The sequence below is a fragment of the Triturus cristatus genome, chromosome 4_1, assembly GCF_964204655.1.
Source record: "Triturus cristatus chromosome 4_1, aTriCri1.1, whole genome shotgun sequence".
Classification (NCBI taxonomy): Eukaryota; Metazoa; Chordata; class Amphibia; order Caudata; family Salamandridae; genus Triturus; species Triturus cristatus.
Genome location: NC_140585.1, coordinates 469,640,000 through 469,712,088, shown reverse-complemented (window position 1 = coordinate 469,712,088; position 72,089 = coordinate 469,640,000).

Here is a 72,089-nt window from a genome sequence, read left to right as displayed (position 1 = left end):
AGGAAAGGAGATAGATGAGAAGGCTATTACAACCTGCCTAACACTAAGGTGTTTCAGTGGTTGGCTGTTAAGCAACTAAAATGCAACCCGGATAAGACTGAGATCATGATTTTCGGTGCTTCTTCCCCTAACCTTTGGAGATCTTACTGGCTAAAGGATGCCCCACTCCTGGGCCCTCAACAGAGCTGTGTAAGGAATATACGCTTTAAATTTCATAGTGCCCTCTCCTTTCAACCACAGGTCCAGCCTCTGATAGACTCCTGTTTGGAATGCTTCAGGTGCTGAAAAAATATCTGCCCCTTTTGTCAGAGTCTGCTAGGAAAATGGTAATCCAAGCACTAATACCCTCTAGACTGCCCTTTGGTAATGCCCTTCATCCTGGACTCCCAGAGTATCTTTTGTGTAGACTTCAGGTGGTTCAGAACTAAGCTGCTCGTCTGCTATTTAATCTCTCCATTAGATCACACATGACTGCTCATTTAGAGGCTCTTCATTGGCTCTTAATAAAAAAGAGAATACGATTCAAGGCAGTGGTTTTAATTCATTATCCCTGCACAGCTCAGGTTCCAGCTATCTGAGAGATCCCTGTCCACACCTTGCGTTCCTCTTCTGAACACCTGGCCAAAGTCCCATTTATCTGCTGGCTAGTCAACTGGAACATGCTCCTTAGGGAGCTGTGTTTAACACAGGACATCACGTCTTTAAAACAAAATTTAAACTTGACTTTTCCGACAATCTGCATAGGTCTCATCCATGGGTGCCATCTTGTCTTTTAGCACCGGGACACTCTTGGGAGCAGCTGTGCGCTATATAAATCTTTATACCATAACATAGCACCGTTTATTATACAGTGGTTTTAAAAAGCACAAACCTAGCACATGCCCTCCTTTGGACTTCTGCCCTGTTCCTGCACAAAAGCAAACTACGTTTATCTGACATAGGTAGAGAGCTCTAAGCAGGTTTCAAATCTGCTGTATATGGATTAACTCTTATACAGCAAATTAGCTCATAACTGAAAGCAAAAAATCATGATCAATTTTAGCTTATATTAATCCTGATCAGGCCTCTAAATCAGACTTCCTGGCCTTAAATGATTATATATATCAAATCTCTGGCCTGAGTGGTGTCAGTGCCATCTTGGTTATAAATCTGCCTGAGGTGCTCGACACACAGACCATAAGTGACTTACACTTTTGCGAAACTTTATGTGTTTTTTGATATTCACAAACTATGAGTAAAATGCAAGTTTAAGGCTATGGAGTCTCCACAGTCGTAAACATACTATTCACCCATTGTTGTGAATATCAAACAAGTGTAAACGTACTCAGTTCAGTTCAGAAAGCTTTTATTCGGTTTGCATAACACAACCATATAAGCTAAGCAATTATATCTACATTTATAAAATCCTCCTCATGTATAATTATTACAAAACACAATATTGTCAGTATTCCTCCGTCTAAATAATTGCTATAATACATATTCATAATAAAACATCAAGTGCATTGTGCTATAAAGTGCCAGAATCCAAATATACAAATATCCATTAGTATTATTATTACAGTACATAAAATTGTGCAAATTCGCTATAAAGTGACATATGCTAATGTGCAAAATTGCAATATCTGACTAACAATTACAGTACATAAAGCTGTGCAAATTCACAATGAGAAGACATCTACTAATGTGCAAATTTGCAATATCTATCCAACTATTACAGTACGTAAAGCTATGCAAGTTCGCTATAAAGTGCCATATGTTTATGTGCAAATTTGCAATAAAAACAGGATTTTCAAAGTACTATCGACTTTCTGGCAACTCTGCATTTCATTATAAAATTAGCCACATAAAAACAGATATCTGGGCTCTCCAATTTACATAGTAATCTCATAGCATTTACAGTTAAGCGGGTATTATATTTTAAAAAAATTGGTTTAAAATAACATTTCCTAAGTGATACATAAAATTTACAGAAAAGTAGAAAGTGGCAGCAACTCTGATTAGAAATATTATCACATGGGCACTTTATTTTAGATCGTTTACCCATATCCGGAAAGGCTACGAGATGATGAACAATTCCCAGCCTAAGACGAGATGATACAAATCGATGCGAAGATCTTGTAACATCTTCCAAATACTGCTGGAACCCACTTTTAAGTTCAAGTTGCCTATAAAACACAAGTGTTCTTTGGGTCCCTATTAATTTGTTATCTCGTTCCCCCCTCTTAAAGGATAAAAAAGAAACTTTTATCTCTTTTTTTGATAGTGTTATTGGGTATTCGGACTCATCAAGAACATTAAAATCAAATAACAAATTATACCAGTGGTTAATGTAACTTATCCACGGTATACGGGTGCCAAAGTCCAACTTTAAACAGTCCTTAATTATGGACTGTGTGAACTCAGTTTCGCTCTTGGACCAAATAGAACGCCATAAAAGTAAAGGCCGCAAAGCAGCCAAATCAGAGATATAGTTAAGACCAGTTTCCATATGAATTAATTCAGTGGAAGCTGAGACAGGAGCACTTAGCAGCCGTTTAAGAAAACTATTTTCATCTAATTGGAGTTGGTCGGCAGCGTAATGACCCCATATTCCGGCCCCATAGAGGGCTGAGGAAACACATCTTGCATTATATATGTTCACCATGTCCTTTACCCTCCGCTTCCCTAGTTTGGCTGCAAACCTAAATATTCCATTTGTGTTCCTAATCATTTTATATCTGATATTTTCATGTTCATTGGTCCATTTACCACTTCCAGCAAAGGTAATGCCTAAATAACAAAACGAGGTAACAGCATGAATTTTAAAACCATCTAAGAAATAAGACCTTGATGAGTTCGACTTTTTGCCACATGTCATAGTATAAGTTTTTGATTTATTAATTATGAGTTTCCTACCTTTAATAAAATCTGTAAAATTATTAATAAGCCGTTGAAGGCCTATTGGGGTACGGGATAATAAAACCCGCGTCATCAGCATATAGTAATATTGGTACTGCCTTATTTTCTATCATTGGTGCGTCTGCTGGGATCTGACTTAAAACCATGGCTATTTGATTAATGAATAAGGAAAATAAAAGAGGGGCCAAAACACACCCCTGCCTGATTCCTCTTCTTACATCAAAAAAGGGGGTTCGTTCACCAGTTGGCCCATATCGTACACTACAGGATAGCTTCTCATATACTCCTGCCAAAAAGAATACTATCTCTTTCGGGGCCCCAGATTCAAGCAGTACAGTCCACAAAAGAGAGTGGTCCACTAGGTCAAAGGCACTGCTTAAATCAGCAAAACATAAAAACAAGTTACCCCCTTTCACTAACGTGTATTTATTAATTAACAGATCCAAGTTCACACATTGTTCAAGAGTACCTAGGCCTTTCCTAAATCCATATTGAACAGGAGTTAAAATCTTGTGGTCCATGGCCCAGGTTTCCAATCTTTTTAAAAGGACCCTGCTCATAACCTTTAATGAGAAATCCAATAAAGATATTGGACGATAATTACAGGCTTCGGAGCGGGAACCCTCTTTAAATAGTGGAATAATTAATGATTGTCCCCAGGATTTGGGGAAATTCCCTACAGCCGCAATATTAAAAACCCTCGTAAGAATTGGGGCCTATAGATCCATTTCGTTCTTATATAGATCAATCGGAACACCGTCCGGACCTGGTGCTTTTCCCCCTTTACTATTTATTAACCCTTCCTGTACTTCTACCACATCAATTAACATAGGCACTAAAGGCCATGTAAAATCATTGTTTGATGTTCTGGTTAAGGGCACCTTGTCTGGATTAAAAATGTTCAATCCATTCTGTACAATTCACTTGGGACGTTAATTCCGGTGTACATTTATCTCTTAGAAAGGGACTATTTACTGTTTCCCAAAAGAGTTTGCTATTATTGGTGTTGGCTGCCAGATTTAATTTGTCCCATGCATCCGCTTGGAGTTCTTTTTTGTGGGCCAGTATAACTTGCTTATATACAACTCGCACCTCATGTATGTACAGTTGGTTTCGGGGAATAGTCCTCAGTGCCAATTTTAGTTTTTGTAGTGCAAGTGTACATTTTGAATCAAACCACCTCGGACCTGTTTTTTTCAAATTCTTAGTACTTTTGGTTAATAAAAACTTTATTAATCTGTTAATATCCGAGAAAGCCTCTATCAAGGTGTCAGGGAGGATCTCTTCACTGAGGCAATAATCAATTTCTCCTTTTGAACTTTGGGTGGATCTACTCCAGTCCATTTAATTCTCATGCCATTAGACCTAACAGGAAGAATATTTAAAATACGATCCTCAGTATTCACCAATTTGTTACCCCAGTCTAGAATAACTATGGAAATACTATTGTGATCACTCACCACCTGTTCAGATATCCATAAATCAGTATAAAAACTATTTTTTGAAATTAGGATGTGGTCTATGTTACTAAAAGCATTCCGCCCAGTGAAAGTTGGACATTTAATATGTCCCTTACTAAATGTACAGTCTAATAAGTCAAGGTCAAATTTTGCCATTATCGTAATTAAAATCGTACCCTATCTACAGTGGGGAAAGTGTAATAAATCATCCTCATTCTCATTATTGTTACTATTGACTTTCATAAAGCCACAGGAGTTAATTTGAGTTGAAAGGCATGTTCGTATATTAAAGTCACCTACCCAAAGGATAATGGCAAGTTTACCAGAAAGTGCCAATACCCTATCTATTTCCCTTTCCAATGTTTCTAATAAATCTCCCCTTTCATTGGAAAAGGTAGAATTATAATAGTTTATTAATATCAAATCCTTACCCTTTGGGAACTCGAATCTCAATACTTGGCTGTGATTACATATAGATGAATAGCTTATAATTTTACACCCAAGTATTTTGTTTGATATGAGCAGCAGCAATCCTCCCTTAGCTCTTCCTGTTGTGGACGGTGTCGCACTTAAGCAATATGAAGAGTATCCTTCGACCACGACCGGGACTGTGCTCCATGTTTCCTGTAGACAAATAAAATCATTGCTGCAGGAAATAAAGTCCTGCCAAAAGGGGGTATCCAATTTTTTACCAAGACCTGCAATATTCCAAGTTATAAATGTATAGCCCCCTTGTATTATTGTTTGCATTCTTTGGCTTGTAATAGAGATCGTAGTTGTGGTCACATTTGCTACAATCTCGGCATCCTGTGACCCGACTTCTCGCTCATTGACATTATTTATAACAACAGAAGCATTATACCCAATGCTATCATTGTCTGGAATCACCTGCTTAGCATTCATATATTTGCTAATTCCGTTTCCTCTGACAACTGGCCTGTAGTCTACCCCGCTATCTATTCCATCGATTAGAGATACATACTCGGGACTCTCTCGTCAATCGTTATCCTCCAATGTGCCCAGAGGTTGAAATCTGTTGTACAACGGGATAGAAGAGCATGTAGCTCGGGGTACTAATGAGGGCATTGGGTTAATAGTTGGATGGTAAATCTTTTGGTTTGTAACATAATCACTTGCAGGCAAATATCTATAAAAGAAACCCAATGGCAGTAATGTTGTATTAAAATCCCAACAAGAAGGTGGAGGGGCGTTAATTATGGATTTATTCGCCCAACCTGGTGACCTAAAATTAATTATTATGCAGTCACCATCAACATTTTTTGGTAGTGGGCCTATCCAACCAACCCTTTGGGTAAGTATTATCTGATTGGCCTCCATTGTGGGAAAACCACAATATTTAGATAACCAATGCAAGGTTTTATTTTTTAAAGTTTCGTTGGTTTCTGATTCTCTTCCCGTAATTTGGGTACATTAGAGAGAACAGCAACATATGGCCCGCATTCTGGTGGTAAATTAATGACTGCTGGTATATGAGTAGTATTAAGGTTTTCTATATTACATGGCTTTCTTGCCGGCTCCAAGGTTTCAGTCCTTTGAGTTCCTTTACCATTTAATGGCATGATACTTTCGACTTGAGATGATTTTTTTGGTTCCTCTAGATTTTGCCTATTATCTAAATTATCTATATTACTGGCAGTAATTGGACCTACACTAGGATCGGCCAGTACTGAGTTTAACGAATTGTTAATTGCTGAATTCATGGGGGCATTATTTGTCGTAACATTAGTCTGTTCCCTTGGATTAACTGGTTGAGCTTGCGATCTGTAGTTAACCAGGTACCCACCAAGTCTATGAACCTCACTAGTCAAAAAATCTATTTTCTCGTATAATGGCCGGATTATCTCAGTAATTTTCTCGGTAAGAACCTCCATACTAAGAGAACACACATGTTGCCCGTTATTCGATGCAGCTTTCTGTTTTAGCGACGTCCCTCTTGTAACTATATGCTTTCCTTTAGCTATCTTACTAATTCCCTGGCCTATATTTCTCCTTTTGCCCCCTTTAGTTAAATTCATAAGCTGGGGCAAGGAAAATGAGTTAGATAAGGTTGGTGTAATTGAGATTCGGGGGCTATGTAAATTCTCCGTGTCAACCATAGCTATGTCAGAAGTTATATCCGATGCCCAGTCTGCAATAATCAAACCTTCCTCCCTGGTTGTATGGATCTCTGCAATCACATTAGCTTGATCCCCACCCCTTGTGCCTGTTCCCATTGAGATCCATCTCTCAGTACGATCTATTTCCTCCGCCAGGGCACTGACTGCTTTAGTTAATTATGTATGTATAGTATTAGATTTTTTATCTGTTATAGGTTTTGCTCGACGTCTCGACATGTTTGAAAAATCTATAAGTATATGCTAAATAGCAATATGGACAACCAACAAGTTTAAACCAATATATATGGACATGAATCACAATTGGCAATTACCTAACCCACGTAAACTATTACGTTCTTACTCTGTTTGATAGTGTCAATAGGGTAGCCTAGCCCAGCCCGGCCTCCTCTGGCCTCGGACGGCCACAGACGGTCCCGTCCTTGTCCCGGGCTTCTCACGGCACGACCCGCGCGCGTCCTGCGGGACGAGGTTCCGCCCAGACCTTTATGCGCCTCCTGGCACCCGTTGGCAGCGTCGGCGGCGTCCTCGTCTGTAGCGGGGCTGCTAGGGGATTGAGTCCAGATCACGCCGTGCAGCGGAGCAAAGCCCGGCCAAATAGAAGGTCACACAGGGGGGACAGCGGAGCCAAGCCCGGTCAAAATAAAAGTCAATCAGGGGGGCAGCAGAGTCAAGCACGGCCAAAAATAATCAATTTCAAATTAGTTCCACAAAGGCCTCGGCCCCGCCCAGACCTTTATGCGCCTCCTGGCACCCGTTAGCAGCGTCGATGGCGTCCTCGTCTGTAGCGGTGCTGCTGGGGGATGGAGTCCTGATCACGCCGTGCAGCGGAGCAAATCCCGGCCAAATAGAAGGTCACACAGGGGGGGACAGCGGAGCCAAGCCCAGCCAAAATAAAAGTCAATCAGGGGGGCAGCGGAGTCAAGCCCGGCCAAAAATAATCAATTTCAAATTAGTTCTCAAAAGTGTAGTTTTATCTTTGTGATGTTGTGTCCTTTCCATTTTCCAGCAGGAACTGCACGTTTGTTGGGCAACATAAACTTTGGGATGGTGCCAGATTGATTTTGAACACCCCCTTGGTATATGTTGTTCTGAAAGGCCAGCTAGCTTACAGTGTCAGCATAAGCCCCCCTAAACCTAGATAGGCAGCAAACACTTTTGGCAATCACAGAACGTGCCTACCCTGATAACTCCCAGCAATCGTGGGACAGACATAGAACCCTTTTGCTCAGTGACTCACGCTCTCTTTTTCTCAGAGAAATATACAAGGAATATACTGAAGGGTATATATTATATTTATTGAACCATTGTGATTCTTATATACAATATATGTGCTGCGATGATCAATAGAAGCAGATAAGAGTGATTAGAAGTATTAGGACAATGACAGGATGAAAAGGTCCACCATCTTGCTAAAACAATCTACATATGCAAGCATATAGAACTATATATATATAATGACTCTGTTGAAGACTACGGCTTAAACATGTTGGTCTCATGCCCGCACTCATGGTGATAAGAAAATAATAAATCCACAAAGTTCTGGTGCCTGGCTGTGCTGCATTTTGCCTCATGTAGAGGTGAGTGGTATTATATATATATATATATATATATATATGTATATATATATAATATGAACTCCAAGAAAAATGGAATGTCGATGCCGTGTCGTTTGGAAAATAATTTTATGTCAGCTGAAAAGAGTCAGACGCGTTTCGCCTGCACAGCAGGCTTGCTCACCAGGTTGGTGAGCAAGCCTGCTGTGCAGGCGAAACGCGTCTGACTCTTTTCAACTGACATAAAATTATTTTCCAAACGACACGGCGTCTACATTCCATTTTTCTTGGAGTTCATATTACATTACTGGACCGGGCTTCGGAGGTCCATTAATTCGTTGACGCGCCTTGCGTTCAGGAGGTGGTGGGTTGCAGAAGCAAGTTTGAACCGAATGTATATATATATATATATATATATATATATATATATATATATATATATATCAAAGTACTCCGTCCCTCTGCTGCTTCGCGCCAAAGACGGAGACGGACCACAATTAAGTGCCAGATAGTGTAGTTTATTTAGCTCGTTCGGTCTGACGCGTTTCGGTTCGAAAAATGAACCTTGATCACATGACAGGGGTACAGCGCAACCTTACAGCATTTAAAGTGACAGTGCAATGAGGTATGCATAAACAAGGTAAAAAGACTTGTGAGAGCCTTGCGGCTAATAAACGACATATGTTGATATAAAAGACATATATTATAATATTAAAAGTTTAAAATTACAACAATATATCAAAACATAAGCGTATCAAGTCAGTAATCAATTTGTCAATAAAATTTGTGTCCTAAGTCACCATCGTTCGACTCTGTGACAAGATTTGGACCGTAGTGGTATGCGCCCTCACTGTGGTGCTGAATATGAAGATATAAATAATGTGAAGGAGTGTGCAGAAACAATTGGGAATAAGTGATAGTAATAAACGTGTTAAAAAATGTAAGTGATAGTTCTAAGTCAGATAATAAAGCCAACGATACACCCCCAACCGAGGGTATATGTGTAAATGCTTGATAGGTCAAGTCATGGAGATGTATGTAAAATACATAGATAAAAAGATGTATGCAAGTGCTGAACAAGGAAGAGGTTAAAATGCTCAGTTAGCCCATTTAACATGGAAATGCACAGTGTTCGTTGTGTGTAGCAGAAAGTAGGTCTACATATATTGCAAATATATATACATTGACAATAAATAACAATAAATATGATATATTATTAAGATAATAAATAGCAATATTCAATAACATGGTACAGGAAAATATTTAAAACCTAAATAGTTATTTATAATAAATAATCCTAAAATCCCAATGTTAAAACTTAATTGTAATAATAATCAATGCATGCTTTATATGTAATTCCATATTCCTCCATTGTAATGTGCTTCCACATGTTTAAGTATTCAGTCGTGTATCCTGGCTAATGCATGTAATGTCACTACTCAAGTCAAGAGATGAAGCATGTATTTTAACAATACTAGTTTGGACTGACTTGGTAACTTGTGTCTTGACTTGTCTATGATTTGATGTAGCTTTCAAATGCATTACTTGTATTTCATAGACAGGTGTAAAGGTCCTCCGTAATATTTAATCCATTGGGCTGTTTGGTATCGAGTTCTAGGATATACTGAGTTTCCAAACGTCTAAGGGCACTCTCTCTGTTGCCGCCACGTCTGCTAGGTGGTATCGCATCGATCAGAAAGTATTTGAGTTCTTTGTTATTTGATGAATGATGTTCTTTAAAGTGGCGTGCGACAGGATACGTGTTATCTTGGTTGTTAATTGCCCTGAGATGTTGTAATATGCGTTTATGTGCCGGGAGCTTAGTGCTGCCTACATATAATAAATTGCAGGGGCAAATAAGAACATAAACTACGTGATCAGTTTTACATGTAAGTAGTTTACGTATAACACGTTTTTTGTCACTGAAAGGAGTTTTATATTCAGTCATATTTATGCCTTGTTGGCAGGCCTTACACGTTTTACAGCGAAAGAAACCCTTATGTTGAGAAAGCCAGCTAGAATTCTCAATAGTTTCAGGATTTGTTGAGACCAAACGGTCCCTCATGGATGGCCCTCTGCTGTAAGTTACCAACACTCTAGACGGTAGTTCAGATCCAATAATTGGATCATTTACCACCAATGGCCAATTCTTCTGTAGAATATTTTTGATTTCTTTGTGTTGTCTACTGTATTGTAGCACTACTCTCAATGTATTTGGTTCTCTATTGCTATCCTCTGGATCTAGTGTAATGAGATTCTTGCATGTGTGGTTCTTTTTGTTTTTGAGTAAATCGGCTCGTGTTTGAAGCATCGATTTCTTAATAGCGGCATCAATGTTGTCAGTTGTGTAACCCCTCGCTAAAAACCTCAATTTGCTGTCTTCTTGGGCTTGTTTAAGATCCTTATCATTGCTATGAAGTCTCCTCATCCGCAACATCTCACCGTATGGGATACTGTGGATGAGGTGTTGTGGATGAGCGCTCCCTGCATGGAGAGTAGAGTTCCCAGAGGTAGGCTTACGAAAAAGTTTAGTTTCTATCCTGTTATGCTCAATGTAGATTTCAGTGTCTAAAAAAGTCACGGAATGCTCACTAATGGTGGCAGTAAAATGAAGGTTGAGATCATTAATGTTAATATCTGATACAAATTGTGTTGCTGACTCTTTGGTACCCCTCCATATGACGAACAAATCGTCAATGTATCTGAGCCATGTAACCACTCCCAAGTTGTTCTGTAATAGCTTGTTGAGGACCAGCTCCTCCCATCTACCCATATGGAGACAGGCGTAGCTTGGGGAAAAGCTGGCCCCCATAGCTACACCTCTTGTCTGCCGATACAGTACATTATTGAACATAAAGATGTTATTCTCAAGAATATATATATATATATATATATTACCTACTGGCGGTCGCCAGTAGGTAGTTATAGTTAGGACCACGTTTCCATAGGAAAACCTCAACATTCTATTTTGAATAACTTTGGCGCCGGTCGATGAATCCTCGCGAATTTCTCAAAATAGGTGGGGCGCTACGCTCCGCTCCTACCCTGAAAGTCTCGGGGGGATCCGTCAAGCGGGGGCTGAGATAAAAGGGGGGTCCCAAAACGCGTTTTTCCCATGCATTTTTCCATAGGACCTTTAGAACGAGCTACAGCCCGAACGGCTGAACAGAATTACTCAAAATTTGGCAGAGAGGTAGTCCCTAGGTCAAGGAAGTGCCTTTTGTAGGTTTGGTGTAAATCTGTTCAGTAGATTCTGAGAAAATAGCCTTTAAATCAATATATATATCTGAGCCCGCTTACGGTACGCTTACCGTACGCTTACGGTAAGCGTACGGTGGCGTGCGCGAGCGCGATTCTGATTGGCTCTTAGATCTTAGTAAACATTCGAATCGGTCGAAACCAGGAAGCGGCGGCCGCCATTTTGTGTATTTCACTCTGAAAAAAAAGAGTGAAAACAAGGAAAGGGGGCAATGAGGAGAGTTACAGACCCCCTAACATTTGTAAGGGGGTCAAAGAAGGACAGAAAAGTACAAAAAAAACATTTATTGATTTTAAAAAAAAACACGGGGTACGCGTACGGTAAGCTTACGGTAAGCGTACGGTAAAAAAATAAAAAAAAATAAATGAAAAGCAGATTTAAGAGTTTAGATATTAGGGGGCTCTAAAAAGAGCCATTGTGTTTATGAAGTGATTTTTTAGTGGTACCTACAAGTAAGTACCGATGCAGAGTCTAAGGTTCAAGAGGAAGACTCTGTTCCCTTCATCATTGAAGTGCACACCATCTCCTCTATAAATGTCTTGCATGTCATAACGCAAGTTGTTGTGGTAAATGGCACCCATACCATAGTCACGGAGGAAAGCAGAAACAGATTTGTTGACGTGCTTTCTTGCTTTGTCAATCTGTGGACAGAAATGATTGGACCAGTTCCATTTTTGCCTTTGGCATATGTTGGAAAACACAAAGGCAGTTTTAGGGAAAAGTGTAAACAGTTGTGCAAAGGTGTCCTTCATAAGCATTTCCAGACCTACCCCAGTCAAAGTGCCTAGGTCATTGCCACCACAGTGCACTATTATGAGGTCAGGGTGTTGGATTTGAATGAAGGATTTCACCAATGGCATCAATTGGTGCCACTTTAACCCTCTCTGACCAATCCATTTAATGTCTACATTTGGCAAAGCAAGGTCTCTCACCATACCTGTTTTCTCTGCAAACTTTTCACTCCAGAAGACATAGCTGTGCCCTACAATCCACACTGTGAACATCTTCAAAGGAGAACTGGATGCACTCAGGAGGTGTCTTTCAGTAGAATGGCAATATGAAAAGAAAGACAGTTTGGAAATGGAGGCATACATATTTTTTTCAAAACAAAAAGAACTGATTGGCTGTTTCATACCATTCTAGAATAAAAACTAGGCTGTATGTGTAAATTAATAGAAGCATGTTTTGTATTGGTAAAAAAAAATGTGTAACCAAAGAACAGTACTATGGATTTGCTGTTAGGTTTGAAAAGTCAAGCACTCTTGCTCTGTGGAATTGAAACATTGTTTGGCGAACTTCTGACCTAACTCAACACAGCAGTGTTCCATGAGCTGTTGCTATGGTAGCAGGCAGAAGTCAAGTTGGGGGAAGGGTACTAGGCAGAAGTCAAGTTGGGGGAAGGGTACTTTTGGAAAAGGGTTGGTTTTCAACCAATAGAAATGTGTGATTACATTTGAAAAAAAGGGGGAAGCACTGAGATTTGAAACTTACAAGTATATGTGTGGAAAAATAGAGGGAAAGTTTGCCATTATCTGGTTCTGCTGAGAGGAGAGAGGTGAACACAACAGAGATCCTGGCTCTGATAATCTGCTGTTTGAGTGTCACATTTCTTTCACAACTAACTAATTTTAAAGGTGAGTTTACAGTTTGAGAGGGGATGTATGTGGTAACTTAAGAAATGAATAATAGAAATGGAACTTGTTTTTGTTGTAGTTACACATGGAGGTTTCATAATGTGTCAGTCTGTAAAAGTGATTTTCACTTGCCCAAAAAAAAGAGCAGTAAGTGTGCATTCAAATTGGCAAAGAAATTTCGTTTTGTGACTAATGTGAAAACATGACTCTGTGTGCAGAGAGGAATTATAGGCAGAGATTTATTGCGTATTGCTCTGGTGATTTCACAGTTGCATTAGATGGAAAGGGGGAGCGAATTTTTGGGGGAAGAAGTAGAGTCTTAGCACACACCCATGTGCTTGCCATGTATAGTCATGCACAGTATTTACAAGCGAGTGGGGTTTTCAGGTTTCAGTCTGTAATGCAAATATATTCAGCATCACTAAGGCTGGTTGCCCTTGCTGGAGTGTAGGCAGTCACCGAGAATACACATGGTGGTGGTCTGAAAAATCAGTTTGGACATGTGCATTTAAATAAATCAAAAAAAGTGGTTTCATAATGTGTCAGTCTGTAAAAGTGATTTTCACTTGCGCCGGAAAAAAAAAGAGCAGTAAGTGTGCTTTCAAATTGGCAAAGAAATTTCGTTTTGGGACTAATGTGAAAACATGACTCTGTGTGCAGAGAGGAATTATAGGCAGAGATTTATTGCGTCTTGCTCTGGTGATTTCACAGTTGCATTAGATGGAAAGGGTGAGCGAATTTTTGGGGGAAGAAGCAGAGTCTTAGCACACACCCATGTGCTTGCCAATAGTCATGCACAGTATTTACAAGCGAGTGGGGTTTTCAGGTTTCAGTCTGTAATGCAAATACATTCAGCATCACTAAGGCTGGTTGCCCTTGCTGGAGTGTAGGCAGTCACCGAGAATACACATGGTGGTGGTCTGAAAAAACAGTTTGGACATGTGCATTTAAAAAAATCTGAAAAGTGGTTTCATAATGTGACAGTTTGTAAAAGTGATTTTCACTTGCCCAAAAAAAAGAGCAGTTTGTGTGCATTCAAATTGGCAAAGAAATTTCGTTTTGTGACTAATGTGAAAACATGACTGTGTGCAGAGAGGAATTATAGGCAGAGATTTATTGCGTATTGCTCTGGTGATTTCACTGTTGCATTAGATGGAAAGGGGGAGCGAATTTTTGGAGGAAGAAGCAGAGTCTTAGCACACACCCATGTGCTTGCCATGTATAGTCATGCACAGTATTTACAAGCGAGTGGGGTTTTCAGGTTTCAGTCTGTAATGCAAATATATTCAGCATCACTAAGGCTGGTTGCCCTTGCTGGAGTGTAGGCAGTCACCGAGAATACACATGGTGGTGGTCTGAAAAAACAGTTTGGACATGTGCATTTAAATAAATCAAAAAAAGTGGTTTCATAATGTGTCAGTCTGTAAAAGTGATTTTCACTTGTAAAAAGTGATTTTCACTTGCCCCGAAAAAAAAAAGAGCAGTAAGTGTGCTTTCAAATTGGCAAAGAAATTTCGTTTTGGGACTAATGTGAAAACATGACTCTGTGTGCAGAGAGGAATTATAGGCAGAGATTTATTGCGTATTGCTCTGGTGATTTCACAGTTACATTAGATGGAAAGGGGGAGCGTATTTTTGGGGGAAGAAGCAGAGTCTTAGCACACACCCATGTGCTTGCCATGTATAGTCATGCACAGTATTTACAAGCGAGTGGGGTTTTCAGGTTTCAGTCTGTAATGCAAATACATTCAGCATCACTAAGGCTGGTTGCCCTTGCTGGAGTGTAGGCAGTCACCGAGAATACACATGGTGGTGGTCTGAAAAAACAGTTTGGACATGTGCATTTAAATAAATCAAAAAAAGTGGTTTCATAATGTGTCAGTCTGTAAAAGTGATTTTCACTTGCCCCGAAAAAAAAAGAGCAGTAAGTGTGCTTTCAAATTGGCAAAGAAATTTCGTTTTGGGACTAATGTGAAAACATGACTCTGTGTGCAGAGAGGAATTATAGGCAGAGATTTATTGCGTATTGCTCTGGTGATTTCACAGTTGCATTAGATGGAAAGGGGGAGCGAATTTTTGGGGGAAGAAGCAGACTCTTAGCACACACCCATGTGCTTGCCATGTATAATCATGCACAGTATTTACAAGCGAGTGGGGTTTTCAGGTTTCAGTCTGTAATGCAAATACATTCAGCATCACTAAGGCTGGTTGCCCTTGCTGTAGTGTAGCAGTCTGGACATGGGCTTTTTAAAAAATCTGAAAAGTGGTTTCATAATGTGACAGTTTGTAAAAGTGATTTTCACTTGCCCAAAAAAAAGAGCAGTTAGTGTGCATTCAAATTGGCATAGAAATTTCGTTTTGTGACTATTGTGAAAAGAAATGTAGTAATATATTTAAATACAATAAAGGAATTTTTTTTTAGTTTTTTTCAGGTATTGCTGAAGAGCAGTGAACAAAATTTAAGATGCCTACAAAATCCAGAGTTCAAAAAACGCTAAAAAAAAAACTATATTTGAAGACAACTGGAGGACCAAAGTTAGTAGAAGATGCTCATGTTGAGAAAAAGAAAAAATCTTCTGGTAAGCAGAAAAAACAATTTCTTAAAAATATATTCAAAACAAGGAAAAATGTACAAAATGTCTGTACTGGAAAGAATGTTACGAAACGAACAGAACAGGAAAAAATTGAGAATTTAGTTAATGCAAATATACCTTCTGCAACTGAAAAGATTTAAATAAACAGAAAAACAGCGTTTAAAGAGATACGTAGAAAAATGTTTCAGAGAAGAGTTATGTCCAATTTGATAAAGGATGTGAAGAAATATAAGCAAAAGGCAAAATATTACAAGAGAAAAAAAGAAATTGAAGCCATTGCAGCAAAGGCATTAGAATTAAAAAGGAAACTATTCATATTAATTTTGAATAGGATGCGTACATTAGACAAAATGGTTAATGTACTGAAATCACATAGCAAAAGGAAAAGAGTAGTGAACAGAACAAACTTTTGTAAAGTGTTTTTAGGAAAGTGGATGCATAGTTCAAGTAGTGAACCTTTTTTTAATGAAGAGAGCTATTTTCAAAGTAATAGTTTGCTGCATGCAGTTGACACCAGAGGTCGTTCATACGAAGTAACAAATGGTTGCATAATGGAGAAGGAGATAATGGTTCCAAGAGATGAGGTACAAGTGATGGCAGATGAGGCAATGGGGAGACGTCCTAAAGCCCCAGTGTACACTTGGAATTGTAGTAGTATTTGCACTGTGCGTCAGGAATCTATTGACAAATTTCGTGAGTTTCTAAGAGAATATAGTAAAAAAAGTGTAAAACAGAAGATTAAGGTGCTTCAAAGTCTGGATCCATGCAGAGTGAGAGAGAATACTGGTTTGCAGGGTCATTCTCTGGCTTGTCTATCTAGAAAAGTGTGCAATAGTGTTTTCCATCATTTTAGGATGCTGGCTGTTCATCATACTGAAATGAGAAAGTTTGTGAGACGGTTGTATTTTGCCAAAAGTCCAGCAATAAAGTTAAATGAATTGAATAGGGCTCTGTTCCGAGGAACAGTATCAGATGTAGAGAAGGTTGTTGATGAAATTCAGTTTTGTTACTTTTGTCCTGAACAAAACAGTGCAGAGAAGGACACAGTAAATGAGGAAGAAGTGGAAGAGAATGTAGAACCCTCTGTAAGTAACACATTTAATGATCACATAACAAAATTTGCAATAGTCTCTAATGAAAGACCAAATTTTACTTGTATTTGTTGCCGCAGAACTCATTATAGAAAACAAACTAGGAATGTTGATCTCTACAGAAAGAGTGAAAATGAAGATAATTATAAGTGGAAGGATTTTGCCACATATATATTTCTAGAAAATTGTTTTGAATTGGGTGAAGATCAGCGTATTTGTAAATACTGTTACAACAAGTTAGAGGAAAATAGAATGCCGACCAGAGCTGTACATAATAATTTAGAATTGGATGCTATTCCTGCTGAACTTTCTGAATTAAATACATATGAGTCTATACTCATTCAATGTGTTCATCCGTTCCAGACCATAGTACGTATGGAGCCCAAAACTGGTAAATTACCTCCTTCAGATTTACTGAGAGGTTTAAAAGGTAGAGTGGTGTATTTGCCCTTGGATTTGAAAAAAAATATGGAAACTATTGATGCGGATACTTTGGAAACTGAACCATTAATTATTCTGGTTAATGGTGTACCTACAAAGAATAAGAAGATTTGGCAGGAGCTGGTAGATGTGCGGAAAGTACAAAGAGCAAATTCGTATTTGAAAAAAAATAACAAATGGTATGAATCAATTTATATAGAAGAAGAAGAAGAAGAAGAAGATTTACAAGAAGACACAGAAATACCAACTGGACAAATTGAAAAAGTGGACAAGTCAAAGGAAGAAGAAATTTATGAACATTTTAGCATACATCCTCTTCATTCGAAAGAAGTTATGGGAGACAATATTGATCTCTTTCAGATGAAGAAAGCAAAAGGAAGTCCCGTGAGTGTATGGGAGGAGAGCTTGGAAGCTCGATGTTTTCCCCAGCTGTTTCCTAAAGGAAAAGGAGGACGATACGATGAACGTCCAGAACAGATTCCAGCTTCTGAGTATCGGACTACAAGACTATATGCTGAAGATCCCAGATTTCGACAAAGTATTCCATATTTGTTCCATCTTTTATTTGAAAGCGACTTGTCTGCACTGTCTTATGCAGTAAATCACATTTTAAAAAGTGGAGTACATTTACAAAATGTGTCTGCTAAGGATTTTATGGAGAAAGTGCAGCACTGAGATGATCATTTGGAAACACAACTGATCAATCTGATGGCTTGTCAGCGTGGGACAAATGAATATTGGTACCGACGCCATGGTGAACTAAAATGCATGTTACGGAATTTAGGAACACCAACATGGTTCCTTACCCTAAGCTGTGCCGAGTACGCTTGGGATGATTTACTGGATTTTCTACGAGAGGCCAATTCAAACATTAAAAACATCGAATACAAGACAGCAGGAGAACTGTGCTCATTGGATCCGGTTAATGTTTGCAGATATTTCAATCATAGATTTGAGGCTATGATGTCCTTCATCTGCAATAAAAGAAATCCACCCCTTGGAGAAGTAGTGGATTTCTTTTGGAGAAAAGAGTACCAGGCAAGAGGTGCTCCTCATATTCATATGCTGTTGTGGATCAAGGATGCCCCAAAGTTTGGAACAGATGCTGATGAAGCAGTGTTATCTTACATTGAAGAATATGCAACATGTGCTATACCAAAAAGCACAGAAGAGAACAAGTTAAAGGAGCAAGTTTTACGTTTCCAAAGTCATCGGTGTGGAAAATACTGTCGACGGAAATACAAGAGCAAAGAAAAATACTACACTAAATGTCGATTTGGATTTCCTAGACCTGTTCTTTCAAATGGAAGAGTCAACAGTTTTATGTCAGCTGTGAGACATACTGTCACAAGAAAATCACCTAAGAATACCTACAACCTAAAAAGAAAAGAAGAATCAAAAAATATAAATGACTACAACCCAGTCATTTTATCCATGTGGAACGCTAACATGGATATACAGTATGTAGCTGACAATTCCATTGCTGTTGCTCGATATGTAACGTCTTACATTACGAAATCAGAAAAAACAGAATTGAAGGAAATGTGGGAAGAGATTTCTCACGAGAAGACTGTCAGTAAGAAGCTGTACAGTTTCAGTTTGAAGATGTTATCGCATCGAGAAATTGGATCCTACGAATGTTCAGATAGGTTATCTTCTGCAAGTCTCTACTCGAAGTCAAGAAGAATAATTTGGGCAAGTTTAGGCCTTGCAGCAATGAGAAATCGGGTACTGAAATCTGTAGGTGAAATTGAATATTTGGCCGAGAATGACCCAGAAAGTACAGATATTTTGAAAACAAACATGTTGGACACATATTATCCCAAGAGAAGTCAACATCTGGAGAACATGTGTCTCTATGAAGTGCTGCAGAACTACATTTATTCACGGAAAGCCACAGAAGACATCAATAATGGAAAATATAAAGTCGTTGGTGAAGAAGGATGTTTGGTGAAGCAAACAAAAGGAAGTTTGATAAATCACCGGAAGCTGAGTTGCGACACTACTGACAAGAAGGAGTTTTACTACTTGGCTCTTTTACAGTTGTTTAAACCATGGCGTACAGAGGATGAACTACTGGGAGAATTCCAGAGCTATGAAGATTCTTTTAATGCTTGCAAAGACAGCATACAATGCAGTACATTCTCAACTTATCTGCAAATGTTAAATGAAGAAATTGATCAGGAAACTACAATTGCAGCAGAAATCGCTAGAGATAGTTCTCAGGACAGCCAAAGTTCAGGAACACTCAGTCAAGATCCCCTAGGACAACCAATCATTGAAAATGAAGCATCAATAGCCATGAATGAAGTGGAAACGGCTATGAATCAAGCTCAAGAAGAATTTATAGACTTAGAAAATTTGGAAAGACAACTGAATCAAGAGCAGCAACAAATTTATGAAGAGATCAAAAACAAAATTGATCACGGATTTCTACATGAAAAAAAAGAGTGCTCATGCACATCATTTCATCCAATCAGGATGTATGTAAGCGGACAAGCTGGAACTGGAAAAAGTTTCCTAATAAAAGTCATCAGAAGCTACCTAAAGCAAAAAACGGATTCTACTTTGTCTTGTGTGGTTACTGCTCCAACTGGGTTAGCAGCATATAACATAAAAGGAATCACTTTACATCGTTTGCTAATGTTACCAGTGGAGCATGAGAACAAAATACAATTCAACAAGCTAACTGGAGAAGCATCCTTGGAAGTTTCAAGAGTATTGAAGAAGATGCAAGTTCTCATTATTGATGAGGTGAGCATGGTATCAAACTTAATGCTTGCCTTTGTGCATTTAAGAATGCAGCAAATTTTGAAGACAGACTATGACATGTTATTTGGTGGAAAACACGTCATAGTTTTTGGAGATCTTCTGCAGCTTACTCCAGTTAAAGGACAACCAGTGTTTAATACTGTCACACATGAAGACACGAAGAAGTCATTGGGAAGCATCGGAAATACAAATATTTGGTCCTTCTTTGAGTACAAGGAACTTACTACTAATATGAGGCAAGCAAGCGATGAAGAATATGGAAGTATTCTGAAAGATATCAGGATTGGACTACTCACAGAAGTTGGCAAAAAAACATTACAGAGTCGGCTGCTACATAATTTATTTCCAAAGGAAGAAATAGTTGCAGAGAAGATATACAAGAACATTGCAGAAAACAAAAGTGTCATCTGCTTAATGCCAACTCTACGTGAATGCTCAATATTCAATGAGGAGCTTTTGAAATTGGAAAAGGAAGAGATCAGGAAATTGGAAGCAGTGGACAAAATTGAGGATGGAAGAATTAGTGTCACAGTAACAGGCAAACTGAAAAATAAATTGGACTCACTAGAGAAGAACATCTCCAAAACAGCTGGATTAGAAAAAAATCTATATGTTTGCATGAACTGTAGAGTATTTTTAAGGAGAAATTTGGATGTTGAAAAAGGTTTAGTTAATGGAGCAATGGGAAGAGTTGTGGGTTTTATTAATTACCAGAAAAAAGAAGGAGTTGAATGTTTAAAAATAAAATTTGATCAGATAGAAGAAGTTAAAGATATTTGTCGTTGTACAGTACGTTTTATGCTTGTGAAAGACTTATATGTACGTAGGAAGCAGTTTCCGTTTTCTCTAGCATATGCTGTAACTATTCACAAGTCTCAAGGATTGACTGTAGATTGTGCATTTGTGAACATTGGTTCAACTGTGTTCAAAGAAGGTATGGCATATGTAGCTTTGTCACGAGTGAAAACATTATCAGGTTTATTCATGATAGACTTTGATGACTCAAAAGTTAGTGCTGATACAAACTGTGTAAAGGAGTATAATAGATTAAGAAGAAGCTATGCTCCTCATTTAGGTCAGTATCCTGTGTTGGAGAAACGTGTAGTTTCTCGTAAAAGAAAAAATGAGAATATCTGTAATGAAGATGTAGAGAAGAGGAAAAAAAAAGAGGAGTGATGTAATTGCAAGCAAAAAGAAAAAGGAAAATGAAGAACAGGTTGTAGGATGTCATTTTGAAAATAGCTCTGGTGTCAACTGCTACGCAAATGTAGTGCTGAATGTTGCATTTTATCTGAAAAGTTTGCAAGAGCAGATAATAGTAAATCAGGGAAAAAGATTCTGTTCAGAGCTGAGTCTCCTTTTTCAAAAGCTGAGTAAAGATAAAACTCAAATAGAAAGTGCTACTGAAATTAGAAAACTTTTAGATGTATGTTCAGGACGAACACAGTTTTCTCAAAATGAACAGCAAGATGCACATGAATTTTTGATGTATTTTCTTCAGGTAGTGGAAGAAGAAGGAGTTCCCATTGACATTTTTTTTGGTCTCTCTTATAAATGGGAACATAGTTGTGATAATTGTTATAATATATGTGGCTCTATTGTTGATGATGAAATATTTATTTATTTGACATTGCCAGAGAGTAAAACAGTCACTTTTGCAAAATTAGTTAAAGATGCTAATCATAGCATGAAATGTAGTGAGTGTAATTCTGACATGTTTTCAACATTAATTTTAAAGGAATACGGACAGTATGTAATTTTAATGATGCAACGATGTAGAGCTGATGGTTCAAAATTGGATACTTTAATAAAGAAGTTTACAGGACAGCAATTATCAATTTCTGGAAAAACTTTTGTAACTGTTGCTATAATTTTTCATGATGGACCTACTGTTACTTCTGGACATTACACAGTTTATCTTAAATGTGAAAAAGGCTGGACACTGTGTAATGATTCCCAATTGATTTTCAAACAACGTTTGCCTTTTGATTTAGCAAATTCCTATCTAATCTTCCTGAAACCTAAATTTTAGACAGATTTGGCAAGATCTCGACAAAATAATTTTACCATTTTACTGGATTACCATTGCAATTTTGTAGAAAAAAGATTTTTTAAATTATCATTTGGCCTAATGGAAAGATAACCAATTGTAATGTGGACTTTTTAAATTTTAAATGAAACTTTGAAAAACCAATAATTTAGAGATTATCGGTAACTTCTGCACATTTTAAATTTTGGAATGTTATTGGACTGCCATTGGAAATTTTTTCAAAAATGATTTAAAAAATTACTATTTGGCCATGCGGAAAAGTAACCAATTCTATTGTGGACTTAATAAATTATTCCAAAAATTTTCGTGAACCAAAATGTTACAGAGAATCGGTGAGATCTGGACAAATTAAACTTTAGAATTTTATTGGATTACCGTTGGAAATTTATTCCAAAAAAAAATTTAAAATTACTATTTGGTCTAAAGGAAATGAAATCAGATGTATTTTGGAGTTATTTGAGATATAATATTGTGATTATACTTCTGAAACAAACATATCAGACGGTATTTTAAAGAAATAGGTATTGGTATTAGATGATATTTTTTTAGAATATTATGCATTTCTATAATGTTAAGTTTAAGTAAAAAAAGAATCAGGGCTTTTTTAATACAATCTTTGTGATTGTTATTTTTTTTTGCCCGCTGTAAAATGATGAATGCAATTGCTTTCACAATTTATAGTGAAATGCAATATATTCTGAAAACAGCAAAAATAAGGCAAAAATATTTTTTGGAAAAAAATGTAAATATGTGTACTGTATTATAAAATGTTTTAAAAATATTAATACTTTTTTCTTTTTTTCCAGATAGATATAGAAAATTTTCGAAAACTACAAACATTTTTAAAACTATTTTTAAAAAAAACAAATGAATAAATATTTTTTCAGTGAGTATGGTAAGTCAATAATAATAATTGTAGTCTCTCAAGGACCTTGTAATGTGTTTATTGATTTTTAGTGTTTTTTAAAAAAAAAAAAAAAAAAGTACGCGCACCGTACGCGTACGGTAAAAAAAAATAAAAAAAAGTTTTTAAAAACATATGTAAAAAAAAGATGAAAGATAAGGTTGGCTCTCAAAAGAACCGTTGTGTTCATGCAGGGACAGAGGAAAGGAAGCATGGGAAAATTATTCAAAGCGACAAATGTGCTGATCTATTTTGTTGTTCACTAGGGAAACACTGGTCTCCCTATGGCAAATTAGATCTTTACAAAATGTGCAATGAATATCAACCTTCCGAAATCGAGGGTTCATTTCCAGAGGGCCAGCAAAAGGAGATTCTCCCCCCACAGATGAAGGGCTCACCTGACCTGCAGAAGAAGGAGTCAGCCCTGCAGATGATGGTCCAGGCTGAGCTACTGTGGATGTACTGGCTCGTCTTTCTGAAGAGTTACCTCCAAAAAGATGACCATGTGTCCTTCTGTGTACATCCTGGAGGTGTCTCTTCATGGTGTGATTCCCAAAGGAATACTTCCTGTTAGGATTACCTCTAGAAAGTACACGCTTACACAGCTTACAAGTCACTAAGGGTGCATTTACCTTTTGCTGGCCTTCAGGAAAAGTAAAATAATCCCATACATAAGAGGGCTTTTGTTTCCTCGATCTCTGCCTCAAGACAGTGCTGCTAGTGCTAGCCTCACTCTCAGAAGAGCTCTGCTGTTCTGCCATCGTATCCCAAAGACAAACCAGCTCCTTCTCCCAAGGGATCACAAGCAGAAATGAGGGGAATGGGTGTGGTGTAGGAGAGTTCTAGAACTGAAAGTAGTTTCAACCAATCAAAAGTTGTGTTTCATGATCACATGACCTACCGTACGCTTACGGTACGCTTACGGTGCGCTTACGGCAAAAGTACGCATGCGCGTAAAAAAGACACGCGCTTGCGCGCATGCGCATAACAGTCACTCCCCGACACTTCCGCGTAACGTGCGGGTGTAGCGTAAGCGCGCACGCGTCCCACGCGCAGTACGCGCGGCTACGCAAAGTGCGTAACTATACGCAAGCAGCGTAGATAGATTACGGACGTTGCGTAAACCGTACGCTTACCGTGAGCTTACGGTACGCGTACTAAAAAAATATTTTTTTTTTAAAAAAAGTACTGCAAATAAATTTTACATGTTTATTTTAAAAAATATATTTAAAAAAACATATTAAAGAATTTTAAAAATTTAATCATAGTCTTTATAAAAGGTAATATAATTAAATTAAAAATATGTTAGAAAAAAAAAAAAAAAAAAAAAAAATTAGCATTTAAAAAACCTTGCAAATTCACTGAAAAAACCATGGGTTTCACACACGTTATAGTTAGGAATTAGCATTTAAAAAACCTTGCAAATTCACTGAAAAAACCATAGGTTTCACACACGTTATAGTTAGGAATTAGCATTTAAAAAACCTTAGAAATTCAGTGAAAAAACCATAGGTTTCACACATGTTATAGTTAGCTGGACATTTTACTCGTAAAAAACCAATGAAATTGCCCCGTTATAGTTAGTTCAGCTAACTATAACTCGCGCGCCCGAAATGCACTGCTGATGACGTCACATATTACATCACTCATGACATGGTCAGTGACATCACTCATGACATCACTGATGACATCTCAAATGACATCACTGATGACATCATCCAGTGAATGTGGGTGTTGGACTTGGCCCTTCTGGCAGGTTCACCCCTGAACTTTTTTTCTTTTTACTGATGACTTGGTGTGGTGATTTTTTGGTTTCCTGCGCACTTTCCCTGTGTCCCAGGGTAAAGTGCGTGCGTGCTCTGAGTGCATGTGGTGAGATAGGCCTGCCCTCCCATAGGAATGCATGGGGAATGTATGTGTCCCTAGTAGTTCCTGATGCGTGGGGTGTGCAGGCCCGAGTTTGGTATGTGCGGACTCGTGGGAGTGAATGCTGCGCGATGATGTGTGCGGCGTGTATGTACCTAGTGTGGAAGTGCCACTTCTAGAAGTGGGCACTTCTGTGTGCAGTGTGTCTGTCGCGTGATTGGCTGGTCATGTCATGTGACGGGCTAGGGATTCCCCAGTGTCAGGATGAGTCACCCAGTGGTGAATGGGGAGATCAGCAGCTAGATGGGTGGGAGGAGTCCACCTGGGTCCTGAATAGGACAGGGTTTTCCAAACACAATGCTGGCCCCGCCCCCTGTGGTGCGACTGACGACCCTAGCCCTGCCAGTGAATAGAGTGAGGGGCTGAGCACATCAAGGGTGCTCCCCAACCAGCTGCGACTGGTTTTCCCCCTCACCCTGAACCCAGAACAAAGGGTTTGCCTGTATAAAAATGGGGCTGTGTCCCCACAGAAACGGTTCTCTGCCAGGATCCTGCCTAAGGGGGCTGCTGCTGTTGCTGGGCCAGAGGACCGCCACTTGGACTACCTCCCTGCCTGGAGGCCCAGTGAGCTGGCTCTGGGCCCAGCCTTGCCCCCTGCCTACCTTCTTAACAACTTTGCCAGGACTTTGTGCTGGACTTTTACTTGCAGCGCCTGGGAGCGCTTTTATCATTGACAGCGCTAAGAGCGCTTTATTTTGTGGCCGGCAGCGCGAAGCTGCATCCTAGGGATTCCCCCGCTTTTCCATCCTCGCGGGTGCCTACCCCGCTTATTTTAATATTTCCATAGCGGGAGCCCACCCCGCGTTAGTGTGCCCGATAGCGGGTGCCTACCCCGCTTTTGCTATCTAAAGGAATCACCGCCGCAGCCCGAGATCCGTATCGACTGCCGCCCCGGCCGGAAGACAGGCAGCCTTCGTTGGGACGGGGGCGGGACTTTGCAGCAGGAAGCAGCCAGGAGCCTACCCCGCGCTGTCCCGGACAAAGCAGGAAGTGAGTTGTAGACCGGGGCTCCCGTGAGCTGAGGGAGCCCCGCGCCGTTGCTGCCAGAAGGAAAGGAGAGGCATCCAGGCGGGAGCCCACCCCGCGCTGGATCTAACAAGAGGGGCAGCGCCACCCCCACGGAGACGTCCCGCCAGAGAGCCCAGGTGAGTGGGGCTCGGGAGCGAGGGTAGCGGAGGCACGAAGGCAGGGCGGCCCCGTCTGGCAGTGGGCCGCCCCCCCACCTAAGAGGAGCCTGGTTGTGTAGAGCTCCGTGTAGCTCCAACGGCGGGGGCAGTATTTTGTTGAGTCTAGAACGACTCCCACGAGGCACCTTTGTTTCAGAGCGCTCGGAGCGCTCCAACTTCGGAGGCATTCTTGATTTAGAGCCCCGAGGCTCTAACATAGAGGGGCATTTATTTTTAATGATAAGAGCGGCCCCGGAAGGCAGCGGGCCGCTCCAACGTTGCCCCCACAGTTGGTCCAGAGCCCACGAGGCTCCAAAAAAAGGCGCATTCTCTCTGAGCCTAGAAGGCTCCAAGGGGGCACAAGTATTTAGAGCGCTAGGCGCTCCAACGTTGAGGCACATCGTTCTAGAGCCCACGAGGCTCCCGCGCTGTTTATGGGGCATTGCTGTCCCAGAGCCCAGAGAGGCTCCACGTGAGTGCTGTATATTGTTTGAAAAGGCACAGTGGTGCCCCAGCATCTCCCCAGCTGCCCAGCACTTAGTGGGCAGCTGCAACGTTTAGGTTGTACATTGTGCGCCTGGCTTGCGCAGCCTGCGCAGTCGCGCCCTGACATTCTTGTATATTGGGTATTTCTGCATCCTGAGAGGCCAGTTGGCCTGCGGACAGTTATCTTGTGTTGTGCCCTCCCCTAGGGCACTTGGTGATTTTCATACATGTACTTTTTGCGCCTGCGCAATGCCGTCATGATATTTTCTGTCCTGAATTGTGTTTACACCTCTAAATGTATTTTATGCATCCTGTGTTTATGTGCTTAGACCCCTACAGGTAGAGTGATACTTAGGTGGTTGTTTTTCCCCTAGTACAGGTGGTACTAGTGAGGTCCTAGTTCCCTGCGTGGTATTCCTAAAGGTGGTTAGGGTTGCGTAGGTGGTACGTTCTGATACCAGTAGTTACTGGTTGTGTGCTACATGTTCTATTTTTAGTGCTACAGTGATTGTGTGCTATGTTCTCAAATATTATTCCTACAAAGTGCTAATTCCTGACAGTGGTCCATGTGGCCCTGTCCCCTGTATATATAATCCCTTGTAAATTCTGCCCGTGCCTGTTGGCACATTGTAAAGTGTGTGTTTTTATCTAATGTGTTGTGTATAATACAAAGGTTATTTTTATATAATACCTTGTGTGGAGTTTCCTTTGTGGTGGGCCTTGGGTGTTGTTGCTGGGTGCGTGCGCAAACGCTTTACACATCGCCTCAGGGATAAGCCTGTCTGCTCGTGCCAAGCTACCAAGGGGGTGAGCAGGGGTTATCTTTGGCGTGTAACTCCCCAGCCCTGACTAGAGTGGTGGTTTCTGCCTGGCTTTGGCGCAAGCCTCAGCCAACCAGAAATCCCATTTCTAAAATTGGTGATCAGCGGTGGGATTTGGACTTGCGTTTGCGCTGTACCACAGCGGCAACTGGCCGCACTACAAAACTCTGCATTTAGATAAATCACATGGTATAGGGATTATTGTTTTAAAATTGTTTTAATTGTCATTTCTTTGGAAATGTGTTTTTGTGCACTGTGAGTTAGGTGTCCCTAGCTCGGGAGGGTAGATCATCCCCCTTAGTGCATTGTGTTTCTGGATTCACCAGAGGGTGGGATCCAGTGGTGGCAGTGTAATAGTGTCCTGTACATTTGTCCCCCGCCCTGCGCCCAGAGTTGGTACCTGTGTCACGTGGTGGTCAGGTTGAGGAATCAGGGGTGGTAGAAACTGCCTTACCAGTCCGAGGGGAGGGTTGTGTGTGGATGAGTGGTGAGTGGCACTAGGCAAGTGAGTGTGAGTTCTCTGGGTTAGAGAGCTTGCTGAATCTTTTTGTGAATTGTGTACTCCTGTTAAACTCAGACCCCTAGGTTCCCTGTGTGATCTTTTCTCTAGAACGTCTGCCAGAATGGAGCCTGCTTTTGATCTCAGTGATCTAGTTTATTACAGTATGCAGGAGTTGGAAAGGTTCTGTAGAGAGAGAAACATAGGGGTGAGAGAGTCAGACACGGTGTACGAATTGAGGAACTACATGATTGGATGGCAAGCAGATGAATGGAAACGTGAGCGCAGTGAGGAAGACAGGGCCCGGGCCTCACACCTGGAGGGTGGTGGGTCTGTGGGGAGCCCTGAAGATTTAGAAGAAGATGACAGTACCTGGACTCCAGTAGAGAGTGAGGACCCCGTAGGTAGGGAGTCCCTTGCTGGGTCCAGCGTAGAAGATAGCGCCTCACCCCTTTCCCTGTCCCCTGTGCGCAGTGGTAGTTTTCTGGATTCCCCAGTGAGGGTGGAGTCCAGGGGGGGCAGCAATATAAAGTGCAGTATAGAGAGTCCCAGTCCCAGTTCCCCGAGTGTGGTACCTTGTTCCCGAGAGGAGGAATGTAGGTTGAAGTTCAGGGGCAGTAAGAAGCTGTCTCACCAGTCTTGGGAGGAGGCTGTGGAGGAGTGTCATGATGCCCTGGTGGACTGGTTGGTGTTTAACCCGGAGCAGGATTTGGATGGAGTACTAAATATGATTATCAAGGAGCAGATGCTCAGTAGTTGTTCTCCAGGGTTGCGCCAACACCTGTTGAGGTATAACTCTTTTTGTCCATGGAAACTTGCAGAGGAAGCAGAGCGCTGGGAAAGGGCCAGAGGTTCTCTAGTGTCATTAGTGAGTGATTCCAACAATAGTGGGTCAGAGATCCTCCAGCCCAGCGTGGTGGAGGAGGCTCAGTGTAGCCCAGCTAGGTCCCAGGATAGCGAGGAGGGTGTAGGGGCTCACTGCCTGGCTCAGTGGAGCAGGAGTGAGGGGGTGACCGAGGGTCCCCAGACGCCCGAAACCCTGCCTCAGGACTTGGATGGTTTCATGAGGGAACACCAAGTTGGGGACCTAGGCTGTCCTGTTAGTCCACTTGAGGAAGATCTCTTAGTGAGTGGAGGACCTGGGGCACCTGTAACCAGGGCTCCTGTGGTTCTGGAGTCTGGCGGTACTGCTCCGGTAGGGAGGGTACAGGAGTCCAGCGTGAGTGATTGGGGGATGAGTTCCCCAGTGGAAGAGCCGGTGGGTCAGGGACTTCCCAGTTGGGCTAGGTTCCCGTGTAGTGACCAGGGTGACACCACTTCTGTTCTGGGGGATCTCCGCGCACTGTCAGGTGGACAGGGGACGGGAGATCAGCGCCAGACAGACAGTCGCTCGACATACGTGTCATTTGATAGCCTCAGGGGGATGGAGTGGAGATCCCCAGAAGTCCTGGAGTGCCAGGCAATTATTCCACCAAAGGTTCTAGGCCGGAGGTTGGAAGGCCAGGTTCGGGATCAGCCTGACCTGAAGGGTGGGACGTCTGTAATCAGCGTCCCGACCAGTTCTTCTTCCAGAGGTACCGCCCCAGTTGGTAGGGAGCAGGGTTCTGGAAGGGGGTGCAGAGGGTGGGAGAGCCCACCTCTGCCCCCGGTACAACCTGAGGGGTTAAACCCTGGGTTGGAATGGCGTTCTAGGTGTACCCCTCGCCAGAGGAGGAGGAACCCTAGGAGAAGAGGTAGGGGGAGGAGAGCCTTCCCTGAGACTCCTGGTCCGCCTGAGGGTGTAGACCCTAGGCTGGAGAACCAGTGGCAGTCTAGTCCTGTCTTTCAGAGAGGAAGAGTGGAGAATGGCCGCTATGTGCCAGGGGTTACTACCCCCCACTCTGTGGTTAGGCAAAGACCAGTGGCACCTGGGTGGCCTAGGGCCTGGTCTTGGCCGCGGACAGCTTGGGAGTACCAGTGGGGTAGCCCAGTTGGTCCAGACAGTGGTGTTAGAAAGAATTCCATGGGTTCACCGTGGCGTAGAACCGGAGGGTGTCCCTGCAGTTGCGGGCCCGCGTCCGTGTTCTATCGCCCCAAGCAGGGAAGTCCATCACGGTGGTGATTGGGCTGCCCTGCGTTTTGGCTGGAAGGGGGTTGTGTTGGACTTGGCCCTTCTGGCAGGTTCACCCCTGAACTTTTTTTCTTTTTACTGATGACTTGGTGTGGTGATTTTTTGGTTTCCTGCGCACTTTCCCTGTGTCCCAGGGTAAAGTGCGTGCGTGCTCTGAGTGCATGTGGTGAGATAGGCCTGCCCTCCCATAGGAATGCATGGGGAATGTATGTGTCCCTAGTAGTTCCTGATGCGTGGGGTGTGCAGGCCCGAGTTTGGTATGTGCGGACTCGTGGGAGTGAATGCTGCGCGATGATGTGTGCGGCGTGTATGTACCTAGTGTGGAAGTGCCACTTCTAGAAGTGGGCACTTCTGTGTGCAGTGTGTCTGTCGCGTGATTGGCTGGTCATGTCATGTGACGGGCTAGGGATTCCCCAGTGTCAGGATGAGTCACCCAGTGGTGAATGGGGAGATCAGCAGCTAGATGGGTGGGAGGAGTCCACCTGGGTCCTGAATAGGACAGGGTTTTCCAAACACAATGCTGGCCCCGCCCCCTGTGGTGCGACTGACGACCCTAGCCCTGCCAGTGAATAGAGTGAGGGGCTGAGCACATCAAGGGTGCTCCCCAACCAGCTGCGACTGGTTTTCCCCCTCACCCTGAACCCAGAACAAAGGGTTTGCCTGTATAAAAATGGGGCTGTGTCCCCACAGAAACGGTTCTCTGCCAGGATCCTGCCTAAGGGGGCTGCTGCTGTTGCTGGGCCAGAGGACCGCCACTTGGACTACCTCCCTGCCTGGAGGCCCAGTGAGCTGGCTCTGGGCCCAGCCTTGCCCCCTGCCTACCTTCTTAACAACTTTGCCAGGACTTTGTGCTGGACTTTTACTTGCAGCGCCTGGGAGCGCTTTTATCATTGACAGCGCTAAGAGCGCTTTATTTTGTGGCCGGCAGCGCGAAGCTGCATCCTAGGGATTCCCCCGCTTTTCCATCCTCGCGGGTGCCTACCCCGCTTATTTTAATATTTCCATAGCGGGAGCCCACCCCGCGTTAGTGTGCCCGATAGCGGGTGCCTACCCCGCTTTTGCTATCTAAAGGAATCACCGCCGCAGCCCGAGATCCGTATCGACTGCCGCCCCGGCCGGAAGACAGGCAGCCTTCGTTGGGACGGGGGCGGGACTTTGCAGCAGGAAGCAGCCAGGAGCCTACCCCGCGCTGTCCCGGACAAAGCAGGAAGTGAGTTGTAGACCGGGGCTCCCGTGAGCTGAGGGAGCCCCGCGCCGTTGCTGCCAGAAGGAAAGGAGAGGCATCCAGGCGGGAGCCCACCCCGCGCTGGATCTAACAAGAGGGGCAGCGCCACCCCCACGGAGACGTCCCGCCAGAGAGCCCAGGTGAGTGGGGCTCGGGAGCGAGGGTAGCGGAGGCACGAAGGCAGGGCGGCCCCATCTGGCAGTGGGCCGCCCCCCCACCTAAGAGGAGCCTGGTTGTGTAGAGCTCCGTGTAGCTCCAACGGCGGGGGCAGTATTTTGTTGAGTCTAGAACGACTCCCACGAGGCACCTTTGTTTCAGAGCGCTCGGAGCGCTCCAACGTCGGAGGCATTCTTGATTTAGAGCCCCGAGGCTCTAACATAGAGGGGCATTTATTTTTAATGATAAGAGCGGCCCGGAAGGCAGCGGGCCGCTCCAACGTTGCCCCCACAGTTGGTCCAGAGCCCACGAGGCTCCAAAAAAAGGCGCATTCTCTCTGAGCCTAGAAGGCTCCAAGGGGGCACAAGTATTTAGAGCGCTAGGCGCTCCAACGTTGAGGCACATCGTTCTAGAGCCCACGAGGCTCCCGCGCTGTTTATGGGGCATTGCTGTCCCAGAGCCCAGAGAGGCTCCACGTGAGTGCTGTATATTGTTTGAAAAGGCACAGTGGTGCCCCAGCATCTCCCCAGCTGCCCAGCACTTAGTGGGCAGCTGCAACGTTTAGGTTGTACATTGTGCGCCTGGCTTGCGCAGCCTGCGCAGTCGCGCCCTGACATTCTTGTATATTGGGTATTTCTGCATCCTGAGAGGCCAGTTGGCCTGCGGACAGTTATCTTGTGTTGTGCCCTCCCCTAGGGCACTTGGTGATTTTCATACATGTACTTTTTGCGCCTGCGCAATGCCGTCATGATATTTTCTGTCCTGAATTGTGTTTACACCTCTAAATGTATTTTATGCATCCTGTGTTTATGTGCTTAGACCCCTACAGGTAGAGTGATACTTAGGTGGTTGTTTTTCCCCTAGTACAGGTGGTACTAGTGAGGTCCTAGTTCCCTGCGTGGTATTCCTAAAGGTGGTTAGGGTTGCGTAGGTGGTACGTTCTGATACCAGTAGTTACTGGTTGTGTGCTACATGTTCTATTTTTAGTGCTACAGTGATTGTGTGCTATGTTCTCAAATATTATTCCTACAAAGTGCTAATTCCTGACAGTGGTCCATGTGGCCCTGTCCCCTGTATATATAATCCCTTGTAAATTCTGCCCGTGCCTGTTGGCACATTGTAAAGTGTGTGTTTTTATCTAATGTGTTGTGTATAATACAAAGGTTATTTTTATATAATACCTTGTGTGGAGTTTCCTTTGTGGTGGGCCTTGGGTGTTGTTGCTGGGTGCGTGCGCAAACGCTTTACACATCGCCTCAGGGATAAGCCTGTCTGCTCGTGCCAAGCTACCAAGGGGGTGAGCAGGGGTTATCTTTGGCGTGTAACTCCCCAGCCCTGACTAGAGTGGTGGTTTCTGCCTGGCTTTGGCGCAAGCCTCAGCCAACCAGAAATCCCATTTCTAACAGTGGGTTTTTCTGAAAATTAAATATGTTTTATATATGTATATCTCAAGGTCGATGGAAGAATAAATGGGTATATAAGTGTCTAAATGGATGATTTGTTTTTGAAAAATTGATTGTTTAACTGACTGATTAAGTGTATCATAGTGAATACATGTTTTAGTGAGTAATGTTTAAATATGTATATATGTGTATCAGTCTCTCACTTTGTGTATAAGTGGCTGCATGGGTTGGTGAGTAGCTACATGGGTGTCTATATAGGTTATTAGTTGGTTTTTTGAGTATCAGTCTGAGTGTCTGCATGGTTCGGTGGGGGGTATTACGTAGTGCACAGGTGCATGAATGAGTGACTCACTGTTTGTATGTGTTGAACAGACCATGTGTGCAGGACTGCATGGGTGGATGAGTGTGTGTATGGGTGTGTTAGTGAGTGAATGACTGTCTCAATAGTGTCTCCATGAGTAACTACATATGTTTTAAACTAGTATATGTGACTATTGGTGTATATATGTGAGTATATGCAAGGGTGAGAGATTGGAAGAGTTCCTGTATGAATAAGTATGTGTTTCTATAAGTGATTGTTTAAAAGACTAAGTATGTGTAAGTTTCCTTAGAAGTAAGTATGGTGGTGTGTGTATAACTGTATATGCAAGTAAATGTATGTTTGATTCTTTATTAGTACGAGTAACTATGTGTGTGAGTAACTCTATGGATGAGTGGCATTGTGTAACAGGATGTATAGGTGTATGAGTAAATATGATGAGTGAGTACATGTATGAGTGACTGTATTGGACTGTTGGTGAATGAGTGGATGTGTATGTGGATCTTAGAATTACTGAAGAGGTTGTTGTAACTGGTATTGGTATGTCCATTGTTTTGAAAATTTTAGTCTCTATTTTTGAATGTGTGTGTCAAAGGTTATATTAGGGTGAGAGGAGGTCTGCCACTCTATCACAAGGATGATGTCATCAGTGATGTCATCAGTGATGTCATTTGAGATGTCATCAGTGATGTCATGAGTGATGTCACTGACCAGGTCATGAGTGATGTAATATGTGACGTCATCAGCAGTGCATTGCGGGCGCGCGAGTTATAGTTAGCTGAACTAACTATAACGGGGCAATTTCATTGGTTTTTTACGAGTAAAATGTCCAGCTAACTATAACATGTGTGAAACCTATGGTTTTTTCACTGAATTTCTAAGGTTTTTTAAATGCTAATTCCTAACTATAACGTGTGTGAAACCTATGGTTTTTTCAGTGAATATATATATATATATATCGTTAGAACTCCAACCTTTTCCCAAACTCACAGGAACAGAGGAGCATGGACCACAGAGTAGGTGCAGATGTGCAGATTTTCTATTTATTCCATCATCATATTCACCATCACCATCAGCATGACACGTTTTGACCCCAGAGGGCCTTGATCACATGACAAGCAACACAGTGCATGATTGGTTTAAATACCCCGTGCAACATTTCTGTTTTTGTAAAGTGACAAGTGCCTGAGCAAAAGCTGTGCAAAGTACCACATAGAAATAAATAGAGAAATTCTCTTCATAGTGTGTCCTGGTAAAATTGTGACCTTAGACTTGGATAAATTGTTTGGCGTTCAGGTTTAAATATCCATTCCAAGGACTACTAGCAGATTAACACCATTAAGGACACAGCCTTATCATTGATAATCACAGTGTTTTGTCATGTTGATAGATATTTAAATAAATATATAAATAAATATATAAATATATAGATATAAATATGTTGCATCACTAAAAAGCATTGTTAAAACCTATAAATAGTTTCATCATTATATACTTTTTTATAAAATTGGTAACACATGTCAACAATATTAGTAATGTAAAAACATTATAAGAAGCTTTGTGGTCAAAGTGCAGATGCATAATACAGTACTAGCAATTTTGCGAGATATGATTTAATATACTTGAAAGTAATGTTGCAGATGGCCCATTAAAAGTGCAGTGCATAGTTAATAGTGCATCCAATGTAGATAATGTAGAATATATATATATAGCATACTCCTTCTGTGCATTTCCTAACCTAAGTGTCTATGGTCTGTGTGTTCTGCCAAGAATCCCCCATTGGATAATCAGACCCAGTTACCTGAAGGAAAGGAATGAAGGTCACCGTCTTGGTCACGGGTTGGGCATTACTCCTTGCAGAGGGATCAGCCAGCAGCTGGGCTGAGGTTTCAGCGTGTAGTAACCTGGCAAATGATAGGATGTCCTCCTCTGCCTAAAACCTGGAAATGCATGTGTATTTATAATAAAAAGCAACCTTGCTCCGAACCGAGACCTCTAGTCAGGCCGCAATTGTTTATGTTCTATAGATAGTTGCGTCGCCACATGGACAAACAATAAACAACCACATTTGCACAATGTATATTCAGACCTTGTACGAGATGTTTGAGGTATCGTAATACTGTTCTTACTAAGTGGAATTTGTAAGCAATAGAGTTTCAGAGTAACTACACCCGCATTTTCACGTGCGCAAATATGTATTACAAGTCATCGTGTGAAAGTGAAGGCTACTTAGGAAATATGAAAATATTTAAAATGGCAGCATTTCTCCCCAGGCATAAGTAAGACACATGACACCCACTCCACGAACATAAGTCGACTAACAAGCTTTCTAAAATAAAGAGAAAGCCATGTCAATTAATCCCACAGAATTTGTTTATAAAATGTTTAAAAATCTATCTAAAAATCGGTTTAAAAAGGCAGTCATTGACTTTGAGTGCCCCAACCACACAGAAGCAATTAAGAATATCAAAATATAAAAGTTAATAAAAAACAAAATTTTAAATCAATTTAAGATGTTAATACCAGGCCAAATTAAAAGTTTCCACCAAACGGAATAGCCAAATGTTTATGTGTTCCCTGAGGTAGACAAAACATTTTTGTTCCTTGCAACCACAGACGATCATAGAGGAGCACCTCGGAGCAGGTTCATGGAGCAAATGTGCCATCCAGCTCCAAAAGCAGCCCCTGAGGGAGTGACCACAGCCGGTGATGGTTACGCTGAACCAGAGCCAAGGTCCAATTCACCAGGAGAAGAAGCATCCCATGAAGGCTCCTAGAATGCAGCCAGGAGCAATGGAATATGAAGTGGATAGCTTCACAAATGGGCCTTTAAGGGGTCCGTCAGTGCATTTATGCCTGAAGGCTCAACCAATTACATTCCCAGGCACAAGTTGAAGGCACACTTGAAAGTGCACAGCAGACAGTAGAGTATGGGCTGCACGCAATGAAGCCAAACAGGCCGAAATGATGAGAACCAATCAATGCTCATTCAGTTCTTGAAGCAGCGATGCACCGAAGCAATGCACCATGTGCTCATGGCACAGTGGCATATGTGGTAGCACAAGCTCCATTTGATCTTGAAATGGGACCTCCATGTGGACCAGTGAAATTTAAATCACAGTCCCAACAATCAGGAGCAGAACCAACAGTAGACCTCCAAAAATGCTTCAGAGCACAGAGTGTATTAAGGATGGAATGACTCTGAAAACTGTCTGAAAGGTGCTAATCAACCCAGAGCCTATACTTTTTTTAAAATATGCTATTCCTGTCATACGAGACATGTTAGAAATATGGTGCACCAGCTTTCCACAATGATGTGGGAAGTTAATGCGGAGTAGCGACTGTATCTCTGAAGAGGACCTTGCATCCTGAAGATCAAACGCCTCCTTGGCAGATGTTAAGGCCACATCTTTCTGAAATAGTAAGGCCTTCAGTTTGCTCAGGGCATAAAAGTGCTTAATATTAAGATTTATTGAAGGCCAAAGCGTTGCCTCCTTAGCTGTATATGCAGGTAGCAGCAGTACTTCTGACGTATCACAGCCGCTGGGGAACATTTCATGTAGGAAGATAAGTTTGCCATGGAAGCATTACAGGCCCCAAAAGCAAAATATTCAGGCACACTTAGGATCAACTTAAAGTATTCTCACAGTCTGAACTGCTGAAAATAACTTCAGTTTTCCTATTTCAACACCGACATTTGAAAGGTAGTTCCAAATACTTGTGTACAATTCCTTTCGCCAACGCTTCATATCTGCCTACTTGGTGGTGTTGCGGACAGTACTGAAAATGAAAGGCCGAAATTGGCAGGGTTATTACCCAATCCACAGAAGGTGTTTCGATAATGGTGAAAGGTAACTTCTCTAGCTTTTCAATGTGTAACATAGTACATCTTGCATCCTTTTGTGCCATGATTAGTTGCTGTTTTGTAAGGTGGGAAGGGGCAAAGAGACTTGTGACATTAATATTTTGCCATGGCACGTGGCCAGAACAAAGTGTTTGTAGTATCAAGCTCAATAGCATAATAGAACTAAGCTGTGACTTTCCATGTTGTAATGCGGGCATGTCATGATGGACAATATCTATTGCTGATGAAACTATGTTTCCCAAAAGAGTATACTTTAGATGATAAGGAGGTCATACCATTGTCAACCACTGCTAGAGTTTTTTCTAAATTGGCCCTGTCTATTTCATGCAGTCTTTCAGCAGCTTCTTGCTGAGAAACTTTCCATATTTCATTGCATATATGAAGTCTTTTTGATGTGGTTTTTAAGGACCTAATGAAAAAGTTCCTGAGTTCCAGGTCATCACATAAAAGGGACAAGTATTGTTTACCCTGGGGCAGCATGGAGGTTTGTAATACAATTAGTACAATGGTGACCATTGACTCCACTTTGCATGTACAACTTCATTTTCTGCTTTCTTGCAGCTACAGGGCGGGATTGCTTTCTTTCTGCACATCACTTCACAGCACAGATCAAAACAGATTCTGAAACATGTATTTGTAGTGTTGGATGTGTATTTGATGCCATTCACAAGTGTGAGATTGTTAGAAATGGAGGTCTCTAGTTGGCAATGGCTGGCCACTGTCCAAGTAGGGACCCTTCTTCCTAAGTCAGAGTAAGAGGGCTACACCCTTTGATAACCTCTGCTCAACCCTGTGGTAACGTAGCACAAGCAGCTAGGCTTATCTCAGAGGCAGTGTGTGAAGCATTTATGAACATACACAGTAACACAGTGAAGAACACTACAAAGGGACACCACACAAGTAATTATAGAAAAATAAGTATCTTTATATATAGACTTATCACAAGACCAATAACTGTAAAAAGCCACAATGCTAGAAAAATAGGGTTACTCTTGAAATGCTGCAAAAATAGTTCAAGTGTGCAAATACGAGTTCAGTTCAAAGCAGTGGTCTCTGCGACCCTTTTACTTACAAAGTACCTGGGTTCTGTAGCAAAACAACCAAAATGCCGCTAAGGAGCTGTAGCAATGATTTTCCTCACATGAGGCCAGCATTGCGTTGAATCCTTGCTGCAAGTGAGGATGATGCGCTGATCTGTGTGCAGGACAAAGTGACAAACTTCTCCACGCTATGCCAGCGATATGTTGAAATCCTTGCCGCAAGGAATGATGATGCGCCGAGCCTGTTGCTTGTGCGACCCTGTTGCGATGAGAAGAAATGGCGCTCCGCGAGGGAGCGACGATCCGGGTGCGATGTGATGAAAATGGCGGATGCCCGGCTTCCGCGCGCCGATATTGTGAAGCGAGGAACTCGATGCGATGATCTTTGGTTAGCGAGTGCTTGGAGGTCCGCAAACATGCGATGCGATGATCCTCGGGTTAGCGAGTCTTTGGCAGCCCGCAAGCATGCGATGCGATGATCTCCGGTAGCGAGCACTCAGCGGCAGCAGCGCAATGATTTTTCGTACGCACTTCAGCTGCGGCAGCTCGCAAACGGGAGTTAGCGCCAATTTTTAGCACTCTCTTCTCTGTAGTAGAACTAGAGGCCCTGGAACTCACAGGGGCCTCACCTGCAGAGGAAACAGGAGGCTGGTGGTGGTGTCTGATGTGCCTGAGACTCCAGCAGGAGGCTAGCTCTCTACTAGCCGTTGCGTGATTGCTTTAGCAAGTTGAAATAAAAGTTCTCTTCAAAGTCCTTTTCCTCTTCTTCCAAGTCCAGTGAAAGCTACTGCAGGCCAATCCAAGAAACAGCACACAAGCACAAGGACAGTCACCTCCTGCAGATTGCTTCAGTTACACGGACAGAGGTTCCCCTTGTTGTCCAGGAGCAATACAAATTGTAGGGGTTTCAGCACAGATATTTATACCCCAAAAGCCTTTGTTCTCAGAAGCTACAAGTCACTGAACCCAGCCAGAACCAGTTCTACCCAGTCCTGGAGCACTTTGTTTACCAGTCTGCATCCTTTATTTCAGAAAGAGGGGGTCTACCATCAGACGCACAGTAGGAGGTGGAGCCAGCATTCACTTTGCCAGGCACAGCCCTATTCAGGTCAAGGAGCTACCCCGCCCCATACTCCAATGCAGATCTCTCTATTCAACCCAGGTCTGACTCAGCCTGCCCTGTCCCTCCAAAACCAGACAGCCAATACACATAACAGCAGAGCACACTGGAAGGCTTAGGCAAGAAAATACCTACTTTCTAAAAGTGGTATTTTCAAACACAGAATATAAAAATAAACTTCACGAAGAGATGTATTTTAATATTCTGAGCTCAGGCATACTAAATTCGTTTTTCTACCATGTTCTTTTGGTCAGTTAGGACTATAGAATGTAATAGTCCAACCTCCCATTCTGGCCTATGTAGAACAGGTAGCCTTACAGTAGTGAAAAACGAAATTGGGGGTAATTCACTACCAGGACATGCTACACACATCAGGGCATGTCCTACCTTACACATACAATGCACCCTACCATAGGGGTGACTCACATGATGCCAAGGGAAGGTTCAGGGGCTTAGAAGTGGGTGCACTTTACAGCGAAGATGGCAGTTCTGGACTGCACACAGACCCTGCAGTGGCAGGTCTGAGACACACTTTACAAGCTACTTCTGTGGGTGGCGCGAACCAGCATTGCAGGCCCACCAGCAGCATTTGACTTACCAGCCCTAGGCACACACAGGCCACGCTACTAGGGACTAACAGGTAAACCAAATAAGCCAATCAGGGATATACCAATTCACATGTCATATTTACACAGGGAGTATTTGCGCTGTGGCACTGAATGGCAGTGGCACAGCACCCAGAGCATCTAATACCAGCAAAAACAGAGGAGACAACAGCCAAAAATGGAAGGGAGACCCACGCCAATGGTGCCAGGTCTAACAGAGAGATAAATGTACTCCTCTGCCATCGAGCAAACACTGGAGACAGGCCAGCTCCTGTGAGTGACCTAAACACAGAGTGGTACGGCCTGCCAGTTTTGACTGCAAAACAAAAGGAAGGAGTGGAGGTTTCCCGAAATCTCTCTTTGAGTTGAGAAAATGTATTAAAGACAGGGACTTTTGGCTCTCAGATTGGAATTCGCCTGTGGAATGGACACGCTGCCCGGGAATGTTTTGTGATCCCAATCGAGACTTCCTCCTGACTGTGAGGGCACCCCGGTTGTGATTGCCATAATGTTGAGGACACTTTATCGGTGATGTATACTGAGTTTTGATTGATATTTTGCCTTCCTCTTAAGAGTGCTGCATTTATATATAAACAAAAATATATATACATTTTTAACATTGGCTATTTTGCACATTTATGTAGTAATAATGTGAAACTGGTCAACATTTTAAGGTTTCATCTGTGTCTATAACCCAACTGAATTTTTGCGTGCATGTCACTTTAAGTTAAAAGTAAAAAAATGCAATATAAAGTACCGTGAGATGTATGGGCGCGTCATGTGATCAAGGTCCTTCTGGGATCGAAACGCGTCATGCCGACTGTGTTTGCCGTGGCTGATTAAATCTTGGATGGTAACACGATTCTTGTGGTCTGCACTCTGGTTTGTGACAGCGAAAACGACGACTGTTTACGGAGACAAGGCGATATATATATATATATATATATATATATATATATATATATATATATATATATATATATATATACGAAACTGCTAAGCTCCTCGAACCTCCGCTTTCAAACCACAACAGCAGCAGCGGCAGCGGCGAACAAAGGAGAGCGGACCCAGATTGCTGGCAGGAAGATTTATTCTTGTCCTTCGCTTAGTGACGCGTTTCGGGCACAGCCGTACCCTTGATCACACACTCATAGCAGGCTGCCAATACATTTTAAATAAGCCACGTGAGTTTCACTTCCTGTGTCACATGATCATGGACATAGGCAACAGACTAGTAAGGAAGACAGATATCGTATAATCGACAATACAGCAATCTTAACTTTCCTGCAAACTTAAATAATTTGCTAAATTGTTTGTATATATATATATTCACTGAAAAAACCATAGGTTTCACACATGTTATAGTTAGCTGGACATTTCACTTGTAAAAAACCAATGAAATTCCCCTGTTATAGTTAGTGCAGGCAACTATAACTCACGCGACCGCAATCCTCTGCTGATGCTAATACTGTATTTAGACACTTATTTGCCCATGTCTTCTTCCATTAAATTTTAGCTATACATATATTACAAATATTTTTTTTTCATAAAGACACATATGTCATCAGCAGAGGATTGCGGTCGCGTGAGTTATAGTTGCCTGCACTAACTATAACAGGGGAATTTCATTGGTTTTTTACAAGTGAAATGTCCAGCTAACTATAACATGTGTGAAACCTATGGTTTTTTCAGTGAATTTGCAAGGTTTTTTAAATGCTAATTCCTAACTATAACGTGTGTGAAACCTATGGTTTTTTCAGTGAATTTGTACGGTTTTTTAAATGCTAAGTTACTTTACGCCATTCGTGGCGTGCGCGCCCACTTAACGCAGTTCTTTCCGTGCGCGCACGGTGCGCTTCGCGCACCGTGCACGCACAGTGAGCACGCGGTGCGCTTTGCGCACCGCGCGCCCACTTTACGCAGTTAGTGCCGTGGATGGGCCATGTACGCTCGATGCGCTTCGCGCACCGTGCGCACGTGGTGGACATATTATGCGCTTCGTTGTGAAAGATAAATATTTATATACAGTTTAAATTAGATGTTGTATGCCATGCACAAATGGTGCCCTACGGGCACCATTTGCGCACGGGGTGGGGAGATTGTGGATATATATTTTTTTTTAATAAATTTTTTTACCGTACGCGTACGGTAAGCGTGATCGGCGAATTTGCGTAAAAAAATTAAAATGAATTTTTGGCCTTGGGGGTTCTTTGGGGACACATTTAGCAAGCCTAGGTGGTTGGGAGCTGTCTAAACAGTCCCTTTACATGTTTATTCTCTTTGTTTTTCATCCCCCCCTCAGAGTCCGAGAGAGAAAATGGCGGCCGCCGCTTCCTGGTTTTGAGCGATTCGAATGTTTACTAAGATCTAACAGCCAATCAGAATCGCGCTCGCGCACGTCACCGTACGCGTACGGTAAGCGCACCGTAAGCGCACCGTAAGCTGGCTCAGATATATATACATTGATTTAAAGGCTATTTTCTCAGAATCTACTGAACAGATTTACACCAAACCTACAAAAGGCACTTCCTTGACCTGTAGACTACCTCTCTGCCAAATTTCAAGGAACTCTGTTCAGCCGTTCGGGCTGTAGCTGTGTCTAAAGGTCCTATGGAAAAATGCATGGGATAAACGCGTTTTGGGACCCCCCTTTTATCTCAGCCCCCGCTTGACGAATCCCCCCGAGACTTTCAGGGTAGGAGCGGAGCGCAGCGCCCCACCTATTTTGAAAATTTCGCGAGGATTCGTCGACCGGCGCCAAAGTTATTCAAAATAGAATGTTGCGGTTTTCCTATGGAAACAGGGTCCTAACTATAACTACCTACTGGCGACCGCCAGTAGGTAATATATATATATATATATATACAGTGGAAAAAAGCTCGAAGCCGAAACTCGTCCTGTGCTTTACCTCGGTAAAATAAAATAACCGAGTTCACCCTTGCACTGTTGCACTCAGGGCGGGTGCTTTTTCCCAGTCGCGAGTGGAGAGCTCGCATGCTACACAGCAACTTCAAAATGAGGTGAAATTTTGGCTCTCAGATATGAGTTCGCCTGTGGGATGGACACATGGACACGATCCCGATCGAGACTTCTTCCTTACTGTGAGGGCTCCCCGGTTGTGATTGCCAGAATGTTGAAGGACACTCTATCGGTGATGTATACTGAGTTTTGATATTTGTCTTCCTCTTAAGAATGCTGCATTAATATATATATATATATATTCACTTATAAAACCATAGGTTTCAGGCACATTATAGTTAGAAATTAGCATTTAAAAAACCTTAGAAATTCACAGAAAAAACCATAGGTTTCAGGTGTGTTATAGTTAGGTGGACATTTCACTCGTACAAAACCATTGAAATTCCCCCATTATAGTTAGTTCAGCTAACTATAACGCGTGCCGCCGCAATGCACTGCTGATGACGTCACATATTACATCACAAATGACATGGTCAGTGACATCACTGATGATATCACTGATGACATCTCAAATGACATCACTAATGACATCATCCATGTGATAATTTGATGCATCTTCTCACACCCTAATATAAACTTTGATACACCCACTCTAAATTACAGTGAATTTCAAAGGTTTTTTAAATGCTAATTTCTAACTATGCCTACAGAGATAGGACATGTGAAGAAAAAACACTCAGAAAGAAGAAAAAGAAATGCAGAAAGAAGCTACAGAAGTCCTCAAAGACAAAGAAAAGTGCCGGAAGAAGGAAGACGTGCAGAAAGAACAAACAGAGGAGGAGAAAGAGTCTTTGTTGCAAAATCATCCTGTAACCTCAACTTTTTCAGATGGGTACTGGTGGTAACTGACTCTGACTAACCAGTCCTAGAGCCAGTGCTATGCTAAAAGACACTTAGAATACAGTTAAAACACCTACATACACTAGGGAACACTATGCGTTGGGGTACCCCGGTTATTTACATGACCTCCTCTGTAAGCCCCTAGTATATAATAGGGCAGGGGTATTAAAACTACCTCTTTTGTTTTGCACACCTATCACCTCAGGCCCTGCCTCCTCCCTTTACCACTGTGCAAACGTTCCCCGTGGCGCATTTTAAGTTGGGGGATTAACCCCCCTTGAATCCTGAGGGTCCCTGGGGTGCAACTACCCCACCAGATACCTCCATTAAGCACCACAGAGCTGCGTTGCAGAGAGGTGTAAAAAGGGGCTTGGCCTCAGAACCCCTCTCTGCAACGCAGCCCCCTGGCGCATACTGGAGGTTCCTGGTGGGCTAAATGGCCCCCAGGAAACCCCAGTATTCAAAGAGATTTCGTTCCCCATCCGCAAACGCACCAGGGGGCGCGTTTGCAGAGCGCTGAAACGAGGGTCGTGGCCTCCGGCGCGATGCCTGTATTTCTTTTTCTTATTTTTTGGCCCATGGGACCCCATCCCCCAGGGCCTGCCCCCTAATTTTTTATAAACAAATTTAAAATTTGGGAAGGGGGCCACGTGGCTCCCCTCCCGAGGCCTTAATCAGCCCCGGGGACACCATCCCCCAGGGCATGGCCTTTTTAAAAAAAAGAATTTGGGGGAGGTGGATGCGTTGCACCCCTCCTCTGGCCACAAAAGGCCCCGGGGACCCCATCCCCCAGGGCCTGCCTTTGTAATTTTTAATTTTTTTTAAATTCTTTTTTTGGGGAGGGAGGCCGCAGGGCCCCCCTCCTGGGCCACTAATAGCCCTGGGGACCCCATTCCCCAGGGCTGGCCCTCTCCATTGGGGGTCGTGGGGGGTCCCCAATCCTCCCAGGGTCCCGCCGGCATCCCGCCTCCTGCGGGAGCCGGCATTGCTTTTCCACATGGGGAGCTGCTAACATGCAGTTCCCCACGTGGAAAAGCAATTTGGTTTGAATTTTGAGAGAAGGAGCAGGTTTCCCTGCTCTCTCTTTCAAAATTCAAACCAAGTTTACTATGGCAGGGCAGGAGCCGCTCCCGCCCTGCCATAGCAAACCGCAGTGTCCCGGGGTGGGCACCCCGGGACACTGCAGGAGCCGGCCCTGGAGGGTGGCAGTCCTCAGGGCCATCATTGGCTCCAGGGGGGGGGCCGCGTGGCTCCCCTCCCACCTCCCACCAATTTAGAAAGCCCCAGGGGTGGCGGTCCCCTGGGTGTGTGGGGGGGCTTAAGCCCCCCGCACAGGGTATTTCTTTTTTTTATTTTAAAAAATACACAAGCCCTGGGGGGTGGTGGTCCCCGGGGCTGCGGGGGGGGCTCCTGCCATTCATTTTTGAAGCCCTGGGGGTGGTGGTCCCCAGGGCTGGGGGAGCAGTGAGCCCCAGGGGGACCTCCACCCCAGAGGCTGGGGGGGCTGTGAGCACCCCCACATATTTCCATAAAGCCCCGGGGGTAGTGGTCCCCAATACTTGCATAGCCTCCTGGATTTGGCCCCTCCGGGGGCATATTATCAGCGAAGCGCGGGAGACCGCGTTTTTTTTTTTTTTATCAGCAGGATCCGCGCACACAGGATCTGAGCAGGCCTACGGGTTCAGGGTGTTTCTACCCTGCCCCCTTTTTGCGTTCTGCGCATTTTTTCTTCCCTTCTATTGTGCCTCGGTTCTACCTAGGCACAAGATGGCTGCCAACACTTCCTGTATGGATTTACACCATTTAAGCAAAAGGCACGAGTGTGAACCAAGGGCTACCCTTTTGCCAAATTTGGTGTAATTCCGTTCAGCAGTTCGGGCTGTAGCTGCAACTAACGATCCCTATGGAAAATTGCATGGGGAAAACACATTTTGGGACCCCCCTTTGTTCTCTGCCCCCGCTTGACGAATCACTCCAAGACTTTCAGGATAGGAGCGGACCGGAGCGGGCCACGAGTTTTGAAAATTTCACGAAGATTCGTCAACCGGCGCCAAAGTTATTCCAAATAGAATGTTGCGGATTTCCTATGGATAATAGGTCCTAACTATAACTACCCACTGGCGACCGCCAGTAGGTAATATATTTATAAATATATATATGTATATCACACTCCAGCTTCCGTCTTCCTCCCTTCACTCATGGTCAGGTGCTGTACAGCGTGGTGACGGACACCGCAGATAATTTCAGGCTCGGGGTAAAATGATTACCAGCACTCACAGGAACAGTTCCATCCCAGATTTTATTGGGAAAAAAAAATTGAACCCGACAAGACAAGTTTCGGCAACCGCCATTATCAATAGTGTCAGGTGCCAATTAGAGTCAGCATTTAAACATCTCTTTCATAAACATCAACATAGGACACCGGACTTCCTTCAGTCCACAATTGCGCACACTGTTGAGTATTGGTGCTTGGTCCAAACCACTGGCTTGGCAGAACCATATGTGTATATGATATAATCACAGTGTTCTAGGGGCATTATTTCATTAGGGCAGAGGATATTCTTGTTCGTGCTGCAGAACGTCTTGTGTTTGTAGTATGGAGTCAAACTTGTACATCTACATCTGTTGTGGCGATCGAATCCATCATGAATGTAATGCTTTAGCATTTGGGATGCTTGCTCTGGTGACGACCTCTAAGGTTAGCACAGGGGTCACTACAATATTGCTTTTAACATGAGCCAGGACTCGCTTTCATCAAAGCAGTTTGTACTGCTGTCAGGATTTGTTTCTGTAGATGCAAAACACATTTCAGCATTAATGTATAAATGCGATTTATATGCAATCGGTACGATGTCACCTTCATTGAACATGACGTAAGTGAACCCGGAGGTCTCCGCTATGACACGAATCACCAGGTTTGTGATCTTTACACAAGTCTAAGTGTTTAGAAGCTATATTGTCAGCTTGTATAGAATGTAAAATATTTGTGTGTTCTTGAGTCCAATGTAGACTAGAAAAATCTGGATGTATTACGTCGTAAAATGGTTTCACCCTTTCTTCATAATTGGGAATGTAAGTTCTGCTAAAATTTAGAAAACCCAGTATGAATTGTAATCTCTTTAACATAGTTTGAGGAGGAAGTAGCGCACACTTTTCTAAGAAGTGTATCGAAAGGCTTTTGCCTTCACTTGACAGCTCATAATGCAGAAAAAGGAAGATGAGATGGGCAATTTTAGATTTTTTTAATTAAATCTGTAGCCCATGTGAGCAAACTCCCAAATTATGCGATTTACTCTTGACAAGTGATCCAGAAGGTCATCATCCTTCAAGGAAATGTCATAGACATAGGAGGATGCCAGGTCATCAAAATGTTGTAGTAGCTCTGTTACTCTGGCAGGAAACAGTCTGGGGCTATATTCTTATGACCCTGGGATAATCAACAGAACTGCCTCTGAGAGCCTAGCACTGAAAATGCAGTCAGGTATCTGCTTCCAGGCACTATATTTTGGCAGGAAAATCCATTCAAGATATCCAGTGTTGTTGTGTATTTATTTCCACATTGTGGGCCTCATGATGATGCCGGGCATAAAACCCTCTTACAGATTGTCAGAGGCTTTTCACCCAACATCAGAGGGTTCAGGACGACCGCCATATTATAATACAGGCAGTCAGAGGGAGCACGCAGGGTCATACCACTCTGCTTCCGATGGACTCTTTGAGCACGTCGGGTGGTGGTTGGAAACAGGGCTGGACTGGCAATAGCGGGCACCAGGCAATCCCCCGGTGGGCCGCATGGGTGGGAGGCCAGTTTTGGGCCCCTGGAGGCCATTTTTGTTACAGGGCTATTTTTGCAGAATAGCTGCAAAATCTGCCCTGTAACAAAATCGGCCAAAAACTGGCCCTGGCAAAGAGCTTGACGGCACCCCAACCCCCAGGGGGGTGGCCAAGCACTTTGCCAGGGCCGGTTTTGGATCCCAGTCCAGCCCTGGTTGGAAAGGTAATCCACAAATGGCAGCAGAGCCATCCTTGGCTCCACCATGAGGATTACAATTTTGCTTTTCGCCTGCCATAAAAAGGCAGGCAGAAAGTGATTTTGGCGGCCCTTAGCAGGGCCCCCCTTCCCCTTCTCCCTCAGCTATAGGGTATGGGGGTACCTGTGGTGCCCCTAAACATGTTTAACCTCTGCATTTTTTCCATTGCAGCTTGTGCTGCAAGCGGCAGCACAAGCTGTAATGGAAATAATACAGGATCTGACCACCAACACGGCAGTCAGATTGTCATCTGGGAAGCCAGACCTCCGACTCCTTGTCAGGCGGTCCCACTTCTGCTACGTTGCTGGTCGGATGCGCGTCTGCCTGGCATTGTACTCGGCCCCTATGTTGTTCATAATGCGGCACTGTGTGCATTTTGGACTGCAAATGTGAGAGTAGCTATGTTTAAGTGTCTGTAATCTAATACCAGACAGTATGAATAATGGAGGTATTATTATGGGAAACAAAGGGTACATTTATTGTTGAGATGCAACTTTGTATTACACATTACCATTCAAGTTGGAGTATTTCCCTAACTTGTTTTTTAGCTTCATGCTTTATTGGGTATAGTCTTTGAGGTTGTGGGGTTGTCCTCAGTGGTATTTCATGATAAGGGGAACCATCATCCCACCCCACATGGTTGCGGGACAACAAATGAGCCAGCGCTAGTGCCCCTCCTTAGTGTATGAGTGTTTAACTGATTCTGGAACGAGCTCATAAAAAGCAGGTCAAATTACTGTTCCCCCTTTTGGGCACTCCATTATGAAATCAGGAGGCCAATCCTTTTCAGCCAACAAAATATCATAACCCTGTATTAAGACCTCCCAAAAGAGAACATACATGTTTCTGGGTATGCTCCCCCCCTCCAATTGGAGCTGCATTTTGTATAGACTATGTGGGACACATACTCTAGTCTAAGGTGTTTCCATCGTGATATACTCACTCCCCGGTACTCCCATCAGGCAATTCATCAGGTTCTGGTAAACTATCATGACTTCTGCCATGCTTTTCAGCATTGTCACGGCCCTTACCCGATCAGAAGCAGAGTCCTCAATATCCGGGGCATGCCTGACCTTAATACCAGCTACCTTATTCTTTATTTAATTAAGCCTTGGAAGGGTTGGGGTTGTCTTCCTGTTTAATGATGTAGCCAGATGAGTGTTGTGAGTCCTTCTTCAGTTTCATGTGCTCCTCTCATCTACACTCTGAACGTTCACCTCTCTCTGAACATTTATCGGATGATTCCTGCAAGGAACAAGATGAAGGTGTATCAGTATCCTAATATCAGTCAGGCAGTCTAATATTATCACAGTTTCAGAGGTTATATCATTTTTCAGTGGCTTCCTGTTGAAGAGACCCACCCCCGATTTTATTTTGCCCTTGTTTTTCTTATTCTCCCACTTCTTCTTTGTAGAAGACTCAGGTGCTTTAGAGTTATCCTTTTCAGAATTACTCTTTAATTGTGGTTTACCAGGCCTGGCTTCCAAATTATTCAGCTCAGCATAGGTTTCTTTCAAATTTGAGGTAATTAACCCTCATGTTGTGCTGGAGGAAAATCCCTTGGGCGTTGGTGTATAGCTAATGCTGCTGCTTCCTTCTTTATGTTGCTTAACATAATGGCAGATACTGCGCAAAATTACCAATTGTGTTTCAACCCCAAGTCCAGGGCAGGTGCTGCCCGGTACTCATTCTGGATCTGTTTTAGCACTTGAGGCAAAACAGCCAACAAAGGAGTTTGTATTGCAACAAACACTGCACCCCAAGTTGTACAGTCTTCTACAGGGGGAGACATCCCCATTGGCAAGCAAATAGTCAGTATTTTGTGTTTTTTCCTGCAGGCCAGTATGGAGAACCACTGCTTCAAGTTGACTTGTGTTTTGTAAAATCCAGAACGGAATCTCCTCTAGTCTGATGGGAACTTTCGATGCCCAGAGTAGCCAATTGTGATTGCGCAGCTTGAAAAATCCCCACAGGGTTGAGAGTTAGTATTTACATCACAAACTGTGTAAGGCATCTGCATATTGTTACTAGATGTTTGCATAATGTTCACACCTGTGCAACTGATAAATTATCAACATTAGGATGCTGTGTGTATTTGGCTAACACTGACCATGTTGCTCCCTCATTGCTGAGATGACTGAGTCTAATGTTTTCTGTTGTGTCTGGTAGGGCGCAATTAAGCCAATTTATGCATTTTTGATATATCAGTGGTATCTCCATTGCTTCGTATGGTGTATAACTATCTGGTTCTTCATCCTGTTTGTAGCTGTGAAATACCAGTGTTATGTTATCTGCAGCCAGGAAAGTGTCCCAGGAATAGAATACCTCTGCCCTAACTGCTTCGTGAGCCTCAACCATGAAGGTGACATCTCCACCCACAAGTGCAAGACCATGTTGTAATTGTTTCCGAGTAGCCCATGTCTGCAGTTTTCAGCAATGTTAAGTGCTGGAGCTCCTTTGTCTCCAAACATTACTGTGTCTGAAATACAGAGAGGGTAACATAGTGGGAGATAGATCCTTTGAAGATTTCAAGATTGATCAGTCCACAGCCAATACACAGGGGTTAACTACTCAACAGAGGAGGACAGTCCCTACCACCACATACATCTCTGGTTAGTTGGTAAGTGGGGGTATCTGAGAAAGCACAATATAACTACTCGGGTGATCCATTATATAAGAACCAATTCTACCAACATTGGCAGCACCATATTGCGCAGTTTCCACTTTCCAGTAGGAACTGCACGTTTGATGGGCAACATCAACTTTGGGATGGTGGTAGACTGATTCCAAGTACTCCCTTGAAATATGTTGTCCTAAAGACCAGCTAGCTCACAGTGCCATCATGAGCTCCCTGAAACCCAGATAGGTAACAAACGGTTTTGGCAACCACAAAACATGACAACCCTGATTCCTCACAGGAATCGTGGTGACAGATCTAGAACTTTTTTGCTCAGTCAGTAGTGCTCTGTTTCTCCTGTTGACCCACTGTGGTGCTTGTATAGAAAATATGTGCTGCGATGATCAATAGACAGAAGCAGATAAAACTGTTTAACAATATTTGGACAGTGAACAGAATGAACAATTCCACCAGCTTGCTAAAAAAATGTATATATTCGGGCATGTAGAACTATATATACATATATATGTGTGTGTGTGTGTGTGTGTGTGTGTGTGTAGAGAGAGAACTCCTACCGTACATTCCCTAATCTGATTGCCTACGGTGTGTGTGCATTCTGCTAAGAATCCCTCATCGAATGATTCAGCCCCGTTACCTTAAAGGAATGAATGTATGTTCCCATCTTGGTCATGATTTGGGCATCACTCCTTGAAGTGGCATCAGAAAGCAGCTGGGCTGAGTTTTAAGCGTGTAGTGACTTCACAATTGTGAGCAAGTGCTTCTCTGCCTAAAATCAAAAAATTAATGTTTAATTCTAACACAAAGCATTCTTGTTTCGCGCTGAGACCTCTAGTCAGGCTGCCATTGTTTATGTTCTATAGATAGCTACGTTGCCACGTGGGGGAACAACAAACAACCACATTTGCACTATGTATGTTTAGACCTTGTACTGGATTTTCAGGGTGTTGTGATAATATTCTTGCTAAGTGGAATTTGTAAGCAATGTAGTTTTAGAGAAACTAACCCTGCATTGTCACAAGTACATATGTGTATTAAAAGTCATTGTGTGAAAGAGAAGGCAACTTAAGAAATATGCACATATTTAAAATGGCAGTTTTTCTCCCCTGTCCTAACTGATAAAACATGATACTGAAACAGACTCCATGAGAGGCTCCTCAAGGGACTTGAACAAGCTGAATATGGAAGGACACGTGAATGTGGAAATAGATGAATCCTTCTTGCAGAAACATGTCCAAAAAGATGCAATTTTTTTCTATGTTTCAAAATGGTCATCTTTGAAATTCCCTAGGGTTCCTCCCTGATTCCAGGACTTTAAAAAAATGCCTTACCTAACTGCTGTATTGATGTCAACTTTGGGTTCAAGTTCTTAATACTTTGTTAGAAATTGTGTTTCTGGTTGGCAGAGGTATGTACCCTGTCCAAGCATGGACCCAAATCCTAGTCAGCGTAAGTAAAATACACACCATAAACAAACGTGTGCTCACCCTCTGTTAGCCTAGCACAGAGCAGGCTGACTTTACACAAGAGGCCATGTGCAAAGCATTTGTGCAACACTTAGAACAGTAACAGTGAAAACACCCCAAATATACTCCACACCAGGTTAGAAAAACATTTTATATTTCTATGAACAAAACAAGACAAAAATGACAACATTCCAATAAATATAACCAAAGTTATTAATTTTCAAAGAATAAATAAAAATGTAATGCTTAAAGGCTTAAAGCACCAGTTTTGAGAGAACAGGACAAATTGAACAGTTTAGGCTGACTGTGATGGAGCACAGGTTGGATACAGAGATCAGCCTTGGACCACTGAAAAGTTCCTCAGATGCATCGTCGACGGAGTCGAGATGCGGGAAGCAATTGGCAATGCATCATTGTTGAAGCTCAAGAATGAAGGCGATGCGTCAGCGCCGAACCGCGCAAAGTCGGAGAAACATCGGAAACTAGAGATGATGTGCCATGCCATTGGAATTTGGAGTGCCTGCAGTCCTCGCTGCAGTGGCAATACATCAGCGTCGAGGGAGATGTGCCGGTTCCAATTGGTGCAACGGCGTCAATGCATGCTGTCATCTGCTCCAGACGTGTATTGGAGACAGTCTGCAGGCACACAGGGCTAAGAGCATAAAAATGCCATCTTTCTAAAATTGGCATTTTTAAAGGTTAATGATAAATTTGACCATTCAAGTGATATGAAACATCACAGATCTACTCCTTCTCAACCAGAACTTACAGTTTATAAAGTGCAATGAGGAAGTCCCTCTCTTAACCGACGAGAAGGGTAGGCTTCACAGTAGTGAAAAACAAATTTGGTTGGTTTTCGCTACCAGGACATGCAAAACTTAAAAGTACTTGTCCTACCTTTTGATTAGGCTTGGCAAAGGGTCTTAAATGCTACGTCAACATGGCAGTGTAAACTACACACACAGGCTTTGTGGTGGAAGACCTGAAAGATGTTTAAAGTGCTACTTGTGTGGGTGGCACAATCAGTGCTGCAGGCCCACTAGTACCATTTCATTTACAGGCCCTCTGTACATATAATGCACTTTAATAGGGACTTATAGGTAAATTAAATAAGGCAATTGTGGATGGATCAATAATCAAACCATGTATAGGGGAGAGATCTCATGCACTTTCGCACTGGTTGGCAGTGGTAAAGTGCTCAGAGTCCTAAAGGGCAACACAAAGAATTCAGCAAATTTGAATGCAAGCAGGCAAAACGTTTGAAGGTAGTTCACCCTAAGGCTGACAGGTCTAACACATTTCATATGTATTGACCAAGCAGACTCAATGGCCACAGATCTCTTAAGATATGATATGCTGACAATAAGTGATTACCCATTTAAGAGATTTTGGAAAATGGACCTCTTGTTTAATACACTAATACCCTGCTGCTATGAGTTATAGATTGTGCTTCCTACTATAACTGCAGATGAGTGCTTCTTGTAGGTTACAACAGAAACATCTTGCACTGATTTTATTTAAGATATAGAGGCTAGAGTTTGGCAGCCATGTCTTTTAATGCTACTTCCTCAACAATTTAAAAAGACAATCACTAAAAAGAACAAAAAAGAGAGTATTGGCAATAACCATATTTTGTGAAGCATATCCTCCTATATTAGCCCTCACTTCCCTATTTTTGCTCAACACGTTTTTGTTGACATTAGGACACTGCAGCTAACCAATGGCAAAAGGCTTGTGCTTTCCCTTCCAAACATGGCAAAATTGGTATGGCCCTAATTGATACATTCAATTTACTTTTAAGTTCCTAGTAAACTATACAACTTGTACCCAAGGCATATATATTACATAATAAAAATGGGTTACAGCACTCATTGTGCCAACCATTAAAGTAGCACTGTACAACATGTCTAAGGCCTGCCACTGCAACATCTACTGCAGTTTAAAACTGCCATCTCATCCTGGCAAATAAACCTTTTGCCAGGTCTAAACCTTCCTTTTTTAATACTTATAAGTCACTCTTAAGATATGTCTTAAAGGCTCAAAGAGAAGGGCCCATGGTATTAAAAAGTAGCCTAGGTGTGCTTAGGTTTCTACATGTCCTGGCAGTGAAAAAACATCAAAGTCATTTGTAGCAAGGCTAGGTCTTCCATAGACAAACAGTGGGTTACCTTATTACACCCAATAAGTCATAACTTCGGTTAAGGAGCAGATAGAAAAATACTTCTTCCACTCATTTGAATTGTAATTTAAAATCCTCTGTAATAGTAAAGTCAAATTGTAAATTACTATTCTGAAAATGTCACATTTAGAAAGATTACATTTTGTGGCCTAACCAAGTGTGCCTTTCTGCCAGTGTCCAAGGTCACATGGATGTAAATGGCTCTCCTTTAATGTGATGTGCATTCCTGCCAGACAGGGTAGAAAAAAACCTTGGGTATGGGTAAGTGTGTGCCCCTCCTGAACAGAATGCTCACAGGCAGCTCACACTTGGGCCTGCTGCCCTTTGTTTAACTAGTCAGGCTGGAGCCAGAGCTAGGAAAAAGGGAAAAACTGACCAGAACCAATTTAGGGTTAAACAAAGGGGCTTAACCGAGCACGAAGGCTTGCACTGGGTATAAAAGTGGCACCCTCAGAACCCAATGTCAGAACACTCCTTGACCTGTGAACCTCAAAAGAAGGACTGCTCTGCTATTTGGAGTCTTAAGGAAGACTGGACCTGCTTACCTTGAACCCAGAACCCCAGAAGTGACTCCCAGGGTAAGTTGGCTGACCTCTGAGTCCAACGTGGGACCTGCATACGACTGCTTACACTACCTCCATGGACAAACACCCCGGACTTCACTGCCTGCAGCTTTTCGCATCAACAACCATGCCCCATATTTCCCGCATATGTGAAATATCAATCGTCAACCAGTTCTTTGCACCAAAAACGACTACACCACCAACATTAAGTTCAGCTCCAGGCCTGAGGCTCCAACAACTCATGGTCAACCAGCCCCCCTCCAGCCTCCTTCTGGATCCCACTTGTAGCTCGACTGCTATTGATGAGTGCTTCCTGGATAAAAACTGGACTAAGTTAGAAGGTAACTGCTCCAACCGACATGCTCGCTGTATCTAATCCTTGCTCCATCGTGGTTGGCCAGAGCTTTTGACTCTGAAACAGTCCTGAAGGACCAGATAACATCAATTCGCGTGTTGCGCTTGTTGGCACAATTTTTTGATAAAAACTTTAAAAATTCATAACGCTGCTTCTACTTATCGGATTTTTGTTGTTATTTTATTTATTACAATTGACTCTACTTCTTTGAAATTGGTTTGGAATTTTTCTTGTGTTGCGCTTTCATTCTATTACTATTTGAGCGTAGCATACATACTTTAACTATTGCCTCTAGGTTATGCCTGACTGCTTGTCTTTAATAAAATCAAGAGTCTGTAATTATCAGTAGACCATAAAAAGCATTCCCCTCAAAGGAAAACACACATCAGCTGCGCTCAGCTCCTCTCTAAGGGTGGGCGGAGTTCATGGAGTGTCACTGCGAGGAAATCCGTGGAGTTGAATAAAAACTCCATGGAATCTCGCTCTGCCCCTTGTAACTTAGACTGCGGCGGAGCTCGGCCAGCACATCACACGCCCCCTACCTTCTCCCTGGCTGCAGAAGGCAGATCGTCTAGGTCGACGATGAGTCCACGATGCTCTCCCACCGCCTCCTGCATCCAGCCTCTGGATGATTACCTCATCCTGCCTTGTCTGCAGCGGAGCTTCTCTTGTGTGCGCATGTGTGTTCTTGTTTGAGTGCGCACTAGAAACCTGAAGCAACTGCGAGCCCCGCCACAGCTCTGCACATGTGCCCTGGCACCCGGCTCCTTATTCTATGCTGCACAACACTAAAGGAAATAAGGTAAGTTATTTTATTTATAACTTTAAGGCGATTGTGATGGTGGGTGATAAACTCCACTACGCGGTGGCGAAATGCAGAGTTTTTTGCCAAACTCTGCATTCCAAATGGAACATGGAGTGGCGAAAACTCCGAAAACTCTGTAGGCAGAGCAAAGTTTACCACCTGACCTTACTCCTCCCATTCCAGAGTTGGCTCGGTATCAACTATTGGCATTGGACTGGATGCTGTGGCAGTAAGGCAATGTGGAGGTCTCTGTCAGGATCTCTGTTCAATAACCTAGGCGGAGGACCTCTATCTCTAAGTGGCCATCTGATAAGCTTTTACGGTTGCCCACTGATCTTGTCTTATATGGGGGAATCTTGAGGACTTTCTAGCATAACCTGTATGCATCATTATGCTAGTCTTAAGACACACTAGTATAAATCAGTATGGTTAAAATTATGTCAATTCAGACCACATTAATTATGTTATTTTTGTTATCTGACCATAAAATACAGATAGCAAGGCACTTGTTCCAAACTGATGTTGCATTAGGTGTCTTTTTGATGTTATTGTGTGGATGATTTGACATTTTCACAGGTTCCTTGAAAGATAAGGACAAAGGGCATCTAGGTCTAAGCTAGACAGGCAGACGAACAGGCAGAAAATTAAGTCTTGGCCTGCTCAAAATGGAGTCTGGAATATACTAGTTTTAAATAAAATCTTGTTGTAAGTACCAGAATTCAACCAGAATTCAACCAGTTTGCAACGTTCGAACTCGATTGCCCATGGGCAACAAATTGTCCACTTCAGTTGCATCGAATTTCCCCAGCCATAAACATTCTACTCACCATGACTTTATGGGCCAATGGACTGAAACAGACTGGACTTGTTTCTTCTGTCAAACCATGTCAAAGCTGGGGAATGCGTCTTCTTACAACTACCCCACTTCAGATGTAGGCACCTACTGCATTCTTTCATTCTCTTTCACAGTTCACCACAAACAACTTCAGAAATTGATCATACTTTGGTTGAAAACTCAACACAGACATAGTCTTTGCATGTGGCAAATGTGAAAATGAACTCCATCTGGAGGAATATTTCAGGAGTATATTTAAAATGTAACTTATCTTCAATGCATGCATACTTGAGAGCCTTAAAATAACAAGGTCAACATATCAGTAGATATTTAGGTAACTATTAGTAGGACACTACCTTAGCAAAAATACAGAACTTCAATCACATCCCAAAGTTTAATACTTTGGTTTTAGTGACTTTTGAAACTCCCTTCTTAAATCTGCAACCCAAACTTGCAGACCCCTAGTAATGTATTGTCCTATATATCATACCCATTCCACATAAACTAGATAAAGCAATCACTGCATTCACAGCAGCTGCCTCCAAGGAAGTCAACTTCTTGTTCTCTATGCCCCTGAATGCCTCTGTCTTGCCTCTGGTGCAAATAACTCCGGAAGGAAAATTCAAATATATTCCAAACAAAATGCATCAGGGACTGTGTAAAAGTAAAGGAAGTGCTTCATTGTCTTGGGGTCAACATAATGGCTGGAGTCTGTGAAAAAAATCTACTCTTTCATCGTTATTACAACATTCAAGAAACAATGATAGTGACACTCAAAAAGGTGTCAACAACACCAACTGAACCATGAGCCTGTAAATAAACTGCATAATTCTCTGAAAATCATGAAGGGAGGAAACACATATGCTTTCAACTGACTCTATCCCTTTAGGAAAAATACCTATTGCCAGCTCCCCAGGATCAGTTTTTCAACTTTAAGAAATTTGAGCAGTGAGACGGAACACAAAAAGATCTGTCTTGAACAGCACCCATTGACATTGGATCGCTGTTAAACAAATCAGATTAATCTGCATCTCACTGAAACACCACAGGCATCTTGAATTCCACTCTGCTACCTGATTCTGCAGATCCAGAAGTTATTTTACTCTCAAGGAAATGCCCTTCTAAAGAGTAATGGCATAGCTGCCTTGACATTGTACAACTTAACAATTGATATAACACATTTCAGACATATTGTACATGGGTAACAAAATAGTGCACTTCTGTTACATCATCTGAAAGCTTTTTGTCAGTCTGCAATTACAGACAATGTATGTGCATTTCTTCCAAGATCATCTGCCTTCCTGTCACTAGTATTCTTAACTGACATTCCACCAATCCGAAGAACTTGTATCTGAATCTGTCATGAAATATACCAGTAACAAAAAAAAAAAGCTTTCAATTCCATGGCTCCAGATTTTCCAACCACCAGATCAACCAGCTCCTCTCTGGCGTCCTCTGACATAACCACCAGGTTTTCACATCAGAAAACCCTGGGCAAACTATGCTCAAGGGTCCTGTGATGTAATGGACCTGGACATACCAACTGAATGGAAGCCGATAGTAGACCAATCAACAAAGCCAGAGAGCATAAAGTGGAATTCTTTACAAAAAGGTACTGATGAATGTCTGACTTGATCATTCTTACCTTCTTGTTTGGCAACTTCAAAACAGTAACCTCCACATGTAAAAAAGCAAAACTTCTGTAAAGCTTCATCACTGATTTGTCTCCTCGAATAACTCCTTCACCATAGCTAACAGTCTTCTTCATTCCTTCTTCCCCTGAAATATTCATAAAACGTTGGCTAGATATACATTCAACTGACTACTGCTTCCTTTCAAGTAGGACTTGCCACATTCTAAAAAAAATAAAATAAAAAAAAACAGTACTGAAGGGATATTGAATGGCAATGCCTGATTTGTTACGATCTGCCTCCCAATGAAAGAGCAGAAAATTCTTGCTTTCCTCTGCTATTTCAATTGTAAAATTAATATCCTTTAAATCCAGCTTTATTTATCATTTTTCTTTGTTTTAAGTATCTCTCAAATTTGCATCACCTTGATCTTAAAGTGCCTATATACCAGATGGTTCACCACCGAACTTCGAGAGTCCAGATGCACCTGCCGCTACCTCAAAAAGGCCTGGAGGAACACCAAATCCACAGAAACTCACAACAACTTCAGAGCCACTACCAACGCCCACCACCAACTCATCAGAAAAATGAGGAAACAAGAGATTGAATACAGAATCTCCACACACGCACACAACAGCAAAGAACTCTTCAACATCATCAAGTAGTTCGTCCAACCCACCAGCGAGTCAACTGACATCCCTCCCTCACAAGACCTCTGTGACAAATTCAGCACTTTCTTTCACCACAAAATCAAGAGCATCTACGACAACTTCGACAAAGACAACCAACACATGGAACACCCACTAACCACCCCCGACACCATGAAGCCAACGATTGACAGATGGACAGCCCTCACCACCGAAGACACACTGAAGACGATTAAGTCAATCCACTCCAGGGCCCCCTCAGACCCCTACCCCATCTTCAACAGAGCCGCCAACACCATCGCACCCATGCTCCGCTACACCATCAACCGCTCCCTGGTGACCGCCTCATTCCCCGATGACTGGAAACACGCTGAGGTCAACCCCCTCCTGAAGAATCCCTCGGCGGACCCTACTGACCTAATAAACTACAGACCCATCTCCCTGCTCCTGATCCCTGCAAAAGTTATCAAGAAAGCCATCAACATCCAACTCGCCACCTTCATCGAAGAATACAACATCCTTGACTCCTCCCAATCCTGCTTCAGGAAAAACCACTGTACGGAAACCGCCCTCCTTGTGGCAACAGACAACATCCACACCCTACTGGACAAAGGAGAAACAGTAGCCCTCATCCTCCTCGACCTCTCAGCGGCATTCGAAACAGTCTCCCACTGAACCCTAATACGCAGACTTCACTATGCAGGGATCCAGGACAAGGCCCTCAACTGGATCAGCTCTTTCCTCTCTGGCAGAGCACAGATGATCAGACTCCCCTCTTTCCTCTCGGCTCCTGCACCAACCACCTGTGGAGTCCCGCAGGGGTCCGCCCTCAGCCCGATGCTCTTCAACGTCTACATTTCTCCACTCGCCCCCATCATCATAACCTACGGACTCAGCATTGTGTCATACGCAGATGACACCCAACTCATCCTCTCCCTATCCAACGAACCCAACACCGCCAGACACAACTTTCGAGAAGGCATGAAAGCTGTCACCAAATGGATGAAAAATAGCTGCCTACAACTCAACACCAACAAGACGGAAGTACTCATCATGGGCCCTAATCCCGACGCCTGGTGGCCCCCCACCCTCGGAAACCCGCCCACCCCCACGGACCACACACGCAACCTGGGCATCATCCTGGACTCCGAGCTCAAAATGGACCACCAGATCAACTCAGTCTCATCCTCCTGCTTCCACACCCTTTATCTCCTACGTAAGACCTTCAAATGGATCCCTCTTGAACACAGAAAGACCGTCACTCACGCCCTTGTCACCAGCAGACTCGACTACGGCAACGCACTCTACGCCGGAATAAACAAAAACCTCACCCACAAGCTACAGAACGTCCAGAACACCGCCGCAAGACTGGTCCTCATACTGCCAAAACACTGACACATTTCCCATCACCTGCGTACGGTCCACTGGCTCCCCATCGAGGCAAGAGTCACCTTCAAGATTCTCACCCACATGCACAAGGCCCTGCAAGACACCGGACCAGCATACCTGAACGGCCGACTCAAATTCCACACTCCCCGTAAGTCCCTACGATCAGCCCAGCTCTCCTACGCCGTGGTCCCATGCACCAGGAAAACCAGATTGAGAGGCTGCTCCTTCTCCCTTGCGGCCAAGGCCTAAAACGCCCTTTAGCTCCACCTCAGGCAGACATCATCACTTCCCATCTTCATAGGAGACCTCAAGACCGGGCTCTTCGATGGACCCCTCATAACAGATCGGACCCTGCACCACCACCCCCAGCGCCTTGAGACCCTTATGGGTGAGTAGTCATGCTTTAAAAAATGACTGATTGATTGATTTATACCACATATTTGTAAAACTCTCTCAAATTTCTTAACCAACTCCAACCCTTGTTCTTCTCTGCTAAAAATTGAATTATCAAAAAACCTATTATAGTAGGCTAACTATAACAAAGCAGACTTCAGTGTCAAGCATTCTTTCTTTTCTGCTCAGCACATTTTCATTTGACCAAGATCTTTTTTGTTTGTGGATTTTGTTTTTGTTTCGGCTAATCTTCTTTTAAGCAACCAATAAAAAATCCCTTATACGGTCAGATTTCTTTTTTTCCTTTAATTTCTCGATAACAGACTCGGCAAATGAGACACAGCAGCCCAACTGTCAAGTTATCAACACATTTTATTTAACTTGATTTCTCCCCTAATTATTTGACTTTTGTTAAAAAATAACTGAACAGATTTTTCACCTAAAGATAAAAGCTTTATGAGTTGCAGCGCGCTGTAGAAGCAAAGAAAATTCCATATGAAGTCTTTTGAAACTTTTGGATCCCCTATATATTTTTACTCCAACGATGGATCATTCTGTAATTTCAATCTCAAGACAACGTGGATGAAGATAACTTTATAAATCATCCATGCATTTTTATCAAATGGCGCCAACATTATTTAAGAATCTAAAATTGGAGAGATTCATAAAGGGACTGCAGAGCAAGCAACATCCAATGAGTAGTCTGATATATAAGATTGGAGAGGCTGAAAAATGTTGGAACAGGGACACACTGTCCACAGTGTTACAGCTGACCATTGTTTAATTTCATGAAATGCAAACACTAAACCTTATAATTCCAATCAGTACACACTCTCAGCTGCACATAGTTTATTTTATTTTATTTGTAAAGTGAAGAAGGAAGCAACATCCTTATAGTTTTACAATGAATTAGAGCCAGTAGGGAAAGGTTAGACTGCCTATTGGATTGTATAGCTTGACAAACTCAAACTGTTTTTTGGAGCTTTTTGCTTTATTCAATTGGTTTCTAAAAAGCTCTCTTTTGAGCTTCTGGTGCTTTTTTTGTAAATGCTTCTGAGTATTCCCAAGTGTTGGAAGTGTTTGAGGGACAGTGAGAGTCTCCATGATCGTTCAGCTAATCTGAACTTTCGTCTTTTTGTATTGAGGCTGTCATTTAACCATGGTTTTGAGTCCTTGGTGGACATTATTTTTAGCTGTAAAGGAGCTATTGAGTCTAGAATTTTCAGCATGGAGTTATTGTAGTAATTTGTGAGGTCATGTCCAAGGGAGGTGGCAAGATGTTATTGCTGAGGGATGACAGTCATTCAAGTTGAAAATGTTCCTTTTCAATTGTGTAGGTTTCTTTAGTTGTGCCTAAATAGTCTTCACAGATTGTGTGATGAGGAGATTAATACAGTGATGATGTGACTATTTGAAAGGGATGATTGACTCCAATTGGATGGCGTTACTCTTGGCAATAATAAGGTCCAGGGTGGCACACATGTTGTGAAAGGAGTGTCACAGAATTGAGTCAGTTTGAGGTCAGCTATAAGGGTTTTTAGGATGTTGATTGATGGGTCATTAAGGTCATTACAGTGGAAGTTGAAATCACTGAGGAAGATTTGGAAGCAGTGTTTTCCTTCGTTGGTTGAAATAGTTTCTATGATTTATTCTATAAATATGATGTTATCTGCAGGTTGATGGTAGATTGTGTGCATTTTGCATAGTGGAGTCTTGTTATTCAGTTTATAAGTATTTGCATGAGGATAGGTCAATGGAATGTGACTGTTTCATAGAGAGATTGTCATGGTGTATGCAAGCAATACCTTCACCTAGACTGTTGGGTCTATCAAGTTTTATGATGTTGTGGTTAAGTGGGACTAGTAATTCAAGGGTGGGAGTGTGGTCATCATTTAGCTAGGTTTCGGTCAGGAGTAGTAGGTCCTGCGCATATGCAAGGACGAGGTATGTGATGTCCACTGCAGGTCTCCCTGCTGATCTGCAGTTTAGTAACATGCATTTCAGGTGAGGTTTGAGGTCAGCATATGTAGACTGAGTGATGGGCACTTGCTTAAAGTTAGACTTATGTTCGGCTCTGTGGTTCTCTGTGTGGGTTTGTAAAGATTGTTTGGAATTGGTCTAAATCAATTTTGTTAATGGAGTAAGTAGAATTATATGATAGGAGGAGGGAATGATTATCACTCAGAAAGAGAATCATTCATTTTGACGGGTTGAGTGTAGGCATTAGGGTAGGGAATCGTTCTTGATCTAAGGTGGGGAGATACCACGCTTGTTTTTTGTGGTTGTTGTTTTTTTTTATTTTGAAAAACCTTTATTAAGGAGATTGCACAACATGGTATATTACATTGGGCGGAAGGTCCGCAGTCAGTTAATAAAACCACATCTGTCACATATACTGTAGAAACAATCATGCATGAGCAGTTCAATACATTACATGGAACTGAGCTGTATGGAAAAAAGCGGGTAGGACGGGGAGGCGCCTGGGGGAGTTCAGATGCGAGTTGGGATGCTTGCAAGTTATCGTTGGAGCATGTTGATGGAGGCGCTGTGTATCAGGAGCCAGCCACCACATCAGCCCCCAGCAGAGCGCCAGCAGAGGGCACGGGAGAGGACAGAGAGGGCAAGGCGCCAAGGCGCTGGAGATAAGAAATGAGGGGACCCCAGATGTCAATCTGTCTGCTGGTTGCCGGCACTAGGTCCCAGAATTTGGACAGAAGTGTCTGACAGTGCGCAGCATCTTCGAGCCAAGCCTTAACCTTGGGCAACATAGGTGATATCGGAGATGACGGCGCACACATCGCACCATTAGGCAGAAACATTTGGGCATAACCAGGCTAGGTGGGAAAAGTTGGCAGCGGGAGCGGAGCATCACAGACATTTGTCGCAAGAAATTAGGCCCATTTTGTGCAGTGTGACAGGTGAGCGGTATAACCTGTCCAGATATTTAAAATGTATGAGGCGCAGGTGGTAATTTGGGGACAAACATTTGGTCTGATTACAACAGTACAGCCAGACCTCCTGGGAGAGGTCGATGCTCAGGTCCTCACTCCAGGCAGCACCGGCGCGGTCAGTAGTGGTCTGAGACGACGCCAGTGTGTGGGCATAAAGCCTGGTGACTAACTTGAGGGGGGAGCTGGATGTGTATACAAAGTCGAGGGCAGCCATAGCGGGGGGGCTGAGGAAATGTGGGGTGAAACTCCCTGCATGATGCTCTAATTTAGTAATACAGCAGCGTGTCCATGGGGCCGGACTCGGCAGGAAGAGAGAATAAGGTGTTTCCAGGGTAGAGGTCCGACACCGTGGCTATCCCCAGGCCGGCGCACCTTTGACCATACCGGCAGTTTGTAGAGGGGTAAATGCTGGGTAATGAGCGAGGGGCATATCATTGTCAGAGAGTATGCTAGAGCCAGAGTACATCCGGAGCCTGTCCCATGCCCAGCGCAGGGTCTCCACAGTGTCTATTTTGCAGCACTGGGGTTTTGCGGGGGCAAAGAGAGCAGTCAAGAGCGGCTAAGGGGTTGCAAGATCGGCCTCCACTGCCACGTGAGATTGAAAAGGCGTTGGGAGCAACCAGAAGTGAAGAAAGCTGGCTTGGGCACGGAGGTTGTATAGTTTGAAGTCTGGGGCGACCAGTCCCCCATGCGACAGAGGCAGTGTCAGAATGTTGTATGCGATTCTGAGCTGACGCCCGGCCTAGACAAGGGTGATCGCAAGTGGAGAGATACCAGGCTTGTTGAGGACATGTTAACAGTGTTGTGTGTCAGTGGCGTAATGCAGTAATTAGAATATAGCCTGTGGTTGTATCTATTCATCATAGGAGATTTATTGAGCTGTCTATTATGCACCAACTCTGAGGTGATGCTTATTAAGTTTTGAAGATCATGTGTAATCTCAACAAGTCAGTATACTAGAGAGGTGTGAGAACAAGCGGTCTAGGATTAGGTCATGAGTTAATTAGATGAGGGGGTGCTTAAGCCAGTGGTGTTAGAGTGTTGTTGCCTGGTAGAATCAGTGGGATGGTGGTCAAGTTAAAAATAGCAGAAGGCATGGGGAGGTGGAGTGTTTGTGAGCGGGGTGGGTAAAGCTGGAGAATTTTGGTGCATGATATAGGGCAGATTTGCATTATCGAGAACTGATGGAGGCATTGTTTGGCCCAAGGATAGTAGGGGAGATAATGTTTTTATGTGATTGTGTGTTTCTGGAATCACATTCCAGAGGTGCAGAAAGGACGTTGGTTAGTTTTCAAAAATCATTCCCTTCTACAGACACAATGTCTTTTTTTAACAAAGCAAAGGATGTTTATTCTCAGATTTGTCATTCTTATCTGAAAATGTAAGTATTTGGTCACCTTTTATTTCTACAAACAACCAAACAGTATAGTCCAGTGTTTCACTTACTCTTTACAATAAAGATACCTCAGTTTTAAAAAACAATAGATTTTTCAATCGACTGCTGCCACAAAATAATCAAATACACAAAAATGCATAAGGGATAATAATGAGTGAATCAATGAATAAGTTGTATTGTGTGATTACTTAAAATCATTACAATATAAAGGTAAAAGAATATGTTGTGAGTTAAACCGTAATCAGACATTAAAATCATATCAGCGAGAGGGTATATACCAAGCTGGTGCTGACTGAGTGGTTGGCAAATAAAGACAAAATATCACCATAGTTTATTTGTTGAGTCCCTGAGAAAAGTATTCCTTGAGGAGGGGGGTTTTGTTTTGGTGGAGCACGTCAAACTGTTAGTCACTCCCTCCGAGTGCATTTTTTCTTTCAAGAGTGAACATACTTGGTAGATGAATTTGCCAAAATTGGCCATGTTCTGTGCTGCATCCAAGGTGTAAAATTGGCAGATGGCATCCTTTGTGGTGCATGTGCCCAGTGGGGGAAGTATGGGCATAAGATAGATTTGGCGGGCTTGCCGCAGATCCTGCACCATAGGAGTATATGTGCCGGGGATTCCCTTCTATAGTTGCATAGTTGTCGTACTGTGATATCTGTAAGCGCTTTCCAGGTTGGGTAGAGTTCTTTTATGAGAAGCTGGTGTAATCTTATAGCTAAGATATGATATAATGCCTGACTCCCCAAGGCCTGCGAGAGATGGTGCTGGTTGTTTGTAGGATTTATGGAAGTCATAGAGTTTTGTGAAGGTCACTGGCAGCAAGGGATTCTATGTCCAGTTTGTAGGAGCAGAAACGCAGTTGCTTTTTTATAGTTAATATGATGGTGGCTTAATCTTTTATACTCGGGTCCCAAATCTCAATGGCTAGTTGCAGTAGCTCCTTTGATGCTGAAAGTTTAACAGACCAGGAATTATTTGATTTTGAAAAGATGGTTTTTATGACAGCCTTCATAGAATTAGCTGGTGCCATGGTTTCCAGATGGTAGTATTTTGCTAAGGTAGCCAGTTCTTCTAATTTTTGTTGTGTGAGGTCAAACTGAAGACAGATCAAGGTGTTTCTTGTGGGTGTAGGCAGCCGATTTATTTTTGTGCACGCAGTGCATTGAATTTTCTCCAGGTCCTCCGCAAGCATTCCTGGAAATGCTTGTTGCACATAGTTAAGTGATGGTAGCAGTTTGGCCCGCATTACTCTTTGGATAGCCATAGTTGCTGGGCTGCCTAGCGTGGCATGCAGCTTGTAGAGGGAATGACGTGGCATGCAGCTTGCAGAGGGAATACATAAGGAGTAATATGTAATGTGATTGAATATTTCTGTTGCAGGGTTCCGGTGACATTAACAAACTTAATTCCACATTTAGTGGAGGAAATGTTACATAGTTATCTATCTGTCTGTCTGTCTGTCTGTCTGTCTGTCTGCCTATCTATCTGTCTATCTATCTATCTATCTAGCTGTCCGTCTCTCTAGTACCACATGGTAATCTCCACTGTGCAGTTATATTTCAGGTGTACATTAAATAGACATACATTTTTTTTATTTGCGTGTAACTTTAGACCTCTTAGAGGGATGTGCACTTAAAGTGACCCTTGATTAGCACAATCAAGGTTTAGGATGCCAGATTTTGTGCAGTTCCATGCAGGGAAAATATATTAGGAGGGGGCCCCATAGACACCTTGCTCTCTGCTATCACAAAAAACAAACTTGGCATGAAAATAGAACTTTACCAAAAAAGCAGGATGCTGTTGGTTTGCTTTAAATCAATTTGGTATTTTTTGTGATATTAGCATTTAAAAAAGATGCCAGGTGTCCTTGAAAGTGTTAATGTTTTTATATATCTTGATAGATGTAAACATATTTTTTTATTCCTTACAATTGAGCACTGTTTGACAACTGTGAATGACATTTGGCAGAAGCTTAGGACCTGATTACCAGTTTGGTGGTCCTACAGTGGACTGGTGGACTGCAACGCATCGTCCGCTATAGGACCTCCAAACCCGTGGTGCGACCGCCCGCCAGATCAGGAGTTTATTCCTGGTCTGGCAGGCGGTCCTGTGGCTGTTTGACAGTGGTGGTCTGGTAGGCTCATAGAAGAGCATACCATGCAGACCGCCGCTCTCAGAGCACAACCTGCACCTTCCTGCTCGGTCTGCCATACATGGCAAAACATGAAGGAACAGGGGGGGGGGGGAAATTGAGGGGGGCACTACATGTGTACACCCATGCACCCCCTGGGCTCTATTAGGGCCCCCATAGTTGGTTCACCACCACCCTTTTCATGGTGGCCTCACAGCCATAAAAAGCATGAAAAGGGTGGTGGTGAGGCAACTCGAAATGTGCTTGATGGTGCTGCTGTGGTGTTCTGGATCCCTGGCAGTCGCAGTGGTACTGTGGTGGTCCAGCCCCCACAGTCATAATACTGCAGGTGGTCCCGCGGTGCACCGGTGGTCGGACCTCCACCACGGGCTTGGCAGTCCTATGGACCATCAAGGATGGCTTAGTTAATGGGGGGAACGTATACATTTGCTAAGAACTTTGCCTTTGTGCAGTAAATCAGCAAAACATTTTTCGAAGATTAGAAGAATTTGTTTTCTCTTGGTATGCAAAGTTTTGTGCCAATCAAGAAGGGGGTAAAATTAAAGAGCGGGGGTAAAATTTTCTCTGCTAATTACTTTGGATCTGTTTGATGGATCCGTACATAACCTGGCAGAGACTTAGGGACTGATTATGAGTCTGATGGTCCGACTGCAGACCGCCATTGCAGTGGTCGGGAGAATGCCACAAAGCAAGTGGCATCCCGACCAATGCATTACAAGTTAACCACCTGGCCAGAGGTATGCTGGCAGTGGTCTTGAGATGGTGCCATGCTCCGGCACACAGAGTGAGCCTTAAGGCAAAGTCAACACACTGCAGCACCTGCACTGTTATGTGCGCACTCTTGCCAAGCACCATGTCATGGATGGCACAACAGTGCAGGCTTATGGGGGGCACAACATGTGTCCCCAGCCACGATGCCCAAATGCAATCGGGCCCTGTTTTGGCCCCTTTCCTGCCTTTCCGCCAACCTTTTCATGGCAGGGTCTTTAACATGAAAAGGTCAGTGGAAATCCAACTCATAATTGCCACAAAGGTGCCACTGCCGTTGCCACAGGATCCTGGCTGTGGTCTTGTGACGGTCCAACCACCATGTCTGTAATTGGGCAGTCAGACCGCCATCTCAGTGGCAGTGTTCCCGCCACTGATGCCTCTGTGGTCCCCAGATTACCAAGCTCCTAATCAGCGCCTTAGTATGTTTATCTTATTCCTGATGTTCTCAATTTTAATGCAATACAGTCAAGTGAGGCAAATTTAAAGGATTCATTGTTGGGCGGATCCGGGTTACCGGGAGGGTTTGGGCTGAGCGCCATCTTGGAGTGGGGAGTAGTGCGAGCGCCATCTTTGAGCGTCCAGGTCACCTGGGACGCCGAGACGACGCTATTTAGGGCGAGCCAGCTGCAAGGTGAGCCTGCTTTGGGTTCCTGTGGCCAAGATCTCTCTTGGCACCTCGCTTAGGACCGCGCTGATCGCGCGCTTGTTTGCTCTGTATTTTTAAAAAAAAAAACCTTAGTTTTTTGGATTTTGTTTCTTTTACTTTTTAGCCTGCTTCCCTGCCTCTAAACCATTTCTGGCCCTTACTTGCACTCTAACTTTGGTGAACTCCACCGCTGTTGGGCGGATCCGGGTTACCGGGAGGGTTTGGGCTGAGCGCCATCTTGGAGTGGGGAGTAGTGCGAGCGCCATCTTTGAGCGTCCAGGTCACCTGGGACGCCGAGACGACGCTATTTAGGGCGAGCCAGCTGCGAGGTGAGCCTGCTTTGGGTTCCTGTGGCCAAGATCTCTCTTGGCACCTCGCTTAGGACCGCGCTGGTCGCGCGCTTGTTTGCTCTGTATTTTAAAAAAAAAAAAAACCTTCGTTTTTTGGATTATGTTTCTTTTACTTTTTAGCCTGCTTCCCTGCCTCTAAACCATTTCTGGCCCTTACTTGCACTCTAACTTTGGTGAACTCCACCGCTGTTGGGCGGATCCGGGTTACCGGGAGGGTTTGGGCTGAGCGCCATCTTGGAGTGGGGAGTAGTGCGAGCGCCATCTTTGAGCGTCCAGGTCACCTGGGACGCCGAGACGACGCTATTTAGGGCGAGCCAGCTGCAAGGTGAGCCTGCTTTGGGTTCCTGTGGCCAAGATCTCTCTTGGCACCTCGCTTAGGACCGCGCTGGTCGCGCGCTTGTTTGCTCTGTATTTTTAAAAAAAAAAAAACCTTTGTTTTTTGGATTTTGTTTCTTTTACTTTTTAGCCTGCTTCCCTGCCTCTAAACCATTTCTGGCCCTTACTTGCACTCTAACTTTGGTGAACTCCACCGCTGTTGGGCGGATCCGGGTTACCGGGAGGGTTTGGGCTGAGCGCCATCTTGGAGTGGGGAGTAGTGCGAGCGCCATCTTTGAGCGTCCAGGTCACCTGGGACGCCGAGACGACGCTATTTAGGGCGAGCCAGCTGCAAGGTGAGCCTGCTTTGGGTTCCTGTGGCCAAGATCTCTCTTGGCACCTCGCTTAGGACCGCGCTGGTCGCGCGCTTGTTTGCTCTGTATTTTAAAAAAAAAAAAAACCTTCGTTTTTTGGATTTTGTTTCTTTTACTTTTTAGCCTGCTTCCCTGCCTCTAAACCATTTCTGGCCCTTACTTGCACTCTAACTTTGGTGAACTCCACCGCTGTTGGGCGGATCCGGGTTACCGGGAGGGTTTGGGCTGAGCGCCATCTTGGAGTGGGGAGTAGTTCGAGCGCCATCTTTGAGCGTCTAGGTCACCTGGGACGCCGAGACGACGCTATTTAAAGCTCGCCAGACTAGCGCAGCGGTGACGCGCAGCGGTTGCGCCATCCCTGCGCCTGAGTCGTGCCAGAGTCCTGCCCGTCTGCGCTCGTCAGCGTCTCGGAGGCGGCCGAGGCGGGACTCTGGCATCTTGGGTAGGTGTGTAGGATGATTAGGTATAGTGCGGCCGCTTTATGTGCGCTCCGTCCCCCCAAGAGCGGTTGTATTTGTCTTTTCCCTGGTGGTCGACACCTGGCTAAAGGGTGCCCTGGATGTTCTTGGCGTCCCATATCATCTCCATCTCGCGCTCCCCTCTCCCTCCCCTTGGAATGTCAGTGTGCCTTGTTAAATACCAGATCCTTGGCGCGTCATTCCATGGAAATTTGGGACCTCCTTACGCTCTCGAAAATCTCCTGTCTTTTTTTGACAGAGACTTGGTTGGGGGCTGGCTCGGAACCTGACATCGCTAGTGCCCTTCCCCCCAACTTCACCATCTTAAGGAGGGATAGAACTGGAGGCAGAGGTGGTGGGGTGGCCTTAGTTGTTGACAAGTCCCTTGTCTGCACCTCTTATCCTGTAGATAATATCGCTGGTTGTGAAGCTCTGGGCTTTATTCTCCAGCTGTCGGCTTCACATACCTGCACAGGAATTTTGATCTATAGACCTCCAGGGCCTTTAGGCTCGTTTTTCGAGGATTTACAGGTGGCACTGTCAGTACCCTGTGTGCGCTCGGCACACTGTGTACTGCTGGGCGACTTAAATCTGCACATGGACTCGACAACTGACGCCGATGCATCTAAATTACGGGACATTACCGAGATGCTCGGACTGTCCTCTTTCATCGATAGTCCAACGCACGTGAAAGGGCATACGTTGGATTTAATCTTTTCCACTGTGCCAATTAAGGTGTCCTCCCCTTTGCCGGTTCTATGGTCCGACCATTATTTAATTAATTTCGTGTTGTTAGCTGAGCACCAGACGAGTCAAAGAGCTCATAAGGACGGGTCTCGTCAAGCTAGAGCCTTTCACCTGGTGTCAGCTGATATGCTCGCTGACGCACTCCATGCACATCCTTGCATTACGACTGGGAACTTAGAAGTCGACCTGCCGCTAGTCCAGGACTGGCTTCGGACAAGATTCGAGGAGCTTGCCCCTCGGAAACCGGTCAGGACAGCCCCCTGCCAGGATTCCGCTCCTTGGTTCACCGCTACTCTGCGAAAAGCGCGCCAGGACTGCAAAAGATCTGAAAGGCTCTGGCGGCGCAGATATGCGCCTGAGGAGAAACTGAAGTACAGGGGTGCGATAAAATCCTATCACAGACAGATTGCCGAAGCTAAAAAGACCTACTTCAAGCATAGAATAGACCAGGCTGATAACACGAGCCGGGAACTATTCCGAATTGTGAAGGAATTCGTAGAGCCGGTGGCGGCCGCTAGGGTTCACTCCCATACTGAGGAGTGGATCAAGCAGCTTGCTGACTTCTTTGTGGACAAGATCCGTAGGATTCAGGACTCTTTCGATCGGGTGGGGTCCCTGGAAGTGGCTGCAGCTGTGGAAAGTGATCTGAAGGTCCTTCCATCCGCTGCAGCCGAGCTGGCGCCCACTCTTTCGACGTTCCCCCCGCTATCCTGCGAGTCCTCTCTGGAGCTGCTTTCCCGGTTGAAATCTGGATCCCCTTGGATGCGTGTCCGGCTAAATGCCTGAGCTCGGTGGCACCAGCTATTAACAACTTGCTGAACCCCTTGCTCAACATGTCTCTGAGTTCTGGAGTGGTCCCTAAAGAATGGAAGCATGCTCTTATTCTCCCGCTCATTAAGAAACCTCTGCTCGACCCTTTACAGTGGGCCAACTATAGACCAATCTCCCTCCTCCCTGCTCTGGCGAAGGTGGCGGAGAAACATGTTCAGCATACTCTTACCACCTTTATAGAGAATAACAAACTGCTGCATGACTCCCAATCTGGTTTCCGTGCCAATTACAGTGCGGAGACAGCTCTTGTGGAGGTGACCGACGCCATCAGGGAAACGCTTGATCTTGGGGGAAAGGCTATGTTGGTCTTGCTGGGCCTGTCGGCGGCATTCGACACCGTCCCACACGCCGGCCTCCTCCTAAGACTCAGGGAGGTAGGTCTGCGGGGGATGGTGTTGGACTGGTTTCAATCCTTCTTAACCGACCGTCGGCAGGTGATCTGGGCTCCTCCGTTCTCCGCAGAAATGCCTTCGCTAGAGGTGGGGGTGCCTCAAGGATCCATCCTGAGCCCCACCATATTTAACATTTATGTGGCCCCTTTGGCGAAGGTCGCTGAGGCATTTGGAGCCCGGGTCATCTCATACGCTGATGACACCCAGCTCCTGTTTACCTGCAGGAAGGGAGAGGTTTTTAATGGCGACAGAATCAGAGACTGCCTGAGTGCTGTTTTTGCATGGTTTCAGCACCAGAACCTGAAATGTAACTCGGATAAGTCCGAGTTGCTCTTTTTTGGCTGCGCTGAGGACCCTGGCTGGAAATCGTGGTGGCCTTCCGACATGTTCCCCCCTGAGAAACCATCTGCCCAAGTAAAA